The 64,174-nt window shown below is 37.1% G+C and overlaps 1 protein-coding gene across 1 annotated transcript; it reads left to right on the plus strand.

The window, feature by feature from the left end:
* The first annotated feature begins 12,188 nt into the window (after positions 1 to 12,188).
* On the plus strand, positions 12,189 to 57,760 carry LRRC72 (leucine rich repeat containing 72). Its single transcript, XM_063101056.1, has 9 exons — positions 12,189 to 12,266; positions 18,282 to 18,355; positions 22,894 to 22,963; positions 41,255 to 41,336; positions 42,485 to 42,595; positions 48,967 to 49,056; positions 50,060 to 50,212; positions 56,663 to 56,690; positions 57,595 to 57,760. The coding sequence occupies exons 1-9, from the start codon at positions 12,189 to 12,191 to the stop codon at positions 57,758 to 57,760; spliced, it is 852 nt and encodes a 283-aa protein (XP_062957126.1).
* Positions 57,761 to 64,174: the final 6,414 nt, after the last annotated feature.

Raw genomic sequence — 64,174 nt, forward strand, 5'->3', positions numbered from 1 at the left:
ATTAATTTCTTTCTTAGGTATATACCCAAAAGAATTGAAAACAGGAATTCAAACAAAGACTTGTAAACAAATGTACTTAGCAGCTCTATTCGTAATAGCCAAAAGGTGGAAACAATCCAAATGTCCATCAACTGATGAGTGAATTCACGAAATGTGGCATATCCACACAATGAAATATTCTTCAGCCATGAAAAGGAATGAAGTACTGACACATGTGACAATGTGTACAAATCTCAAAAATATTTTGTTGTGCTGGCTGGTTAGCTCAGTTGGTTAGAGTGTGGTACTGATAACACTAAGGTTCAGGGTTCAATCCCTATACCAGCCAGTCACCAAAATAATAATAATAATAATAATAATAATAATAATAATAATAATAATAATTTTGTTAAGTGAAAGAAGCTAAACATAAAAGGGCACATATTGTATAATTCCCTTTATGTAAAATGTCCAGAATCCATAGAGACAAGAAAGCAGATTAGTGGTTGCCAGGGCTGGAGTAAGGGAGGTAGATATGGAACAATGTGTGTATAAGTCTCCTTTAGGAATGATGAAAATGTTTTGAAACTAGATAGAGGTGATGATTTCACAACATCATTTAGTACTAAATGCTACTGAATTGTAAATTGGCTAGTTGCCACTGAAAGTCATTAATTTTTGATGTAAATTTCATCTTTAAAAGAAAGAAAAAATTTTTTGAAGATCCTCAGGTTACGTACTCTAAGACTCCCTCCTTTTCCTAGACAGAAAAACTTCAGGCCTTCAAAAATAATTTCAGTGCTTTTAAGGATAAATACTAGTTGATAAGCAATATTCTAATTTTTTAATATTTGATTTTCTTTATATGGGTAATTTTTAGGAAGATTGTATCTTCATTATCTCACTACAGAATATGACTTAAATACCTTGAGATTTTTTTTCTCATTCATAAAATTGGAGTATCACCAGCCTTCTTTACCTGTTATATATTCTCTCACCCTAAAAGGAATAGGTAAGTCACATAGTTACATATTTACTAAATAAGAGACTTCTAATTTCAATTCAAATAAGGCAACCAAATACCATTGGTTTCACTGAGTGATACTGAACTCACTTTTAGCGGTTCTGTGTTCCAACTCACCATGTACAACTTTTCTTTCATTTCCTTTCTCCCCACTCCCTTCCCCTACTACCTGCATCCATCTAAACTCTTGATGCCACTGAAAGAAACTTGAATCAAACTAGGAGAAGTAAAAAGGGGGATCTGAGAGAAAACTATAGGAAAAGCAGAACCTCAGGGGTGACGGGAGCCAGAATTCTAAGTCCACGTCTCCCTCTCTGTAACTACAAATTCTGCCTGTCTTTGTGCGTTGGCTTTTTACCAGATCCTTCATATGGCTGGAAACATGGCCTGGCAGCACCTAGTTTACATCCCAGTTTATTTTAATTGCCTCCTCTTCCCCCCTATTTGTGAGGTTGGCCAAACACATAACATTCAACACTGGACAGATGAGGTTGACAGCAGTTTATTAGTCACTTATAGTCACAGCCCAGGGGAGAGGACACTGCAGGCCATGCAGGACCATATAGGGGCTGTACTCTGGAACAGAGCAAGCAACCAGGGTCTATGAGAGGGAACAACCAGGGACTGTGGGAGGCAGACTCTGTAATATCAAGAGGGTAGGTGCCCCTGGTTCCTATAGTAGAATGTGATCAGATTGTTTGAATAGTTCCGCAGGCTGGCAGGGAACTGAATTTGCTATTCAGGGATAAGCAGAAACTGCATTTGGTCTGTTTGATAAGGAGCCTTGCTTGTCTTGGGGGACCTCATCTGTGGAAGCAGAATTTGAAGGGGAACTTGCAGTTTGTCCATTTGGTGCCCTCTCGGTTTCAGATGTCAAGACAACACATAATACCAATTTTAGGTCTTACAGCACACAGCTTTACCACAAGGAATGGACTGCTCCTTTTCCCTTGGTTCCAATTTTTAAAATCTAGGGAAATTATTCTGCTTAGGCTGGCTCAGATCACATGCCTACCCTTCATGTCAGGAGTGTAGAGAGTTATGATCCTCAGGCTCACTGGGTGCCTTGGGTTGAATGTCCCCCCAAAACTTAATCCCCACTGTAACTGTTGAGGTGGGAAATCCTATTATGGTAATTGAAAGGTGGGGCCTTAAAGAGGTGTTTAGATTCTAGGACCATGTCACAGTGAGTGGATTAATAATGGTGATCATAGGCATGGTTCTGAGGGCTTTAAAAGGACAGCATGTGACAAGCTCTTTCTCTCTGCTACATCATTTTCTACCATGTGAGACCCCTGCATTGATGTCAAGTTACCACCAAAGAAGACTTACCAGATGTGTTCCCTGGACTTTGGACTTCCCAGCCTCTGAAATTGTAAGCAATAAATTTTATTTTTGTACAAATTACCCCGTTCCAGGTATTTTGTTACAAGTTACAGAAATGGACTAATACACCAGGACCCACGATTGGGGATGAAGCAGTGCACCCAAAGAAGGACATTCTCCTTTCAAAAGATGAGAGTGATCAAAAGGCAACATAATTGTTAATCACAAGCTGTCCCTTCCCTTTGCTTCTCTCCTTCCTTTCCCTCTCTTCTGTTTCTCCTTCCCTCCCTCCCCTCTTCTTTCTCTCTTTCTTTCTATTCATCCTTTGTCTCCTGTCCTCTTCTCTACACTCTTCTTTTTTTCTTCTATCTCCCTCCTCCTTTTCTTCCTTTTTGGTCTATTCTGTCTCTCACTCCTTCCTTTTTCTCCTACCCGCTTTTACTAGTGGCCTGCAACAGCCCCTCATGGCAATCACCTACACAGGGGGTAGCAACTGGTGGTTCAGCTTGATTCTGCTTCTTACTGAATTATCCAGATCACTAGGTAGTGGGTAAAGAACTGGGGCAGAGCCTACATTAGCTGTTAGTCTACACTTCCCACCCAAATTCATGGAAAATTGCTAAACTTCTTGGCAACTCTCCCCTAATTGTGAAAACAGATTTTCTTTCTTTGTTATTCCACAAATAAATTCATGAAACACAAATTATTTTCTAAACTTTAGAAGCCTAGACTTAAACTTGCAACGCAAAAAGCCCTCAATGTCTTTGCACTTTCCATGAAAAAGCTTTCTTTTGAACTACTTTCCAATGTATTGCCTCAAATTAAAATGATTATTGACCTTTGCTATGTGCTTTGTGTGAAAAGGTGGTAATGAAAACAGCATTAACAAGAACCTGGAAGCAGAATAAAGGCTCCAAAGTGCACACAGTTTATGCGGTCAATAAGACAGTTTGGAATTATGTATGAAGGCAATTAAAACACTTCAGACTCTAAGCAAATAATAGCAACATTTTAAATGATCCATTTGATGTCAATCAACATCAAGCAAACCAAATACAGTTAAAATATGTTTAAGGCTGAGGGTACTCAGCCTTTTTGCTTCCTAACTCCCATTCCTTGGAGAGTGCCTTGTTCATATCCCCAAGTCCCTGGCAGAGTGTGTGGTTTATTGTAGTGACTCAGTCCATTCACTGCCTGCCTGACTGAGTGAACGAATAAACCAAAGGGTGTCAGATTATCTATAGTCATTTCCCCAGTGAGAAGAGCATTTTAGTAGCTTGATGGCCCATGTGTGGCCACACACGGTGACCCACGCTTCCTGGAGCTGGTTTGGGAGTTTCCTCCTGCCACTGTAGTATGTAGATGAGAGCAACAAAGAATCTGTCACCAAGAATCCTGAATGCCACTGCTAACAGAGATCATCTGCAAGACTCTTCCAGGCCTATAAGGAAAGTGATTTCTGGGCTGAGTCTTCTTTTTGCAATTTATCTAAAAAATGAAGAGAGTATGGAAAAGAAAACCCCAGTATCCTCAAATGCTTGAGCTAGAATCTCAGAGAAACCCACATGTTGTCAGATAACGTTGATAGATATGTCCCAACTTTGACATAGCGATTGTGTTTTACACTATCCCTTGACTTTTCGTTTTTAAAATATATAGCACATTTGAAAAACTATGGTGAGAAAATATTCATTGACCTGATAATAGTACACATTCTGGCAAAATCCATACTCAATTTAGATTAAGTCGTTTAACAAGAATCCTTTTTAAATTGTCCTCAAATTAAATTACTGTCTCTTATGGCAAAAGAGTTGAATTTATTTTTACTTTTAAACTTGCAACTGCATGTAGATATTCCAAGATTAAATCTTCTTTCTAGATTTAAATATTAATCTGGAGATTGTCAAGATGAGAAATTTTGTCAAAGTTTTGCTACATATATGTAGAGACAAGGACATGGATTCTTTTGAGAAGGACTAAATTTGGCCAAAGAAATGTCCTTTTTTGGTCTTATGTGTATTTATAATGTACATTTATATGAGGGTGCTTCAAAAAGTTTGTGGAAAAATGGAGTTCAAAGAATACAAATTTCTTCATGAATATTTCGAATACTGCTCATATATAATATACATATAATACATAATAATATACATATACACATGTATATATAGTTACATATTGTTGCATAGCAAATTACCTGAAAACTTAGTGGCTTGAAACAACAAACATTTATCATCTTCATTTCTGAGTGTCAGGAATCTGGGTGTTGCTCAGCTGGGTGGCTGTGGTCAGAGTCTCCCCCCAACGCTGTCATCAAGGCCAGGGCTGTGGTTATCTCAAGGCACCACTGAGGGGATCTGCTTCCATGCTGCCGCACATGGCTCCTGGCAGGCCTCCTTCTCTGGATATTGGTCAGAGTCATCGATACCTTGCCATGTGAGCTGCCCTATAGGTCAGCTCACAGCAAGGCAGCTGTTTTCCTCAGAATGGTCTGGAGAGCAACAGAAAGTAGGCTGAAGACAGAAACCACAGTCTTTTTGTAATCTAATTTCAGAAGTGATACCTCATCCTTCCTGTTCTATTCATTACAAGTGAGACCATAAATCCAGCCCACATGTAAGCAGAGGGGTTTACACAAAGTTGTGAAAAACAGCAGGCAGGGATCACAGGGGGCATTGTCGAGATTGCTCTGTGTGTGTGAGAACGTGTATATGTATGCACACACATACATGAATGAACACACATATAAATACACACATGCACATGCATATTTATGCGTGTGCATACATATTTAGAGAGGGAGAGTATTTATGCTTCAGTGCCTGTTGTTGAATCATATATGTGATAAGCTGCAGCATTGCTGCTGGCATTAACAAGACTTCTCTGCCAGTTTAGAATAAATTCTCTGTCAGTAATTCTCACCAAATCTAAAATGAGCAAAGTAAGGAAAGGGTTAGTAATTTCAATGACTTCATGTATTGAAATCCTATAATGGAAGTTAATTCTTATAAATTGTTTTCTTTACCCTGTGCCATCTCTAATTTCAGGCAAGGGGCCTTCTGTTCTTGGCTCTGGTCCTCCTCATGGCATCTCCACCCCCATGGGATGGTGGATGTGCCCACCTGGAATTCTTGTCTCCTCATCCTCTTACACTTTTTACCTGGGATGCTGAAATGATGGGCATGTGCTGCCCTAGAGCCAGGCAATAGGCAATAGGGATTGACAAAGTTTATATGGGGGGGGGCATTGTTCTTGAGAGAAAATGTGAAATCACACTGAAGCCAGCACAGGTTTGGAATTGAAATTTATTTTATTTGGTTAAGCTGGGGTTCTGTCTAGAGCTTCTAGATTCTCTAGATGTGATAGGAATGTTTTCGAACCTGAACCACTTCCTGTTCCCATACAGGTAGGTAGGTATCTGGGGATCGTGTGTGAATTTTGAGGCAGAAAGAGGTGTGTAAGAAAGAAGTGGAAATGCTGCTTTCCTGAGAGAGCTTAAGAAAAATTACATGCGGGCAGCGTTAATTCAGAACCCTGATGGCAAAGTGTGCCATGGGGCTGGGGATGAGAATGATGCTTCCCCCATCAGCTCAGCTCTCACCAGCACTGATAACAAGAAATGTCAAAACTTAGAACATCAGCTGATAGCATCCTGGCCATGGGCCCTGGCAATCAGCAAAGGGCACTTGGGAGATTAAGAGATAAAGTTTGAACAGCATGAAGGGCAGCAGGCATTACCCAGGAAGAGGAGGGCAAAGGCAGGCAGTTTTGCAGGATGCTGCAGAATGACTTGAGGCAACCCATTGGTGACTTCAAGAAATAACTGAGAACACCTTTATAGATGTAGTTTGTGAAGGACTTCACTTCAGTCCTTGGCATTTTATTATTATTATTATTATTATTATTATTATTATTATTATTATTATTATTATTTGAATCCTTGTTATTTCTATTTTTTAATTTTTATTGAAACATATCAACTGTACATATTTATGGGGTACAAAGTTATATCTCAATACGTGTATACATCGTGTGATGATCCATTCAGGGCAATCAGCATATTCATCCTTACAAAACCTAGTCATATCTTTGTGATGTGCACATTTGAGCTCATCTTTTCTAGTCTGGCTGATGAACAAACTATATAGTTTGAAAACATCACAAAGAATGATTGTTTTGTAATAATGAATATACTAATTATCCTGATTTGATCATCACATATTGTACATAGGTATTGATATTGAATTCAATAAATCATTGTTATAGATTCCTGAGTCCACTGTATACCAATAGGACTTGTTTTTCCGATCTGGCTGTAATTTTGTGTCTATTAACCAGCCTCTCGGCATCCGCCTTCCCACTCTCCCCTCCTGCTTCGAGTAACCATAGTTCTTCCCTCTCCATTTAACAACAAAAAACTTAGTCCTTGGCATTTGGATATTACAAGTTAAGGAATGAATATGAAAAGACAATTCACAGAAAAAAATACAAATGCCAAGTAAGTTTTTGAAAAAATGCTCAACGTCACTAAATACATATGAACTAAAACATTGAGATAAAAATGTTCTCCAATTAAACTGGTAAAGTTCAATAAGATTTATATCATCCTATAAAGAAGAGGGTACTGTCATATATGGTCCAATAATCCCATCAAAGAATTTCAGCTATTGCAAAAAAAGACATTCATTACAACATTGTTTATCATAGCAAAAAACTGGACAACTTAAATGTTCATCAATAGAGTAATGAGTAAATTACCATAAGACACAATGGAACATAATGCAACAATTCAGTTCAGCAGCTCTGTGGAAACTAACTTGAAAAGATGGAGGTTTATTAGCGGTTTCTCTTTTAAAGTGAAAGGTGAAGGCTGATGAACAAATTGTATAATTCAAAAAGGTCACAAAGAATGATTATGCTTTTTAATGATGAATATACTAATTATCTTGATTTGATCATCACACATTGTACAGGTATCAATATTCAACTCTGTACCACGCAAATAAATATGTATAATCAACCTTGTTTCAATAAAACAAATAAATAAAATTAAAATTAAAATTAAAAAATTACCTATACACACAAAAGCAAAAGTTAGCCTTCCACAGTTTTATAGATGCTGGCAGAAGATTAGATTTCTGAGTCAGAGAGAAAGGACAGTTTATTACTCACAGGAATAGCATAGCCAGAATACAAGTATTTGAACCAATTTCCCTAAGCACAATTCCCAGAGGGTGATGTGACATGGGCTAGGTGATGTGGACATATACAATGATGGGTTATGGTACAGAAGAGAAACCCTGAGCTTAGGAAACCCACATCTTTTATACTGGGCAGTAAGCCTGCCTGAACTTATCTTTATTATAAAGAAGGGAAACATTACCTTTATTACCTTGTCCAATAAAAAACAAAAACAAAATGAAATACTTGCTTCATGCTTTGAAGGTAGACACTATATCTTCTAAGGCTGTTTACTATATAAAATCCTTGAAAATATAGCCCTTAACAATATAGCCTATAGCAATCAGTGCCTTTGCCTACATGCAGTAACAGGAGAGTCTTATGGAGAACTATCCCTCAGCACTCCATTGTCATTTACATTTTGCATAAACAAAAAAAAATTGTAGATATTAATTAAAGTGGGATTTTTTTTAAGTTTCCTCTTTTTTTTTACATTCTAAGATGTTGCAGAGCAGTTAGAGGGGAGGGACAGAGGGAAAGAGGAAAGGAAATAGAGTGGGGGAAAGAGGAAGGAGGGGGGAGCGGTTGAGGCATGTGGCACCCCCCTCATTCCTGCAGGGGAGACCAGGGGGCTTCCAGCAGTGGCTTGGTTGTTGCTGGGCTGGATGCAGATGCCAGAGGGGTGTGGCTGAAGCCCTCAGCCCCCCATCTCCCCAGCTCAGAAGACCAGGGGGCTTTCAGTGGCAGCTCAGTGGTTGTTACTAGGCTGCTTGTGGGTGTCCAGGGGTGTGGCTGAAGCCTTCAGCCCCGACCTCCCTGGCTAGGAAACCTTGGGTGCATCCTGCAGCAGTTTGGTGGTTATTGCTGGGCTGGTTGCTGGTGTCAGGAGGCATGGCTCAGGGCCCTGGCCCTACTGCCTCCCTGGCTTGGGAGCCCAGGGGGTTTCTGGTCCCACTAGGCTTTATACGTGTTCTTTGGTGATGTGAGACCTTTACTGGTTAATATCAAACTTTGTCTCTGGTCTGTGGGTATTTTGGGGTTTTTTTTCAGTTCAGTGTTGGATTGTTCACTGTTTCCACCACTTAAATCCTGCACTGGAACTAATTTGTTGTCCTTTGGTTACTTCTAAAATGGGGGAACTTCCTGTGGGGACTAGCACTTGAGCCCTGTAGTTGAGCTAAATTGCTGCTTTGCTGCTGATTCCCTGGGGAAGGCTTTTTCTTGCAGCTCAGGTTTTAATGGCTGACCTTGTAGGTACTTCCAGGTCTCATGAGGTACAGTACACCTGGGTTGTGTAGAAACTCTGGTCTGGGCCTGAGTCTTTTCAGCAAACTGCACCCCCTGCAGATCTGCCTTCCCAACCAGTATCCACTAAGTGATCCCACACCAACTGGGGAGCAGATTAGCTGTCCATGCTGCACCCTAATGTTCCCCTGGTGGCCCATCTCCCCCACCGCCCACACTCCAAACACTTCCCATGGGACAGGCTGTGCACTGGTCCCTTGTGATGACTCACCAGCCTAAGTGGCTCCTTTTTCAGTTGTTGTGGTTCCTCACTCCTATGTGGGTCCACAGGAACCCTGTCAGTGGTCCTGCTGGCCTGAGAGCCACCAAAGCCCTCCTCTCCCCTGCCGCCTTCAAGCAACTTTATCCAAAGGGCACAGCTGCAGCTTTTGCCAGCTCCTGCTCTGTGCTCTTAGCAGCTCCAGCCTGGAAGCAGCCGGGGCTTGAAATGGTGGGAGCAATCCTTTCTTTCTCTTATTATTGCTTCTCCGGCTTTCATGAACTCCATAATTCTCTTTTTCTCTTCCCCTGAACTCCAGCAGCCCCAGCTTGGCTGTCATTGCTTTTTAACAGTTGTAAATTGGTTGATTTGTGGGAGAGAGTGACCCCGCAGACTGTCTATTCTGCCATCTTGACCAGAACCCCAAATCTCTTTTTGGGACGTTATTTTACCTAAACTTATAACAATCAAAGTATTGATACCCTGGCCATCAAACATCATAAAAGGATATATCTTTTTATACATATGATATAACTATATCTATTAATTGTTGATGCATTGTTCATTATATGCTCATTCTACACAGTAGAAAATTGGTGATAATAACCTTTTTATCTAATAAATATTTTTTCACTTAGAAAAATAACATCTGGACAGAACATTGAAATTATTCAAGACAAAATCAGGGAGAGAATTTTTTTAAATTATGTAGCTATAATGTTAACCATCACATGCATACTTTTTTCCTCATACATTTTTCACTGGAAAATTGTTCTCAAAAAACTACAATATGTCAACATTTCAACAAGAGGCTTTTACTCTGTAAATTATATATCCTACCTATCTAAGAGAGTGTAGTAAAACAATCAATTTTTTGAGCTAAACTTTCAACTTCTTCATTTCTCTGTTGAAGAAACTGAGGCCCAGAGACATTAAGTGACTTAAAGGTGGTCAACAGCTAGTTAATGCTAGAGCTGAGACTAAACCCCACATGCCCCAACTTGGAGCACAAGGCACTTTCTTCTCATCCAAACCCACATACATGATACGATAGAGCTTTCAAACTGGGGTATGCGTACCCCTGCAGGCAATGGCAGCATGCCAGGGAGGTAAAGCCACAGGATCAACACAGCCTGTCTTGCTTCAGTGTAAATATTACTCAGAGATTGGAGGAGAGTTAGGGGAACCAGTTTATTTTTATATTAAGACAAGATTGATTGTAAAGGAGAATGCACATTTTACACAAATTTTTTAAATTTCAGGCTGGATCCCTCAGGCTATAATACCACCCCATGGAGGTAAAAGTGCTCTCTGCTCACTCTGCTGGAGGGACTTTCTTTGTAAAAATTTTATATCACCAATGTGAGAATGTCTGGGAAGGAGCTTTTATTTAAAAGCGCCTTCATTAACCTCCCTCTTTGACATTCAAATAAATTTGCATTATTTTAGCATTCCTGATCAGTTAAATTGCAAATTTTTCTTGAATACAGAACACATTAAGACGTTATAATAAATGAGTTTCTGAGATCCTCTCCTAAGAACAGTTTTTTTTATTGTTGTTTTTTAAAATTATTCTTTTCTTTTTAATCAGCGTAAGGTGAAAAGGCTTAAAAAATAAAAAACAAAAGCTTTAAATGTAATTTTAACTGGTGAATAGTTTCCTTCTGTAAGATGCTCTCTAAAATTATTTTACATATGGTTCTAGAAATCACATTTGTATAATGTAAAAATTGAACAAGTAATATGCATTTCCATTTTTCCATGTAGCATATTCAGGAATAACACCTGAAATGCTACAACACATATTAACAGCAAAAATGGGAGACAAGAGGTCAATAAATTATTTTATATAATTTCTCAGCAAACCATTCCTCTCATCAGATTTTCATTTCTGGGATAAAAATCATTTAAACAATAATTCTCAGATGATTACTACCTCCACAATTAGAGGACTTTTACCCCCCCAACCCAGCTCCGAATACTTTTTAGAAGTACTGAAATCGTGTGTACTTGATTTTCCCACTGAGACATTTTTTAATACTCTATTCTAACACCAGCATTTTTTAAATGCAAGTAGTTTGATCCATTTGAAAAAGCTACATTTGCTTCCTAGATTTCAAGTTCAGATTTGGAGCCAAGAAACCAGTTCATTCAAATCAACCAGCATTTATCAAGTGCAGTGCATTTGGTCCTGGCAGAAGATAGAGATGTCACAGTCAGGATTCTGCCTCCAAAATTACACAGGCTAGAGGGGAACGAGACACATATAAATAAGATTGTAAAATAATCTATGCTAGAGGTTCCAATACAGTTACCCTTAATCAATTTCAAAAAAGAAATTCAGCATTGAAAGACACTGACCAAATAATGGCTCAATTTATCTATTTTCTGCCAGAGGAAGGATGTCTCAGCTACCGAACCAATAGGCACCTGTTTTTGGTCAGTAAAGCCAGCAGAGAGAGTTCCATTTTTGTGAACCTGGAACCTCTGGGAGCCTTAACACAGCACTGCCAGTCTGCCTCCCAGGTCTGGGTCTATGATGAGGTGAGGCACTGGCCTTGGTACAATATGTAAGGGTGCACAGAAACTCAGCATTCAAAATGAGTATCTGAATGCAATACGTTTTTACAAAATCAGGATGTATTCAAATAACATCCCTATTGAACAAAATGTCACAATTTTAAATATTTTTTTTTCCTTTCTCCAAAAGCTACACTGTAACACCGCACATCACTGCTTCACCTCCACCCACTACATGTGGCCAGGGGTCTCCAGACACCTCTGGTTTTCAGAGACCTCCATTTTCTGATCAGCAGATCTCAAGTCGGTGAGCTGATTGCTGGTGGCTGGCGTCGGGGCGCTCGATCGCACCCGGGTCTCTGCAGAGCTGACCACCTGTCTCCGCGCGCACCGCACGCAGCGCCCCACGCGGGGGACACACCGCTGGCTCCCAGGCGCGATGCGGTGGGCGCGGCAGGGCCCCTCGCGCAAACGTCACAGAAGTCAGGGTTTGCCTTCAAATCTACCCCGGTGTGGACTGGCGTTTAGTCGGCGGGAATGCGGTAACTGTTGGTAACAGAACAATGAGCGGCGGGCCAAGCCACGTGGACCACCTGTGCCACTGGCGGGCCAGCTGCATTTGTCATCGGTGCCGCCGGCCGCCCCCGTGTCCTGATGGCCCCCCTGCCCCGCATCTTACGAAACTCGAGCATACCAAGGGCACCCGAATCTGCCCTACAGGGAAGTCGCAGGGTAAGCGGTGCCTCCTTTCCCAGGCCACCAGCCCCTCGGCACCTGTCCCGCCCGAGGCTGCTGCCCCCGATGTGCGGGCGCCAGGGGGATGAGCGATGGCCGACCCCACCCAAACCCTCTTCTGGGCTAGCGCGCCACAACCACCTGGGTAGGGTTTGGGGGCTGCTCCTGATCCACACTGATTTATATCGATCTTTTCCCACTCAACACCTGCATGGAGGTTTAGACATTAAGAAAGAAGGTCATAAATTTTGGAGTCCTGAATCTCTCACAGAATATATATATACACACACACACACACATATATATACATATACACATATATACATATATATACACACACACATATATATATACATATACACACACACATATATATACATATACACATATATACACATATATACACACACACATATATATACATATACATACACATACACACACACACACACACACACACACACACACGATATGTTGTTCCCATAAAGTGCAAATTGACACACTGAAGAGGAAATGTTCTTTGATGAACAATATAAGCAGAATTGAGAGCAGTTAAGATAATGGCTAAAAGAATATTTGAGTGAAAAACAATCTCAGAATTGAGCTATAGGGGCTAGCAAGTTTTTCTAGAGTTCTCTGTGTCTGGGAAGGCTCGGGGCTAGTATGATTAAACAAGGCCGAGCCCTGTAATGAATTGAAAGCTCCTCACACTGAGTCCTAACTTGTGGTGTGCGGCATTGCACGTGGGTATAGGAATTTATCATCGGAGAGAGTATTTTCTTCTATAGATTTTAATACAGACTTTATTCTTCTAGGATTTAATAATCCCACGCAGTTTAAACACTTTTTCTGTGGTGTCTAGATCCTAAGGCATTGGGCAGTGAGGAAGCTGCTGCACTTCTCTGGGTGCTTGAACTGTCCACATCCCAGTTCTGTTGGGTTGTTTTTATTTTCTTGTGTTAACTGGTCAGTTTGAAATCTGGCTTTTTCCTCCTCATCAGACTACTGAAATTGCCCTCCAAATTCAATACCTTTTCTTAGTAATTTCCTCTACTACCATGCAATGCTGCAGATTTAAATTCTACTTTCTCGAAATTCTCTCTGGTTCCCACTGTCCTTTCAATTCTCCCCCAACTTCATAACCATCACTCCTCTGTCTCCTTACCCCGCTTGTTTCCCTACCCCTCTCTCTACATGTACTTACTTCACAATGATGTTGGGTCCACTCTCTCCTCTGGGTTGACTACGTGACTCACCACATCTGCGTGTTTAACCTAATGTCTCTGATGACAGCCACATTCACACTTGGAGCTTTCTGGTGAATGCTTTGACCTGTATGTTCCACCTGTACCTCGATCTCAGCTGCATCCATCTTCTCTCCCAGTCACCTTTCTCATCATCAGATCATCACATCGCCATCACCATCACCTGTGACTTCACTCACCCTTATTCTCTGCCTCCAGTGACTTGCCAGTTCCCATCAATTCTCTTTAAACAGACACCATGTCATATCTGTTCACTACTCATTCCCACTTGCCACCCCCCTGGGGCAGGCTCATTAGCTCTCACCTCGATTTCTCCAGACGTGGTTCTCTCTGCACCCCAGACCATCATACACATTGCTGCTAAACTCATCTTCCTGAAGCCTAGCTTTATCACATCTTTTCTCTAGTTCAAAAATCCTGTGACGGCTCCCTATTCCCCTAATTCCCCAGAATTAAGTCTAATTCTGAATTACTCAATAGTTAATTAAGCCTACACTTTAAGGGTACCAACAAAGCAAGGGCACCAGAAGAGGAGGAAAAATGTTTATAAAATAGCTTGATATTGGATATTGTTTAAAAGCATTGATGTATTTGTCATGGGAAAAATCAGAACTTTGTGGACTTTCTTACGTGGATTTTACCATATAGTTCATTAGTATATTTCATATGTATGTGCATATACTCATACATATGTATATATATCATATAAAATTTGGGCCGAGCCCGTGGCGCACTTGGTAGAGTGCTGCGCTGGCAGCGCGGCGACGCTCCCGCCGCGGGTTCGGATCCTATATAGGACTGACCGGTACACTCACTGGCTGAGTGCCGGTCACAAAAAAAACGACAAAAAAAAAAAAAAAAATTAAATTAAATTAATTTTAAATCGTAAATTACATAAAATATGTGATTTTAAGTTAGAGTTCTCAAGGCCTGTGTAAGTTTTATTTGGGCAATGATTAAGTGCATGCCTCCAAACTTAAATTTCAAAGTTAGCACATATAATATGACCCCAATCCATCTTTCTTTTATTTCTCACAATTGCCTTCCACCTGCCTTTCCCTGCAGCAAATGGCTGTACAGCTCCACACGCCTTACACTTTGGGGCCTATCCTGACTGTCAGTCATGCCCCAAAATCTTCTCAAACGCTTAAGCTAACAGTAATTTCTTCTTCCTCTGAATTTGCCAGAGCATGTTTCCCTTTTCCTGTAGCCCTAACATTTGCAAGCCTCTTCTACAGCATTATATGTCTCCTGCTTCTTCTGCTAAAAGGTTTGCTCACAGAGAGCACACATCTCACCCAATTCATTGCTCCATTCACGACTAGGCAAAGGCTAAAGTAGGCACAGACTAAACTAGGCCAGACTGAACTAAGCATTTGGTAGTTTATGGTTCAATACGTTGCTGAATTAATCTGTTTGGGCCTACCACTTGAAAAATGTTCATTTTAAAGAGTGCTTGTTGTATACAGCCGTTGTGGAAAATGATAGGGCGATTCCTTAAAAACTTAGATGTAGAATTATGATAAGATTCAGCAGTTCCACTTCTGGACATATACCCAAATGAAGTGAAAAGGGGGGACTCTCAAACAGATAATATTTGTACACCCATGTTCATAACAGCATTGCTCACAATAGCTGGAAGCAACCCAAGTGCCTATTGACAAAGAAAATGTGGTGATAGATACAATAGAATATTATTCAGCCTTAAAAATAAAGGAAGTTCTGACACATGCTACTACATAAATCAGTCTTGAAGACATTATGCTAAGTGAAATAAGCAAGTCGCAAAAGGACAAAATACTACAGGATTCCACTTATAGGAGGTACCTAAAGTAGTCAGACTCATAGAAACAGAAAATAAAATGATGGTTGCCACAGATTGGGGGGAAGACAAACGGGGAGTCAGTGCTGAATGGGTACAGAGTTTCGGTTGCAGAAGAAGAAAAAGTTCTGGAAATAGGTGGTGGTGACAGTTGCACAGCAATGTGAATGTTCCTCATATGAATGTTATACTTAATGCTACAGACCTGTAAACTTAACAGTGGTTAAATTCCATGGTATGTATATTTTACCACAATATGAAAAAAAAATTTTAGGGAAAAGATGCTTGTTGTGCTTCTTGAGACAAAGGGATATGCTACTAGTGAAGCTGTGTGTTGATTGGGAACTGGAACTGTTCCACCGAAATACAAAACTTCTTGGCATGTTTTTGTGTTTCTTGGCACTTTGATATTAATACTTTGTACCAGATTCATACAAAATTATTGATTGGAAGGAAGCATACCATCATAAAAACTTAATTACACTAGTGATTAACATATTATCCTGATATTTTCAATTTCTTCTTTTATCTCTTATTTTTCTAAATTTGATTTAAGTCTTTACATATTTATTCCATGGCTAAACTTTTCAAAATGTATATTACTTTCTGATTATCAAATTTATATATGCTTATTATAAAATATTCAAACATTATTAAAAAATGTATTGCCTAGAAAGTGAAAGTCCCTCATGATCTCAAGTGATGACTTTTGCCAAAAATTTAGAGTGTGCACATTTTGTATGTATATAAATGTTATATTTAACAAAAATATTGTTACACTTCCACATGTTAATACTGCCAATTACTTTTTTACTTAAAAATATATTTTAGATGTCTTTATATGTCAAGATACCCATCTGTTTTAGTTTGGGGTTCTCCAGAGAAACAGAACCAATAGGACATCTATAGATATATAAAAAGAGATTTATTATGAAGAATTGGCTCACTTGATCATGGGATCATGGTATTTGATAAGTCTCATAATCTGCTATCTGCAAGGTGGGGGCCCAGGCGAGCTGGTGATGTAGTTTAGTCCAAGCCCAAAGGCCTGAGAACCAGAAGTGCCAATGTCTGAAGGCAGGAGAAGATGGATGTCCCAGCTTCAGAACAGAGAATAAATTAATACTTCCTCTGCCTTTTTGTTCTATTTGGGCCCTCAATGGATTGAATGATGCTCACCCACATTGGTGAGGGTGATCTTCTTTACTCAATCTATCAATTTAAATGCTAATCTCTTCCAGAAACACCTTCAGAAACACACCCAGAAATAATGTTTTACCAGCTATCTGGGCATCCCCTTGCCCAGTCAAGTTGAAACATAAAATTAACCATAAGAACATCTTTCTATATTTTTAAATTATTGCACAGAATTCCATTGTGAGGCCACATCTTAATTTAACCCATATTCCAATTAATGGCAATATGGCAATATTTAACAACTACAGACAATGTATGCTGAGATGAGCAATAGTATTCCCATTTTTCTGTGTGTGTGCACCTGTGTATTTTTGAGTGCTGGATGTGGAATGGCCGGATCAAGTTAAAAGCACATTTACAATTTTAATAAGGTGGCTGCAAAATTTTAACCGGCTGGCCTTTAACAACACAAACACTTTGCAAAGTTGTGATTTACTGTACATAGTAGAGGCTGATAGTTAAGATGTTTAAGTTAAAATAACCAGATGAGAATGCCTAAGCCTGATTCTATGGCTTTTTTCAAGCCTAAGATATATCTTGTATAGCAGGGTAACAAATACACTGATGGGAATTCCTAAGCCTGAGCCTATGAATCCTCCAAGTTCCTAGATTCAGCCTTCTTAATAAGGAATCAAGGGAAGTTTGGGACTATAATTTGTAGCTGTCTCCATCACTAGGATATCTACCTGTCTTACTTCTTTAAATAATTGTTCAGCCCAGTAAATTTAACTTCTACTAAATAACAAAATCATTGTCAAAATTGTATAAATCACTTACGAAATTTTATAAACCAATTACAATTTCACTGCTCACAGCTCATAAATCCCAGTTGAAACTTGGTGATTCTTTTGACTCTGATAATTACAATATTTGTCAAAATTCCAGAATTGCAGCAATTATACTTTTCACTTTTGTTGTATCTTGTTAGCTTTACTCTTTCATGGCAAATTATAGACAGGCTTTAATTTTTCCATATCGTTTTGGGTCATGTGGCCTATAAATGTTATTTTGTAATTTAGCAAAGGACCTTCAGAAGAAAAGAAAAGCACTTAAGTAGCTGTTGCTGGGTTTTTGTTTTCAAAACAAAGCCTATAAGAATAAAAGTTGTTTTCTCTCCACCAAAAATTCCCACAATGGGAGAATGTTAACGACTCGTGAAAAATGAACATGCTGTTGCTTGCCAAGCCAGGTAAAATATATGTATTCATTTATTCAGAGAAAAATGACATTTATTCACTTATTAATTCTGAAATTTGTTGAGAATGTACTGGGTGCCAAGCATAATGCGGTAGGCATAAAACAGAATCTTCTATAATAACATACATTGTATCCTACTCCCTCCACCTCCAACCCTGATATTGAGTGTCTTCTGTAAATATGGGAAACCTATCAAATACTAATTCCTTGTGTTCAAAAAAACATTTAAGAATAATTATTTAAAGACCAAAGTGCCTTACCTCATACTTGTTTTTAGTGTATATGTACACATACACATTTTTTCTGATTAAAAATTATCATCTGTGCCCAGGATTAGGGATAATAAAATTCAACCACAAAAACGAGTAAACAACATATAATTGTAGTGTTGGAATTTATCATTTTAGAGTGGTTGCCTCCATATTCACCTATCGTTTGATCTTCTTGTAGACATTATTGTTATTGACTGCAAATGCCTCAGTATTTTTGCTCATTGGAATGTGTTTTGACAGATTAATTATATGTTATCAGGCAGTTGAAGATCAGCTAAAGATATGTGGCCACAAGAGGGATTCTGATGTCTTTGAGCTGTTCCTTTCTCAAAAGTAAGTGTACTGTACATAAAAAATGGAAGAGTATCATATTATAATATTTCATAGATTCAAATGTTCATTCAAACGTTCTTTTCCACTTCCCCCTAAAGACTGGGTAGGCAACAACATTCTAATTACTTTACCAATTGTTGGTGTACACAGTTTGTATTGGAGAGGCAAGATATTGAAATGGGTAAAAACAAAGATTACGGAGCAAGAATGAGTTTAAATCCCAGCTCTATCTCTTCCATCTTGGGCATGTCACATAACCTCTCTGTTAGGATTGTCAGACTTAGCAAATAAAAATATAGGACATCAGCTAAATCTAAATTTCAGAGAAACAATGAACACAATTTATTTAGTAAGTATGTCCCATACAGTATTTGGAACATTTGTTGTTTCTCCGAAATTCAAATGTAACTGGCTATCCTGTATATCATCTGGCAACCCCAAGTCCCTTTGTTAAATGATACCACCTTATTCAACAGGGTTGTTGTGAAGATTAAGTCTGTTAGTAAAAGTCAGAGGAATGCCTGGTACACAGTAAGCACTCGGTGAGCAATAGTATGGTTAATATTATTAATATTATGAGGAGTAATGACTTATACTCCTATATTATAACAATAACCTCTATTATGCCATAACCCCTAAACTAATTTAACTGGTATGTAGGTAAACCCCGCCTTTATATCAACAGCCGCCTTTGATTTCACTTGAATGTCTCCAAGGCGGTAGATGACAAAGTAGATTTTTCTATAGAGCATCCCAGTCCCTGAGGTAGAACTCAGGTATGAAAGGAAGAGGAAATTATGGGTAGGATTGGACTCTGACACCACAGTTTTCACTGGCCAATTAGTGACACCCAGTGCAACCACTGTTTGCATTTTAACAGCAATCACCCTATTACCACTCTTCTTTCTCCCCCTTCATGTTTTTTTAATGCCTCTGAATTCTATGTATTATTTTAAAATAGGCTTGACATATTTTAATGTAATATGTAACCTTTGGAACGCAGCTTATTTGCAAAGAAAATGCCCTACTTTATCAATGAATTTAATCACTTTGATTTCTAGCAAATTGAGGGAATCCTTTATTAATAAAAATATTTCCTTTATTATGAATAAACATTTTTATTAGTACAGAGAAACATGTTTATCTTTGTAATGGCCCAGAATCTCTTGGCATTAATGGAATAAACAGATGACCAATTTGAAATTTTAAAAATATATTTTATAGTATGGGACAAGTCTGGTAGAGAATTCTGATGCACTTAATGTCATGCTTTGAGACTTTCTATAGATCAGTTAGTTTTACGATAACAATAAATATGTCATGTAGTCAGAAGATTGCATCTTTAGGCCTTTTGTGATTTTGACAATTGCATGCTATTGATCACTAGGGTAAGAAGATAACAATAAGAATAGGTTTAAAACACTAGAAAAAAAAATAGAGATATCGATCCCCCGACAGTGGGTAATTAGTGGTGTTTTCATGTGAAGGGCCCCTTTTATATCCTAAGGAAACCAAGTCACTATTTAACCCAGCTGGTGACAAAAAATATTTCACAGTCCAGATGCCAATAGACTGGATAAACTGGGTTATTTGCCTAAATCTGTTGCCCCTGGAAAATGGAAAGTGCCTTATCTATGTTTCTCCGAGTAGTCAGGGAGAGCATACACTGTGACAAGATGGTGACATATTATTATAAGCATGAGTCATCACCACCATTTGTAGTAGAATTATTTTGCATTGTCTTCGATTAACCTCACCTTAAAATGTAACAGGCTGTTATTGTCTTAGGACAGGTTTATGTACAGAATAAACCCTTCCAACATGAAAGAGTTAAAGTATTCTTAAAAAGTGAATCACTTTATTACATTATCTAATAACTGAAAATCCAACGTTCATATTACTACTGCAAGAAAATTAATGACTAACTTCACACAAGTAATACTTTAGGTATTAATGTATTAATATAACTTTTATGGGAAATCTTCTAAGTGGGGCGTGTGATCCTCTGATGCTGCCATGTAATGATTGTTTCATTAATTACCATGGGAACAGATGAAGTTAACATACTATCATCATTGCCCAAAGCAATAAGTAAGGCACCAAGGTTGAAGTGCTCCTCCTCAGAAATAGGCTACATAAATTTCCTATTAAAAGTTGCTTTGGGGCCGACCCCGGGGCGCACTCGGGAGAGTGCCGCGCTCCCGCCACAGGTTCGGATCCTATATAGGGACGGCCAGTGCACTCACTGGCTGAGCGCGGTGCAGAAAACACCAAGCCAAGGGTTGTGATCCCCTTACCGGTCACAAAAAGACAAAAAAAAAAAAAAATGTTGCTTTGGAGGAGCCTGGGATACTCTGTTGTGCCAGGGAAGTGCTCAAAAGCAAACTGCTTAAAAAGTGTTCTGTATGGCATAATTAGAGATTTTTTTTTAAAAAAAGTGATAACAGATTAAGCAAAAACTCTAGAGAAGGTGGGGAAGAGAATGAATGAGAGTAAGAAGGGAAGGAGCAGATGTTCTTTTCAGAAGAATACCAGCTAAATATAAAGAGAATGAGAACATTAGGAAAATCATCATTTTATAATCCCGAATCTTTAGAATAAGGTAAGGATTATAGATTGAAGTTAAAGCCATTGAGTAAATAATTGTTTGGGACCAAGATGCACATGTGGTCTCAAAGTTTTGCCCCACATCTTACTTTTCAATGATAAAATTTGTACTTTTACAGGGGAGAGACCTGGCAGATACCACCTTAACCAAATGACTGAATTTAGCTTCATCAAGAGTGGGGCAAACTGACATCATTTGCCTCCTGATGCAATGCAGTAATTACTACCAATATAACTGAGAAGTGATCTTTCTTGAATTCGGTCATTAGGAAGCCATCAGAAAAATCAAGAATGTGGACATTCTATTAGACCACTATCTTAGCTTCAAAAAATCAATGTTAAGGAATAAAAAAGGAGAGTGACTAATCTAAATTTTAAAAGACTAGGGCTGGCCAGTTAACTCACTGGGTTAGAGCATGGTGCTGATAACACCAAAGTCAAGGGTTCAGATTCCCTTACCTGCCAGCTGTGCAAAAAAAAAAATATATATATATATATTTTTTTTTTATATAAAAATATATATATACACAAACACACACACACACATAAAGACTAAAGTGTTATATCAACTGAAAACACAATGCATGAATATTGATGGGATTCAGGATTTAAAAAATCAAACTATAAAGAAATGAAGGGTTAGTGGGGGAAATTTGAATATGAACAGCATATTAGATGATATTGAGTTAAATCTAATCTTCTTAGGAATTACATTGGTAATGTTCTAAGTTGGGGGATAAGCATGCTGAACTATTCAGTAGTGAGAGGCTGGCAATAATAAGCCTGCAGCTTATTTTCAAATGATTCACCAAGAAAATAATCAACCAGTAAATATATAAATTAGATAGAATGAGTATAGATGTAGTAATATATTAAAAAGTGTTCTTTGTACCATTTCTTCAACTTTTCTTCAGTTTGAAATTTTTCAATATAAAAACTTGGTGAGAAAGATTTATTTTGCTTAGAAAAGTTGTTTGCGTGCTTTAAAAATGAATGTTTTTATAAAAGTTAAGAAAATATTAGTCCTTCAGTGTCCCAAGTTTAAAAGAAAGAGGATGTTCCCATAAATGAGTTAATATATGTAATACTAATTAACATTAGTATTTTTTAAGTGCCTGGAAAAGTGTCTGGCACACAAAATGTGTCCTACAAAAGTGTGATAAATAAACAGAGACATATGTGTATACCTACTTGGGACCCACAATCTCTGCCCTCAAAATAGAAGAGATCCGAATACTCCAGGCCATGTAAGTCAAATGGCCAACTAGCCTCACCAGCTTTGCCCTTTCTGCTGACAGCTCCCTCTCCCCATCCTGCACCTGCTCCTGTGGAGTGAGTCAGCAGCAAGAGCTCTGTGGACAGCTAGAGGCCCACAGAGCTCAAGAAGTGTGGGTATTATTTTGACCCTATAACTATTAAACAATGAAGGGAGAATAAAGCACATTACTCAGTCCCTGTCTCTTGGTGTCCTGCATTTTCTACCTCTTAAGTCCAGTCTGGCCAAGATCAGAGATCGACCCTAAAGTAAGAACCTTGAAGACTATTAAAACAGCAGCCAATTGTGTTTTCCATATTTACGTCAAAGTCCACTGTCTTTTTCACTTACGTGTTTTCCTTTGCCCTCTCCCCAGTAAAATTAGTTTTTAATTGAAATCCCAATAAATTTAATTATAAAAGAGGTAAATTTCTTCAAATGTGATAAAAAATGCTCTCCTTTAAGTATTAGTTTTAGCTAGCTCACAAAATCTTAATCCAAGTGAATGAAGTTATAATGATGAAATGCCAGAAATTAGGAAATAAGTGTGCCAACAATTTGGAAAGAACAAAGAGAGAGGCCTTTCCACTTACTCCCAGGCAATACTAACTGTATGTCCAGCCTTACCCATGAGTGAATTAATTGTTGCTAATGTTCACATCTTTTTTCTTTTCAGAGAACTGACAGAAGTCATTGATCTTTCTAGGTTTAAAAAATTAAAATACTTATGGCTTCATCATAACAAGGTAGTATTATATTTTATCTTTAAATTACTAACATTAAAATACTATCTTAATTTCATGTTTTTAGTAGAGCTAATCTTTAAAAGTATTAATATTTTATACTTACAATGTAAATTTAGGTAAGAAACCTGTATATAACATATATGGTGTATATATATATATGTGACTATCTGGTATATAGCTATAACTGATAACATATGTGCATACCTGATATTCATATATATGTATATGAAGGGACTTCAAAAAGTTCATGGAAAGATTTTGATTACCCTTTGATAATTTTTTTCAATGAATTTTTTGAAGTACCCTCGTGTGTGTGTGTGTGTGTGTGTGTTGATATATATACATACATATGACATATTGAAAAAGGACAACCTGTGAGGTGCTATCAGATTGCAATTTTACTTTTGTTTTCCATGTCCTGTCAAAACTGGCAGTGGAAACTATTCCTTTCCAGTCTCCTGGAAGAAAACTTGGGCAGTCTCATGACTTTTCTCATCTTTCTTATGCATATAAAATTTTATAGTCCATTTGAATCATAATCATAGTTCCAGTTCATAAATGGGAATATGTTAGTCAACTGTTGTAGTGGATTGAATTATGCCCCCCTAAAACTCATTGCGGCTTGAATTGTCTCCCAAGTTTTATGTCTTAGAAACTTAGTCCCCACTGTGACTGTTAAGAGGGTAGGAAATCCTAGTATAGTAATAGAAAGGTGGAGCCTTGAAGAGGTGATTGGATTGTAGGACCGTGCAGTAGAGAATGGATTAAAAAGGGTGGTCAAGGGCATGGTTCTGAGGGCTTCAAAAGAAGAGGAGAGTCTCCCTGCTCTCTCTACTTCCACCATCTTTCAATGTGAGACCCCTGGGTCACTGTCGCCACCACCAGATGGACTTTGGACTTCCCAGACTCAGAAACTGTAAGCAATAAATTTCATTTTTCTTTATAAATCACCCAGTTTCAAGTATTTTGTTATAAGTTACAGGAATGGACTAATACAACTATCAATCTTCATTCACAAATGAAGACCCCCCCTCCCATCTTGTTAGGGCTCAGTGCAGATGGCTACCTGCCTTTCTTATTAACTAGCGAGATGTGGCTAGCTATTTCTCTTGCCTCTCATCTCCACCCCAGCCCTCTCCAGGTTTGGTGTGGCATCAGGTGGTGTGGAGGTAGGGGAAAGGTAAGGGAGAAATATAGTTTTTTGCTTTGTAACCCGTGGTACTAACAGACATTCAAAGTTAACTCTTCCCTTTGTGGGGTATTCAGAAGCTCCCTACTAGGCTTCTCCACCACCAGCTCCTCTTCACTGGCCACTACTGACCTCACCTCACCTTCATCCCAGTGCTACTTCAACCTGAGGGTCTCCTGGCCTTGACAAACTACCCCCTTGGGCAAAATCCTTTGTAAAGTGCCCCAGAGAAACATTCCTACAGTGGTCTCGCATCCATTTCCCAGGACTCACACACCTTTGTCCTGTAGTCAGAGGCCAAGGGGGTTGGTACCTGCCAGTTGCTACCCAAACTGATTTAACTTCCTCTGGAAGTGTCGAGCACCAGTCCACTGTGTCCCCAAATGCAGGAAACATGCCTCAGCATCACAAAATATGGTCTTTGAAGCTTCTCTTAGAGGCTAGGGTTGGGGGCAGCATCCTCCCAACCCCCTCCTTTGTAGTGGGGCCTGAGTGTGGGGCTCCAAGCTCTTTCCAAGCAACAGAGCAAGACTAAACTAAACTTCAAACCTGGACAATCATTACAGTTAGCTAGTCAGGAGGTTTTTTCCAAATTGCAAAAATTTGGCTTTCCAACAGCTTGTATTATGTTCATTATACTTTTATAACCCAGTCTTAGCATTTTGAATTTAGACTTTGAAACACCACCTGAATTAAAAAAAAATAATTTGAGTTTTCAGCAGTAGTCTGTCTGCCTGTCAAACAGTAATCCAGATTCACAGCACTGAATCTTTAAACAGCCACGTCTATGAAAATATTTCAATATTTTATCACATTTTTGGTCTTTTATTTAACTAACTTAGTGGAAAATAAAAAATGAAAGTGCTTCTACTATTAACTATAAGCGTAAGTCTCATAAGCTTGCAATCATTTCTAGGAGAACAAACACAAATACCTTCAAGGCCCAGGCAGCGAACAGCTGAAATGGAAAATGCACGCACCACTCAAGGGCATGCAAGTTCAGAACTCCTTTAAACACTCTGCCAAAAATTACACTGGGTCACAGTGTGTGACCTCTGATTAGAAAAAGATGGAAACCATCAGGCATGGCAAAAGTGACTAATCTTTGTTTTTAGTGTGTACTCCTTGTGGTGTTTAGTGGTGTTCAGCTTTGAAGGAAAGCACATGTACAAATGTTTGCAGTATGTCTAAAGGGGGAGTTATATTAGAGATTTTGTAATAGTTTGCTCCTTTCTGGGAGTGGTCTGACCTCCAACTGCTCATCGAATTACCACATAATTAACTTGCAAATGCATTATGCATATAGGAAGGGATTGCATGCACCAGCAACTATTTTGCTTTCTTTTGTTTTTGAAGGGGATGCAGCAGGGAAGGAATGCAACAAAAGGCTAAATTATTTTCTTGTGCTTGGTTATTTATTCACAACAAACTAACTGTATTTTTTCCCAAAGCGCCATCACTTTCTCTGTTCTTAAAGAAACAGACTTGTATAATTCATATAACACTAAAAGGATATCCTACCTGAAACAGGTTTTAGGCGGTTGTGGGATAAATGAAGAGCTTATGTGTTTGCTTATTGTTTGGTAATTGGGTGCTAAGTTGCTTGAGTACTCATACTCCATCAAAAATTAAATTCTTATTCAGATCCCAAACTCTAATGGGCATATTAGTACCATCACAGTACTTCATCAAAGTTCATATGTAAAATGTCGGTTATGAGTTTTCTTTAAAATCTAGATTTTACACTAGATTACACTAGGTTGACCACTACCAAGATACTATGCCAACTGTAGACATGGTATGGAGAATTGTGGTGACAACCATTAATATTGATATATGAATACAAATATTTAGAATTGTAACATTTTGTTAAAAATGATCTGAATTCATGATCAGCATTGTTCTTACATTACTGAATATCTTAAACCACTCTCTATTTAGGAAAAAAGAAGACACAACCAGTAAAATAAAGTGAATACATCTTTTTTATTTATTCACCTTTTCAATTCATAATATTTATCGAGGTCTGTGAGGATATTGTTGGTTGTCCACTCAATTGGATGTCCATTCTCTCCTTTTTCCTGTCCAATAGAATCCAGGTTTGGGTTTTGGGACATATTCCTCCTCCATTCTACTCTGGTAGGTAGCCCCATTCTATCCTGGGAGTGGGTCCTGAACTCTCTAAGCCAATCAGGATAATCCCACCCTCCTGGTGAGTGGCTAATTAATGAATGGGCATATAACCCAAGTGTAATAGAAACATAAGGGCACATCTTTTGGGAGGCTTCTGGGAGGGGTTTCCTAATTCCTAAAAGAAAGCAGTAGAAGAGAGGCCTTGTGTTCCCTCTGGATGTTTTCTTGCCTGGATGTGAAGCTGGGTACCATTCTACCAACTTGATGAATCCAACATTTAGAAAAAGGCAGGGAATCATGCAGACACCAAGACTGAGGCTCTCACAACTTCTGGACTTCTTGATGTGTGAGAAAATAGATGTTCTTGTACTTTATGTGCCTGAGATGGGCTTAAAAGTTACTTGGAGCTAAAGCATCCTATTGTGTACTTGTAGTTTGGTGAGTTTGGAGCCTAGCATGCTAGAAGGGTGCATACTTCTCTAATCATAATCTAGTGGATGAAAAAACTTGAGCTTCTGGTCTGAATTGAACTAGATGATGAAATAGGCACAAGTTTGTTTCTAAGGACCTCCAATGTTCCAACTTTCCTAGGTTTGCTCTGGGAACTCTGGTTCCTTCATTATGTTTGCTGAGGGCTGGTTTCCTCTTCCCATTGCATAGATATTCGTTAATGTTGTATCTCCTCTTTTTTGAGATATCATGTTTTCCTAATGTCCCCTGATGTAATTTGTACAAGGCAGTTGCTCTTAGGTCTAAAGACTCTTTCCTTGTCTCATCCTCTAGCAAGTCTGACTGACTGAATTTCAGGTTCATAAATTTATCCTTTCCAAGCTTTCATGAGAAGTTGGGTTGAGCTCAGATAAGTGACCCAAGTGATTTGCATTTTATACTACAATTTAGTATAACATGTATATATGATCTCCTTCTGTCTGGGCTATTATTTCAAAAATTTTCTCTTACAAATGTCCAATAATGAACTCTACATGCAAAATATTGGTGCCACGATGTTAGTATACTTCTATTTCTGGAAGTACAGCAGTACTTTGGTATATTTCATGTCATTTCAGATTAGGTTAAGCATTTGATGAAGAACCTGTATAATGCCTCACCAAGCAACTATCCAAAATGGAATCTGGAATTTTGTTGTGCAGCAAAAACCAAAGAGTTAAGAAATTTTACAAATTCAGTTTAAATAAAAGAACGTCTTCTGGCAAAGCCATTGCTTATAAACATCATCACCTAAAGAATAATTGAAATATTTATAACATTGCCCATACTACCTTACTAGAGAATGATCAGATTACAGTAAGATTGTTTTAAGAAAGATCCTAGACTCATTCTTCTATGTCATTAAGATATGTTATTGTTTCCTATTTCCTGGACATACAGCACATATTGAGAACTTGGTAAATAGCACAAAGTTATGTATTTCAGGAAGGAATACTAATGTAAAAAATTAGCAAATCACAGTTTGAAATTGAAATAATCATTATTAATGCACTGTTACACATATTTCATAAAATATTATTTGAATGGCAGTACTTTAGGGTAGCTTTACAATATGCTTTATATTATGGAATTTTTGCTGGCCTCTTCAATCAGATTTATTTGTATATTAAGTTTGGTTATATGTATTTTTTATTCATTTAAACATACCATACCTTGTTCCAAAAAATTCCTTAGAGCTGCACAAACCTCACTGTAGAGTGTACGAGCTACTAAAGAACAAAACAAACTAGCATGCATTCCATATAATTTAGGCTCTTATTTGTTTCTGTTACCTCAGGGCAACATTAATTACATCCTTCATGTCAATTTTGTTGAAAGAATTCTATTTTGACAAATATTTAAAATCTTCACAGAAAAGTAAATTAACATAAATAATCTAAGGCTGTGAAATTTGTGGATATGTACAATATATACCTAGTTATGATTTGAAATGATTTAACCAAGAAATATAACCTATTTTTGGAAAAAACATATACAAAAATTTCAGTAACTTGAAAATGAGATGGGAAAAAATGACTATATAAGTCTGTTTATATTAGTTAAAAAGAGTTATTTATGAATATTGGTAAAGTACAGAGTTTTTTAAAAGTACTGTACATATTTTAAACCAAGATAGAAGTGAACACATTGTTTTAATTTATTAGAAACATGATAAAAATGAAATGAACTTAGGAATTCTGAAAGTATCAGGGGTCTTCAAAAGTTCATGGAAGGTTCATGTTATCTTTTTTTTTTCTGACCAGTAAGGAGATCGCAACCCTCGGCACGGTGTTGTCCCCACCACGCTAAGCCAGTGAGCGCACCGGCCATCCCTATATAGGATCGGACCCCGCGGCCTTGACGCTACCAGCGCTGCACTCTACCGAGTGAGCCACGGGGCCAGCCCAGGTTCATGTTATCTTTAATTTCATTTTTCCATCATCTTCTTGAAGTACCCACATACATTGACATTTTTCTTTTTTTTCATATGTAATTCAGTGTATATTATTAAAATTCTCCCCAACTAATACAGTTCTATGTAAACTTAGGAAATATTGCAATTTCAATACTCAAACTTACAATAATATACCCTTTTAATTAACAGATAATTATAGGGTTTTTAAGAATTTCACCATCTTGTTTAACCATTGTTTTATGGGTCTTTACCCCTAGGGTTTTTCAACTTTGGGGCTACTTCTTGGTGGGGGGCTGTCCTGTGCATTTTAGGTCTCTGCCCATTAGATTCCTCCCTGAGTGGCAACCAAAAATATTTCCAGACATTGCCAAATGCCTCCTGGGGGGAAGGGAGTAAAATTTCCCCAACCTCTGCTCCCCACTGAGATTCTCTGAATACAGCAGACAGAGTAATCTGTGGAAATCTAAGTGAAAACCTGTCATTAATCTGCTCAAAACTTCCAATGGTTCCCGGTTTTTACAGTAACCCACAAGTTGGGCTCCTGGTTTTCTCTCTGACCTCTTTACCTACTATCTCTCCCTGGTTCATTCTGATCCAGCCACACCAAGTTCCATGCTGTCTCCAGACCTATGTACTGGCTTGTCCTCGAGTGCTGCTCTTACAGATATCCCAGTGGTCTGTTTCCTCCCACTCATTAAGAATTTGAGACTTCCAGTCAAGAAGGTAGAATAGAAGGTCCCCAGTGTCACTCTCTCCCACAAATCAAACAATTTACAACTTTAAAAAAGGAACAACAGCCAAGCTGGGGCCTCTAGAGCTCAGGGGAAGAGAAGAAAAGGAGGGAGAAGCCACAATGAGAGAAAGAAAGAACCCTCTGACCATTTTCGAGCCCCGGCTCCTTCCAGGCTGGAGCTGCTGAGCGCATGGAGCAGGAGCTGGCAAAAGCCACAGCTGTGCCTTTTGTATGAAGTTGCTTGGAGGTGGCAGGGGAGAATAGGGCCATGGTGGCCCCCAGGCCAGCAAGACCACTAATAGGGTTCCCGTGGACACACATAGGAGTGAGGAGTCAGAACAGCTGAAAAAAAGGAGCCACTCAGAGGCCAGTGAGTCATCGCAAGGGACTGGCGCATGGCCTGTCCCGTGGGAAGTGTTTGGAGCACAGATGGTGGGGAAGACAGGCCCACTGGGAGGAAACTGGGACAGAGCAAGTACAGCTGCCCTGCACCCCAACCAGTGAAGGACCACCCAGAGGGGAAAGGTCAGGAATATAGATTTGCATGGGGTGCAGTTTGATGAAAAGACTCAGGCCCAGACCAGAGTTTCTATACAACCCAGGTGCACTGGATCTCAAGGGTCAGAAGTACCTATAAAGTCAACTATTAAAACCTGAGCTACACAAAAAGCTTTCCCAGGGAATCAGCAGCAAAGCAGCAGTTTAGTTCAACCACAGAGCTCAAGTACTGGTCCTCACAGGAAGTTCCCCCATGTTAGAAGTAAGCAAAGGACAACAAATTAGTTCTAGCACAGAGTTTAAATGGTGGGAACAGAAAATAATCCAACACAGAAATGAAAAAAAAAAAAACCAAGTACCTGCAACCAGAGACAAAGTTTCATATTAACTAGCAAAGGGCTCATTTCACCAAAGAACACCAATAATACCTAGAAGGACTTGAAGTCCCCAGGGCTACCAAGCCAGAAATGGGAGAGGGCCAGGGGCCTAAACAATGCCCCCCGACACCTGCAACCAATCCCGAGGGTTGGGGTTGAGGGCTTTGGCCACGCCCCCTGACACCTGCAGCCAGCCCAGCGATGACCACCAAGCCACCACAGGAAGTGCCCTGGGCTCTCCCAAGCTGGGACAGTGGGGGACCTTAGGCCTTGGTCACGCTCTCCCGACATGTGCAACCAGTCCAGCATCAATCACAAGCCGTAGTAAGAAGGGCCCCAGGTTCCCTAGCTGGGATGGTGGGGGGCAAGGGCTTTTGCCACACCCCCTGACATCTGCACCCAGCCTGCCAATGACCAAGCCACTGCTGCATGCCCCCCGGTTTCCCCTGTTGGAACGAGGGGGGTGCCACAGGCCTCAATCCCACCCCTCCTCCTTCCTCCTTCCATCCCATTTCCTTCCCTTTTCCCCTCTCCTTCTTCCTCCCAACTGCTCTGCAACAACATCTTAGAATGTAAAAAATAACATTAATAAAATTACATTTTCTTCAAAAAAAAAGAATTTGTTCAAATATTACCTACTCTATGAGACCTATCCTATCCAACCTCACTAAAATGTAATCCTACCTCCTTCTGGCACTCCCAATCTCCAGGATTATTTTTTCCCATAGAATTTATCGAATTATATCATAATATATAATTTACTTATATTATTGTTTATTTAATCTTTCCCTGCTATAATAAAGGTGGAGATTTTTGAGTGTTTTTTTTCACTGCCATACCCCCAGGACTTAGCATAGTGTCTGGCACATAGTAGCTGCTAAAAAAATGTTTGTTAAATGAAAGAATAAGTGAATAAAAACCCTAATATTGTCTCATAAATACAATCTTTCTATTTTGTCAGTGAATCGCAAATAGCATGTTATTGATCATAAACTATAAATTTGAGGAAGGTAAGTTGATAATATTTTGCATAGTATTTTACTTTTTGGTTAATTAGAAAATGTTAGTTTCTGTTTTTTGACATCATAGCTAGGAACTTTTCTTTGCATGAGTACTAGTTAAGGAAACAGAAGTTTACTTGGCAGAAGCATGCTTTGTCTGATGCAAGCAGAAAAATAATTTATTGAAAAGATATCTCATAGATATTATGGAACTTAAGAATCAAGTTCATAAAAATCTCAGGATCAAAGGAATCTGTGGTCAAAACCATGTCATGGAACTAGTTGTAGTTCACAGCACTGTTAACCTACCAATCAACAATAGAAGCCCCAGCTTGCACTGTTGGTGTCACCAACACCAGCCACTGGGCACACCCACTGTCACCACTGCCACCATTTCCACTGCTATGGAAAAACCAATATTGTCACCTCCATCTCTGCCACAACCAGAATTGTCTCCACTGTCTCCATGTCTTCGCATTACTAGTTCTTGATTCAAAATTCAAAGGGGATTCATCAAATTGGCTTAGGCTAGGTCATGTCCATGCTTTACCTGCCAGAAGTCTGGGAAAGCAAATATCTTGTCTAATGAGGGGTAGGTTCTAATTCCCAGCAAGACTCATTAGGTGGAAAATTCCTTGAATTGTGGGGAGGAGGTTTAGATGCTGGGTAGCCAAAACATTATTAAGATGCTGGGTGTCTCCCATATCTTATTAGATAATGTTTAGAAAGATAAAAATCAAAGGAATAGCACCAATGTCTGCATTAGTGATTCCTATTAGAGTACCTGGAACAGAGTAGTTATTTAGCGAATGGATGTTGAACTGAGAGACTTCAGTGTAACTATGGTTCTGTCACTAACCAGCTGATAATATGTAGTAAATCACATAATCTCTCTAGATCTATGTTTTCTCTTATTTAATTTGGGGAATTTATTCTTCATGACTACTTCAAGGGGTTGTCATGAAAAAGAAATAAGATGGCATATATGAAGTACTAATCAAAGGAACTTGCACACGGTAGTCACAGAATGAATATTAAGACCCTACCTCCCCATTCTTTTTTTTAAAAAATTGTTTTGTTTTTAACAGAGCTACATATGCATATAATGATAGTTTAAAGAATTAGCTAGTTCAACAAGTTAGCAAAAGTTCCACACACCTTTCCCAAGTTTCAACAACTTTCAATTATTTTATGTGATCTTTTGTTACTTATCAGCATTTTTCTAAATCACTTGGAGGTGTTGCTACTACTTCCTGAATTTTCTCTTTTAGATAATAGCTATGGGGTTCCCACTGAGGAAGATGAGGATTTAGTTCTTTCTCTTGTCCTCACTTCTTCCACACACATGCAACATTCCATCCCCCATTCTCCTGATGTGGTTGTATTGTAACTTTGGTTAAATCAATATTCACCGATTGCATTGTTATGACAAAGTATGCCCTTCAGAACTAAGCCATGTATTAAACTCTATTTTTATTTTATTGTACTTCCTCCAATTCCCTGGAATTTATATTTGTTTGTTTGTTTTTTGTTTGTTTTTTGTTGTGAGCTGAATTGTATCTCCTGCAAATTCATATGTTGAGGCCCTAATTCCAAGTAACTCAGAATGTAACTGCATTTGGGGATCGGGCATTTAAAGAGGTAATTAGTCTAAAATGGGTCATTAGGGTGAGCCTTAATCCAATATGAGTAGGTCTTTATAAGAAAGGAGATTAGGATACAGAGAAGGAGACACCAGATGTGCACATACAAACAGAAGGTCGTGCGAAGGCGCAGAAAGAAGACGGCCATCTACAAGCCAAGGAGAGAGCCTCAGAAGGAAACCACCCCTGCTAACACTTTGATCTTAGAATTCCAGCCTCCAGAACTGCAAGGAAATATATTTCTGCTGTTTACGCAACCCAGCCTGTTTATTATAGCAGCCCTAGCAAATACACTTTTTATCTGCTATTAACACTTATTCAACCCAAACTCTTTGCCAGTTGACCAAACCTATTCAATGCATTTCATTCTTTTCATTTTCGTGAAGATGTCTGCCAGCCCTTCCTACTTGCTTCAGTCTGGCCTGCTTGCCCTGTGCGCCTGTGCACAGCTTTGTCACCCTTCACCACCACTCTGGGGATTCCCTTTGCCTCGCTCATGTTTCTTGTACTGCATGTCTTTTTTCTGGAGTACATTTTTCAGTGGCTTCCTGAGAAAGGGTTGCAGGTAGTAAGTTTTGTAAGATGGCAAAGGCCTGAAATTGTGTTTTTCCAATTCTCAAATTTGGACCGATATTTTGGCTTGTTTGGCTGGTAGAAGTCTGGGTTGGAGATAAGGCCTCTCTCAACTGTCTTCCATTTCAGGGTAGCTGTTGAGAAGTATAAAGTCTTTCTGGAACTTCTACAATGTAAATGTTGAACTACTGAACAGGTACTTTAATTTTCTCATATTTTCTCTTGTTTCTTATTTTTTATTCTTTTTGTCATTTTGCTCTCCTTTCTGGGAAATTTCCTCAACTTTCTCTTTCAATCTTCCTATTATATTTTTAATGTATTCTATCATGTTTTTAACTTCCAAGGGCTCTTTTTTTCCTGTGTTTATTTTTATATTATCTTTATATGTAATATAGTAAAATTATATATTTGTATAATATTTTATGCTAAAATATATTTATATTTTGTATTATCTTTATATATGTTATATATTATTATATTAAAGAATATATTTTAACAGTTTTATTGAGGCATAATTGATATACAAACACTGCACTTATTTAAGGTATACAACTTGATGAGTTTGGACATATGCATTACCCATGAAACCATCACCACAATCAAGGTAATAAAACATATTCATCACTCCAAGAGTTTCCTAGTGTCCCTTTGTGTTGTTTCTTTATTTTTGTCATAAGAATGCTTAATATGAGATCTACCCTCTTTATGAATTTTTGGTGCACAATACCATATTGTTAATAACCATAGGCACTGTGTTGTACAGCAGATCCCTAGAACGTATTGATCTTGCATAACTGAGACTTTATAGCCATTGAGCAATAACTCCTCATTTCCACCTCAGTCCAGCCCCTGGAAACCACTATTTTACTCTCTGCTTCTCTGGGTTTCATTATTTTAGATACTTCATAAGTAGAATCATGCAGTGTTTGTTGTTTTGTGACTGACTTATTTCACTTAGCATAGTATCCTCCAGGTTCAGCCAAGTCGTCACAGCTGTAGGATTTTTTCCTCTTTAAGGCTGAATAATATTCCATTTTATATAAATATCAGATTTTCTTTATCCATTCATCTATTTGTGGATATTTGGATTGATTCCATGCCTCAGCTATTGTGACTGATGCTCTAATAAACTTGGGAGTGCAGGTATTTCTTTGAGGTCCCAATTTCAATTATTTTGGACATATACCCAGAAGTGAGATTGCTATATCATATAGTAGTTCTATTTTTAATTATATAAAGAACTTCCACACTGTCTTCCGTAGTAACTACACCATTTTACATTACTACAGGGTGCAAGGGTTCAAATTTCTGCACATCATCGCCAACTCTTATCTTTTGTTTTTTGATAATAGCCATCCCAACAGCTGTGAGGTAATTAAAAAGTATATTTTATATCATCTTTTCCTTGTTTCAAGGATAAAATATCCTCTCTAATCTCTCCAAGTATAATAATAATAGTGGTGTTGTTGCTGCTGATGTTTACATAATATTTATTTTCTCTAAGTTAATCTTATTTCCATTTATTTCGTTTGATCCCTATTTTTCATGTCAGAATTTTGCCTCAAATGTCCTTGGCTAAGTGGTTGTATTTAAGATAAAAGTCTAAAATGTTGATTGGAAGTACTGAGCATGTGTGATTGGGGCTTGTCAACTGTGGGCTCACTGTAGGGCTCCTCTTTGCAGTATAGACCCTCTACTGCCAACTCTGCCTAGTGTCTAACAGTCCAGGAACTCTGTATTTTATTCTATCTAGGGAATAAACCTCTTGTTTTTTTGATGTGGTAGGAGAGACTCAGTTGCATAGCAGTAGATGGGGTACATTTTTTAGAAATAGAATTGCCTCTTAAACAGATTTCAGTAATGATTATTTAATCCCGCTCCTTTTACTTTTCCTTCCAGCTATTGAGTTGTTTTAGAACATTATGGTATACATCAGGTTGTTTTCTGGTATAGGATTTGACTTTTTATTTCTGTTAATTCTATTACCACGTGATCATATACTTTCCAGATTCCAAAATTATATTTCTGTTGTTTCATTTCCTGTTCTTTTAAAAATAATTCTTTTGCTGTCATGTTAGCTGAATTTTTGGATAAAACAAAATTATATGTGTGCGTACATCTTTAACCAGAAGTCATTTTTTCTCAACTATATAATCTCATGTGCAATTTTGAAGTTCCCTTCCAAGTCTAAAGTTTTGTGTTCTTTTTTTACAAAAACACAAACTTTTTTACAACATTTTTTATATTGAAGACACTATTTGGGTTTCATGAATATAGTCCCCAAACCTAATTTTACAAGCTGATATCTTAGAGAGTTGTTATAGAAGGACATTCAGAAGTTTTCTCAAACTCTGCCTTTCGCAGCAACATGGAGGAACTTGGAGATTAATATAAGTGAAATAAGCCAGGCACAGAAAGAGACATACCACATGTCCTCACTCATAAGTGGGAACTAATAAATAAATAAATAGATAAGAAAGAAAGAAAGATACAAAATTCACGATAATAAATTGAACTTTCAACAGGAGAGAGCAGAACTGTGGTTACTTGAAGTGGGAAAGGGGGAGGGAGAGGAGTTAATGAGAAATTGGTTAAGTGTCACAAAGAATGATTACGTTTTGTAATGATGATACTTATAAATATACATTTTGTAATGATGAATATAATTATCCTGACTTGATCATCACATACGGTAGACAAGTATTGATTCAACTATGTACCCCACAAATATGTATAATTAAACTTTTTATTAATTATTTTAAAATTATTTTTAATTAATAAAACTTTTTATTAATTTTTTTTAAAAAGTTTTCTCAGATTATACATATCTATTCATACTGACCTGAAAGTCTATAATTAGAGGGTCATTGATCATAATACTCTAATTTAAAAGAAATATATCTGAGATGGCTAATATGTTAACCCTTATGAACAATGTGATTGTTTACCTTAGAACATGCAGAAATGGGACTCTAGAGCATGTTGAGAGGGGGCAAAATGGGAAGGAGAAAGGAATAATGGGATGGTCAGGGTTAAGAGGGTGCCAAGAGGAAAAAAAAAATGCTGAAAGGAAGGTTGAAGAAGCCAAGAGTAAGTTCACTTACTTCTGCATGAGATTGCTTATTAGCACCAGTGTTGGACAGTTCTTCAGTTTGGATTGATTGGTAACCAGATGTGTCTATCTAGGTTCTGCTGGAAGGTCTCATAAAAAGCATAAGAACACTTCCTACAGGGTGGGGAAAAAATAGGACAGCGCCTGGGACCTAAAGCTAGCCTTAGGTAGGGCAACCAGGTCAGAGCAACTGTTGAGAGGAACCCAGTTAACTTGAGAGGTCATGATTAAATCAGGTGGATAGAGCAAATTCAGGCCAGTGGCTCAAGCTGAGTCTGGAAATGAACTGAGCTGGACAGCTCAGCTTCCTGCCCTGGATGTTAGTAAAGTGTAGTGGTTTTTCAGCAGAGACTCTGGAGCTTGGATCAAACCCCAGTTCTACCATATCCTAGTTGTATAACCTTAGGTAAGTTATTTAACTGCTCTGTGCCTCAGTTTCATTGTTTTAAGATAAAATAATAGTATTCCTACATCATGATTTTATAGTAGTAAGTTGATTTTTATATATAAGGCAACATATATATTTACTTGGCATGTAAATTCTGTTTATTATGATTTAGACATTGCCTCATCCATTTTGTGCTGCTGTAACAGAATACCACATACTGAGTAATTTATAAACAACAGAAATCTATTCCTTACGATTCTGGAGGCTGGGAAGTCCAAGATCAAAGGGCCGGCAACTTGTCAGGGCCTTGTTGCTATATCATCGCATGGCATAAGGCAGAAGAAGGAGACAGTGAGAGAACAGAGAGAGAGGCAAAAGGAGATCAAACTCATCTCTTTATAAAGAATCCACTCCTATGATAACAGCATTACTCCATTTATAAGAGCAGAGCCCACGTGACCCAATCACCTCTTAAAAATCTCACCTCTTATTACCGTGACAATGACAAATGAATTTCAACATAATTTTCAGAGGGGAAATTCAAACCATAGCATAAGTGTTCCGAGATTTTTTTTTTTTTCCTTTGGTGGCTGGCAGGTATGGGAAGAGATTATTATATTTCTCTTCTTTCTATTTCCAATTCAGGTTAAATATTTTTAGACCCATTTTAGACATGTTTTGGGGTATTGCCAAAATATTAGAAAATAATTTATGGAATATTTTCCATCACTCAATCTAATATACTGATTTATTTCAAAATAGTTTCAAGTTACTGATTTCTGGATGGTTTATATAGATGTTCCTCAAATTAAAGAGCCAAATTATGGTGTAATATATATTAATTTTTGGTTTGGGAGTCAGACAAACTTGGGTTTGAAATCTCACTTTGCTACTTATGATCTCTGGACCTTGAGAAAGTTGTTCAACTTCTCTGAGCCTCAGTTTCCTCTTTGGTAAACTGGGGATAAAATAAATAGCATGGGGCTTTTGTAATGATCATATTAGATAACATTTATGAAAGCACCTAGCTTAATGCCCAGCTCACAATGAGCACATACAACTATTTTTTCTTCTCTCAACCCTAAATCATCATTTCTCAACTGGGAGCAACTTTGCCCCATAGGGGGCAAATGGCAATGTCTAGGGACATTTTTGATTGTCACAACTGGGGTGTGTGTGCTACTGACATCTAGTGGATCGAAGCCAGGGATGCTGCTAAACATACTACAATGCCCAGGGCAGCCTCCACCCCAAGAACCCCAACGAAGAATTATCTGGTCCAATATGTTGATAGTAGTAGAAGTTGTAAAGCCCTGCTCTGAAAGAATGCCTCCTTAATGTTAAATTCCTGGTGGTGTACATTTTTCCCTACAAGTACCTCAGTGATTACCTGTAAGTGCTTTACATTAAATGTAAGAGCTCCCAGCCCTATAAAATTAAAATAATGGTTAAGTAATAAATAATCATTCGTTGAGCACTTGTTATGTGCCAAGCCTCAAGCTAAGATATACATATAATTTGTGAAATGTCACATTAAATATAAATCCTACAATCTTGAGAATCAATAGTATAGATTTTTCTAACTGGATAATTATAGTAACATTTCACTTTAATAATGGCTTGAGTATCAGCATGTCTTCTAATTCCTGTTCTTGACTTTAATAACGTGCTGTATTGCGATGTCTATTAAGTCCTGTGAATTCTGCCTTGGAACTGTCTCTCAATTCCCTTCTACTTCTTTCTTCTCCCACCACCATTATTCTACTTTGGGCCACCATATTTTCTTCTGAATTAGGGTAACACCCTCCTATTCATCTCCTGCTGTTATACTTACTATCCCCTCTAAACTGTGTTCTACCCTGCCATTTTATTTCTAAAATCAAATTGAACAATAACACTCCTCCACACAAATCTTTTACTAGCTCCCCAAGGTGCTCATAACTGGCTTGATGTCTTTCCACCCTACCTCCCCTCACCCCCTCACCTCAACAAACAGTACAAACCTCAAATCCCAATAATCATGGTCCAGGATGTTAATGCTCTTGGGAAACTATGATCCTACAATCAAGGTGAAACTGTTGAGCTTACTAGTATTCTTCTTGTGTTACTGAGTAATGCCACAGAAATTAAAGCCTCAACTAATTAGTCATGTTCTGTTTACGTGTGGCTGGGCAAGTAACTGGGAAAGGAAAGAAGAAAAAGTCATGCTTTCCACCGGTGTTCTTTTCCTATGCTGATGTCAAGTGTGGCTATTATTAGAGCTGGGAGCGGTGAGAGGAAGAGCAGAAGCAGTGAATTGCTGCCAGGAGGCCAGTAGGAAAAGGAGAAAGGGATAGGAAGCCAATGAGGACCTTTATCTTCCTGCTTGGAATGGTTTTCCCACCTGGGGGCAGCATGGCTTCTCTCATGACTTAACAGACGCTGCATGAGAGTGTTTGATATGGTTCTCCTCCTGCAGGAGTGTTGACAGGTGGATAAATGAGGAGGTGAACAGCACAGATGCCTTATATAGCTTCAAAATTGGTAAATGTTGTTAATAGAAGAAGAAATTAAAGAAAATGTATCAGAGAAACCAGTTTTCAAACTAGATACAAATCTAAAATGGCTTTTCTGAGATAAGAGAGGGGCATGAGTAAAATTTCCAATAAATCCTCACTGTCAGATAGACTGGCATCTATTTATCTGAATGTATTCGTCAAAGGACCCAACAGCTCTATTTAACTAATAATGATAATAGTTCCTATGATAAGTTTTAGAAAACACACGCAAAAAAGAATTTATAATCATGAGCATATATTTCTGTATATACAAAGCACTAAATAGATCAATAACTATTTCATGAGAATCTTCTTCCTCCTAGATCCTATATTAAATAGTAAAGATACCATTCTTATATTTAATTTACCTGCTGCTCTTAGAACATACCAGCCCTTCCTTCATGGTTCTACCGTGTCTCATCCTCACAATTTAAACCAATCTATTATAATGTTTTGAGGTTATAGAGTCAACATTTTTTTAAAAAATGGGGTTCTCCTTGCCAAGTAACAGAAAGATTTCTGACATACAGTTAACATTGAATATAGTACTTGACGGTCCATTTGAGGAATTTTCAAGAGAGTACTTTTGACTATTTCTTATTCATGCACACTGAATTTTGAATCTAATCTTGAAAGTAAGATGCAACTTCACCATGTTGTTAGGAGAGAGTGCAGAAGTGGAAGTGACAAGGTACTGGAGAAATATTGTTCTTTTCCTTAAGGAAGACACAAAATTCTAGTGATCAAGTGGTTAATTGTACAAGTCAAACTAAGTGTTGAAGTAGTCAAGAAAATGGAGGTTCATGAGAACAGTTGTCAGGAAAGGCCTCCTTAAAACCAATGAACTTGTTGTTCTGTGTCTTGTCCTTTAGTTGGGGATGGGGCCAGTTAAGCTGTTAGCTCTGGGCCTGACCTGGCCAAGGAACCTCCTGTGTCCATTCAGGTTATAGAGTCCTGGGCTAACCTGAGGAGAGCTGTCTTCCAGGACAACGAGCAGAGAAGAGGAGATGGTTTATAGACTGGGGCGTAAAGAGAGTTCAGAATTAGACCTTCATTTGGGAGACATGACTGGAAGTGCTGGAGCAGGTGGAAGTTTAGAGAAACAAAAATTGGGACAAAACAGGAAGAAGCCAGTAGTGAGGAGATCCAACCATGGTGTCAACAAATCTCCAGAAGTGTGACAACGTCCACGCGTGCGCAGTTTGGTATGCCTTGCCGGCCTTGGGCTGATCCTTAAGAATAATCAGAAATGCACCAGGAAGAAAAGACAGGCAACAGGAGATCATGACTCTGCATACACAAATGCGGACACGACCTTGGCTTTATCTGAGGAGAGAGCCCTTGGCACAGCGTAGGCTCTTAATATTTGATGGAGAATTAATGGATATGTAGAGCCAGATCCAATGAGACTGTATGGTGCAGAACTGGGAAAAATACTGTTACACGGTGTAAAAGCAAAAGGGCAGGGCCACATTACAGAGGCTTTGAAACCATGAGAAAGTGTGGCCGAGATGTGATAAGAAAGGTTTAAATTACCTAAAAACATCTTTTTCATCCCCTTGTCCTCAAAGACAATCCAGATGTAACTTATAGCTCATACCAAAAGGTCACAAATAATAATAGCCACATAGTTTGAACTTCTAAGGTCTTATACATATATAATCATTGTAGAAGATTTATTGTTTTCTAATTCTTATTTTCAGCTCCAAGGGATAACATTTCTAACTAGAAACTATTGTCTGACAGAACTATATCTAAACAACAATGAAATATTTGAGATAGTAGGTATGTCACATTTTCTCTGTCGATTGAGTAGATTTTCCTTTAAATAATAACTTTCAACTATGGTATTTGCTATTGACGTATATAAATCTGTTTTAACATTTCTGTTGAAAATACGTGATGGAACCTATTTTTAAAATATTCTTATATACATTTCATTTTAAGAAATGTGCTGTTAGATGACTTCTAATTCAATATTCTCATGTGTCTTATCTAAACCATAAAAGAATCTTCTTTTTTTAAAAATAGAAATTTTGTCATTCTACTGCACAGTTGGATACAAACTAGATATTATGGAAGCAAATTTTAACAGCATTTGGGAACATCAATCAATATAACAACTTTATGAATAGTGTTATAATTTTTACTAACCAAATTCTTATTTCCACTCTGAGTTAATTTTATATGTACAACAATCTCTAAGCTGACAATTTCAAGCCACATGTAAAAGTATGTGATGTACCATGATTATGAAATATGAAAAGGTACAGTACAAAAAAGTTTTCTTTAATATCATATATTATAGACGCAAATGTCAGAAATATTAAAAGCATGATTTATGTCTTTAATACCATGATTTATATACCACTAAGAAAGAAAAATTTTCCAATTAAAGTACGATGTGACTATAGCACAGATACATTTCACTTTCACGTATGTTAAAAATGTGGAAAAATGTGCAATTTAGAATCAACAAAAATGAAATGAATATTTGGCTTCCTATTGTGTAAAAATACTTAGCTGAGCAATTCGGAGGAAGACACTGAAATGGATGAATAATTATTCCTTTGATTGACATTACAAATTTAAGCAATACTGGCACAAAAACCCCCAAAAGGAATAAAGAAAATAGCCCCTCCAAAAGCAAGAAAAAAAAGTGAAACTATAACAATGAAAAACAATATGACTTTATATTCCCACACTGCAATCCATTATTTGAATTCTTTGTTGTATTCATAATAATTTACAATATTATAATGGTCATTCTTCCTTTCGCCAGCTATAATATTTTCTTTTATTTAGTTAGCATATTTGATTAGCTTTAAAAATGTTTCTTTTTATTTGTCAATTAAAAAAATAATAATAAATTGAAAAAAGTGTTTAACATCTTATAAAAATGTTTTTTGGGTTTTTTTTTTTTTTTTTTTTAGGCCTGCACTATTTGCCTTCATTGCATATACTTCAGCTACACCACAATGAATTAAGAAACATCGATGCAACAGTGAAGGAATTAAAGGGAATGCTAAATCTGAAGACCCTAAGTATCCATTTGCACTTTTATATGGCCATATATTATAATAGTAATAACACAGGACATTTTTCCATTTTTGAAGTGTAAAATTAGAAGAACAATGTTTATAACTAAAATATTTAGATATTCCTGTAAACAAGACTAGATCTTGTTCATTTTTTAAGACATGCTTTTGAAAGAACAGATAGAAAAAAATTTGTGTAAACTAATATGGCATGTCAAATGAAAATGATGAAAGTAACAAAAGAGGACTTACATGTTTAAATCTGTATTTTCGGTTTTCTCTCAAAAGTAAGTTTTAACACACATTGTATGATTTCATTTATATACAAGAAATGTCCCAAATAGGCACATCTATAGAGACAGCAACACTGAGAGGTAACTGTTTTTAAGTAGATGAGTGTTTGCCTAGGGATGGGGGGAAATGAGGGGGGGGGGGTGATAGCTAAATAGTAAGGGGTTAGAGGTTTGGGGGGGTGCTAAAGTGTTCTAAAATTGACTATGATGACAAGTTGCACGACTCTGTAAATATACTAAAAACACAGGAATTGTATACTTAAAATAGGAGAATCGTGTGGTATGTGAAATGTATTAATAAAGTTGATACCCCCCCACACCCAAAAAAAGAGTACATTTTTAAGCTTTCACTTGAGTGAGCAGCAAACTTTATTCATACATACTCAGTCATACCCAGCAAGCAACTGGCCTCTGTACTGGAAAGAAGTGTGAGAGGGGTTAGAAAAATAACGAATGCACAGTTACTACTCTCAATAAGCTAATGATCATGAAGGGTAAATAAATGTGTACACAAGCACACTACGAAACAGAGGATACTAGGTGTACCAAGGTAAAAGGGCTCCAGATCAATGAACAGGTTTTCCAACTTCAGAATTTGAAGACCTCTTTATGTAATGTCATGAAATATTCTTTTTTATTCATTTTCCATTCACTTCTTAGAATTGCCTGATAGTATTTTGAACAGAAAAAAATTTGGAACATTAAGAAAATTCTGTAAAACACTTTTTAAGAAAGCATTTCTCATCATTAATGTTATTTTGAAGCAGCAACAAAAATAAAAATCGTTTTATTGTGGATTATGTAAATCAGACAATGAATTAAGTGGCATACAATCTGGAAATTCTGCTAAGTACTAAATATACTCAAGAAATATAACTGAAATTTTAAATAATAATCCTAATAGAAACATGTTTGAATGTCTTTCCTGTTGAGAATCTCTTTCTTATCATATTCTCATTTAAATCTTCACAGTAATCCTATGAATGACATAATTAGAATTATTCCCTCTTCAATGGTGGAAACCCAAGGCAGAGATTTAACCAAACTTCTAAGGAATGTAGAAACTTAAGCTCATGCCTTGTTTCATCTATTTATCATTTATTTATTGATTCATTCAATAAATATTCATTCATTCATTCATTCAATAAATATTTATCATTCATTCATTCATTCATTCAAACATGTTTATCACACATTTACTACATGACACTCTACTAGATAACAGGATAAAAGCTGAACATGAAAGACCCAGTCTGGACCTTTATGGGGCTTATTATAGTTTTATAACTTTTCACCTAAATATGTCTTAGAGAGTTGAAGGGGCTCCATGCAAAAACTATGTGGACAATTTGCTAAATGTAAAAAATCATTTAAGCAAACTTATAAAATAACATTTGTAGAGTAGTAAGTGAGGTTGCCCCAATATAGTGGTAAACAGAGTTATGCCTTGAACAAAGGTGCCTGGCCCAAGACTGAGTGAATCCTGAAATCCAGTCCATTCCCTATTTGTCAAGGGTGTACATGAGCACAGAATTGTGTCCTGTCTGAGCAGGGGTGGGGGAGTGCCCTTTATAGTTCTTTGAAGGTCAGCCTGGTAGCATAATGTTCACATTATCTGTCATGACAGTTTCAATGACCTTTGTTTAAAATCACGGTGACAGAATTCAAATAATATAACTATAACTGTTATATAACTTTTGAGAATTAATTATACTAATTTTCAATTAACAATTGAGAATCTCATCGTACGGTCATTTTTTTGAAATGGAGAAAATGCTGTGTTCAATTACAAGAAAAAAATTTTCTGAAAATTCTTGGTAGCAAATATTCACATTTTGAATCCATGCTCCATTTTGGTTAAAGAAAGTATATGGAAAAAAATGTTTTCATTGACTAGACTACTTGTTATTTGTACAATAATGTTCTCGGATTAAGTTTCTGTGAGCCTCACTTGCAATCACAGATTAGATTCAGCTCATCAACTAAAATGAGAAATCCATGTATTTTCAGATGTAATTTTTGTCTTTTCAAGTTGTAAAACCATATAAAACTTTAAAGCATTATTATTCCACTTCAATTGCAAGTTCTTCAGAGGGTGAGAAAATAGCCTGCAGGGTAAACTCTAATCCATTTCAGCATTGCACCCTCCACTGGCATTTATGAGGAGAAGTGCCAAGGATGGCCCAGGAGACACATGGCTGCAGAGCTTCAGGGAGGCCTAAAACCAGCTGCAGAGTGTGAGGTCCCGGGTAATTGGAATTCCTGTTTTCCAGGCGGAGTCCAGGACCCCACCTTTTCTCTCCAGGCAGTCTGGCTTTCCACACCTTCCCTTTCCAGCTCCATTTTCCTCTTCTCTTCCTTCCTCCAAACTCTTTCTAATCAGCATCCACATGTGCCAAAGACCTGCTTCATGGCTGATGGCTTTCACTAAGGGGAAAAAAAATCTACCACCACCACCACCAGCACCAAAATACTTATTCCATTCTCCTGTTCCTAAACCTTCAGTCTCCTCAAACATTTCTCTCACACATTCTCTATGTTTCATTCAGCTCTACTGACTATACTGAGATGACTAGACCACATTCCATAATTGTCAAGACCTGCTTCCTAGTGAAGCTTCCAGGAATCACCATTGGAAACAAGGTGTTCCCCCTTTCAAACGAGGGTCTCCACGTTTCCACAGGTACTGCTCTTAAACATTTCCTACCTTTTCCATCAGCAGTGGCCCTAACCCACCGCTGATGGCAAAAAGCCAGAGGTGAAGAGGGACGTTGGCAGATAGGGTGGGACTAGGATCTCAAGAGTCTCTTCATTTGAGCCTCTTTAATGGTAATGCCCTCCAAGGGGGGACCACCTCTATCAAACAACAAAGCAATCCACCAAATAAAAAAAACAACTGGGTCTTTCATTGCTGTTGTCCTGAAGAAGAGAATGTTCTGATTCCTCCACTTTCTCCATCCCTACTTTGCTTTTTAAAATCAGGAGTGATTTTCAGCTTGTGGTGTGGGAGGTCCATGGATTTTAGTTAAGATAAGAAGGTGATATAAATGGTGATGCTGACCTTACTAAGTAACCTTGACCCAGAACCTCAAAATCTAGGTGTCTGATTACTAACAGCTGAACTTCCTTCCACAGGCTTTTCTGCACAGGCTTTTAACTTTTTCATACCATTGTCCCTATCTGTTAAAATGGGTATGTTGGTCCCTTATTAATTACATTAACTTTCTTCAGAGATGGACTTTAAAGCAGTTGAGTTCATTTACACGATGATTTTTAATTCTGCTTTAAAAGTTTTAAAAAATGAACTGGAGCCACCTATTTAGATGACTCTATTTTTCTCCCCCCTCTTCTGTTTCAATAATAAGTAGCTTCTCTCATGTGACTCATGAAACTCAAGCTTATATAATAAGGTAGTAGAGACATTTTGATATATCATTGTGTAAATGTAAATTGCTTAGACTCAGAATCCCAAATTAAGATAAGCAAGACAGTGCTGGCGCCAGTGAGGTGTACTCTATAAGTAGCCTAGAGGGAAGGTGGATTAAATAGTATTAACCTATTGAAAGTGAAAGTGTAAGCAATTTCTCTTCATAGTTTCCAAAGGAATGTGCTCATACATCATAGAAGGCTTTCAGAACATTCAGACACAGGAAACCAATTTTCTATCTCAGAAATTTAATTTATGGTAATTTTGGTCTCATCAGTCCAAAACTCATAAATCCAAAATGTTAAGTGTTTAATTGTATAGAAAGACAATAAAAAGAGAGAGTTGAAAATAAGATTGCTTCCTTCTAAATAATTTAAGAGTTAGGAAAAAGTGAAGACTAATAAAGATGAAATGCCTTTCAAATTATTTAATTCAATTTTTTAAAAGTTAATTTAAGAAGAGGCTGGACTAACAGCTCAGTATTCTGATTTGCAGTCATTCAGATTTTGCTTTAGGACAAGATGAATGGTCAACCAGAACCTTGTTTGTAAGTAATGCAATGTAACAGGAGTAAATCCAAGTTTGGTGTTTTGGTTAGCTGAAGCCACAGTTTTAAAATTTACATTAAAAAGTTAGTTAACTAAGGATTAAGAGCAAAAGGCAAGAAAAGAAATGAAATAGTAATGTTCTTAGAGGGCAAAGAGAATAAGGGTACACCAAGAGAAAAAGTCACTGAAAGATGATGGTACTTTTTCCATTAACATCCTATGAAAAGGCAGACTCTACCTCCAGCTACAATGTGTTACAGGGTTGTGAGGCATCACATGTGATTCTCCAATAGAGTAACCACAAAGCAGACTTCTGCACTAAAGCATTTGTGACTTTTTCTTCCTCCTAAATTCTCATTAAAAACAATTGTGTTTGGCTTTTAAATCCTTCAAGAATGTCTTTTCTTTGCTGTCTCTGGCTCAAACTACAGTGCATGATCCCTATGGATCTTTTTAAATCTGTCCTGATTACTAGTTTAATAGACATCTGTTCTATTCCCTATCCTGTAGTTATAATTATTTGTTACCACTTTAAATTCCTTTTAAGAATAAAATGCAAACCATTTTTTGTCACTTAGGAAATCTTGAAAAATGTCCATTTTATTATTCCTCTCATTTCCTCCAATACATACATAATTTCTTTCTTTTAAATTTCTTTGTTGCTCCTGGCTCTGAATATTCTTTTAGGCCTTTCCTCAGTCTTATAACTTTTGTTTATTATGCACCAGGTGTCCTCCATTGCCTGCTTTATGTCCCTCAAAGTTCATGTTTTCCACAGGGAATAGCTATATATAACTATTTTATTAGGCAGAAAAATTTGTCTTTATACAACAAATATCAGGATGTTTTATGACCTACAGAGAAAACATCCAGATGATTGACTTTTTCAGATTTTATCTAAATAGTCTGTTGTCTTTTAAGAATGTCCTCCCATTTTCTTTATGTTGCAAAATGTTCTTTATAAATATTAATAAGTTTTTTTTCCTGGGATTCTAATGCTTAATATTTCCATCCCTTTATCAAACCTATTTGTAGTTTATGAATAGTCTCCAACAGTACATTTAAATTTAACGTGTACGTTACATGAGCCTCATTTTGCTGAGTGAAGTAGTTCTGCAGTAGCTGCAGCTCTTTCTGCTACTGCCATCTAGTGGTTCTCCTCACTATATTATATTTTCCAGAAATATTTTCTAGAAATTACATGTAGGCAGAATCCAAACACCTAAAGATGCCCTACTGAAAATCATAAAAGTTTTATTTCACATTGTATTGAAATAATCCTGTTTATTATTATCTAGGATGAATAGGGAAAATACCTTTTCCTTGAAAATAAAACCCTTACAACTTATAGTTGAAACATTTTTTAAAAGTACCTACATGCTGATTCCTAAGGGATGTGACACTGGAAATGCCAGGAGATTTTCTGCTTCCAAATGTCTCCCTCCTCCAGGAACCGTATTAGAGAGTAGGGTTTATTATAAATTCTGGCTTCTGCCCACCAGGATCTCAGAGCCACATGTGTCTAGCCAGAGGTAGGCAAGACACAAGACCCACATCTGCTCAGCTCTCTTCCTGCTGAGATCTGAAGCTGCTACTGGCATTTACATATTCTGAACTAGGCCCAGTGTTGTGAAGTAGAAGAAGAAAATTCTGTTAGAACAGTGTACTGCATCTCCACCCATCTCCATGCAGGAACGCTTGTGACCTTTCAGACTGGAAGAAGGGTACCAAGTGATACTTTGATTAAAAGGAGCCTCAAGAGTCCCATAGAGCTGATATCTAGTTCTTTCCCCACTAATTCACTTATGGGCAGGTTAAAATTTTCCTCACTGTGGCAGATTTGGGTCAACAATACATCCCCAGCACCCAGCACAATTGCTGATACTAAGCCCTTGGTAAATATTTGTTGAATGAATGAATTTAACAGATAGGAAAACTAAGTGCTGCTCTGAATAAGTAAGGGTTTAATGAGACCATTGGCTTGATAGGAAGCAGAGCTTTATACGTCCTTACATTTTATATAAATCCTGCAATTTCTCATGTTTTACCAAGTGATAGATAAAACTAATTTTGAAATCCAACATTTTATTTTGGATTCTTCCTTTGCAGGTCTATACCAAAACCCCTTGTGTCAATATAACCTGTACCGTTTATATACAATCTACCACCTTCCAGGAGTGGAGCTGCTTGACCGAAAACGTAGGAACACCTCTTTCTTGCAGAGAGATATTTGAGAAACAGTCCTATAGCTTGGTGGTTTAAAAGCAAAGAGTGCCTTTAAAAATTTGTCCTTGTGAAAGAATACTTTTGAATAATTGTCTTTGTAGAAAAAAGTTTTCTTATTATTTATTTTTGCAAATTTTGCTGTCTAAAATTTGCCCTGGTTTAGGAATTCCCATTTCTTTGCTAATTTATAGGAAAGGCCATCTAATCAAGTGTGAGGAGAACTCTCATTCTTGTCTTAGTTTTGACATTGACATGTTGGGTGCCAAGTCACCCCCTGGCATCTTAGTTTCTTATCTCAAAAATGGGGGAACTGGACTAAATCTCTTAAGGCTTATTTAAGTTCTAAAAGTCATATTCTTTGAAATTCTGTAAATATATGATAACTTTTTTATGAATACATCTTCAGGCATTGTAGATAAACTAGCGTGTCTGACTTACACACACACACACACACACACACACACACACACACACACACACACACACACACACTCAACCTCAGAACACTACATTTTACATTTTTGAGACCCATTTTACCCCCAAGTGCTATATTATCTATCTCTGTACTTACCTTTCTGTCTCTACAGGTTTGAACGCTTTTAATAATTTATTACTGAGTAAATTCTTTCTATGATATACCACAACTTCACAGTTCTACCTCTTCTTTCCGATATCCTTGAGGAAATGAAAGGTGCATCATGCTGCAATTTCAACCATGCCTGGGGATGTGTTAGACAGTGTCTGGGATGCATTAGACTGCAGGATTGTGCTCTGTCTTGTGACAAGAGGGGAGAACACCGAGCACATACGAGTATGGAAAGAACTGCAATAGCCCTTTACAGTTTAATTTTGACAGGATGTTCACATATAACATAGTACAGATAAATAAAATTTGAAAATGCTCAGTTCTATTTTAAATCACTCTGCATATCAATTTATAATACTATGCAATAACTTTACTTTTTGCATTTATCAGAAGTTACAGAAAAAGAAAGGAGATCAATGATTACCATTTTTAACCACAAAAAGGCTCATATCATTCAATCCATAGCATTCAGAGGAAAAGCAGACACCTCATGGAATCCTAAATCACCATTTAAGCAAAAATCATCTCAGAGATTACCTTCAGGTATTTTGAAAAATAAGATAAAACTAAAACTCCTCAAACTTTTGGGTAATTTGATGATAACTGCAATTTATAATCAACTATATAGTGAAACAATTTCTAATTATTTTCTAATAGTTTATTTTCTGATTTTATAATTTTGTTGGTCTAGTTAAAGTGAATATACAATTTTCATCTTCATTCGTATGTATTAAATCAAATGAGATAATGTGATAATAATTAAATAATACATTGAAGTCCCAACCCCAGTATCCAGCACAGTATGAATGGCTCAGTAAATAATCTATAGTTATTATTATTACCAGTAACACAGGACAATTTTACTAATAAAGGCTATAGGTTTTTGATAATATAGAAAAACATTATGAAGAAATAAAGATCATCTGCAATTCGGTCACCCAGAAATAAGCACTGTTAATATATTGATTAGGGCTAGCCAGTTAGCTCAATTGGTTACAGCATGGTATTGATAACAAGGTCCAGGAGGGTTCGATCCCTGTACAAGCCAGCTACCAAAAAACAAAACAAAACAAATACAATATTTTGATTATACTCATATACATAGTCATTATATGCAACTATAACTTGAATATTTTCAGTGATGTTTCATTCGTTGAAATTTAATTTCTTATATGTGCCAGAAATCCAAACAAATAGGGGGTTTATTTTCTTCACACAGCATAGAGTACAAAGATAGGGTATCTAGGGTTAGTGTAAAGTTCCATGGTATCATCAGCATTTAAGAATACATCTGTCTTTCGTTCTGCTGTTCTTAAAGTGAGCCTCGTGGTTACAAGACGGCTGCTGTGCCATCAGGCATTACATCTCCACTCTGGGATGGAATAAAGGGGTGGGGATGAAAGCAGGTGCAAAGACAAAATTCTTTCCTCCAGATACTTTGCCGAAGGGACAACATACATTTTAAAAGAACCAAATGGACTTTTTAGAAACGAAGGAAAAAACATTAAATTGGAAAATAATTTTGAAGAAATTGTCCAGGATGTAACATAGAAAAGAGATGGAAGATATTAATTAGACATTGAGACAAAGAGACATTAGAAAGAGAAGATCCAATATAAGTTTAGTAATAATTCCTGAAGGGAAAAATTATAGAGAGAAATTGAGATGAAGGTAATGTTCAAAGTGATAATGTCTGGGAATTTTCCAAAATTTATAAATGGTATAAATCTTCAGATTTGCCAGACAAAATGAATCTAAAATGTAAAAGAAACACAATCAAAAACCAAAAACAGAAACAACAACAAAAAAACTCCACACCAAAGGCAAAACTATCCTAAAGCAGTCATACAGAAAATGCAGATTACCTACAAAAGTGTAATATTTACATTCACAACACACTCCCCAACTGCAATTATGGAAGTTAGAAGACAGTGTTCTAATGCTTTTAAAATGTTGAGGGAAAGTAATGGCCAACCAAAAATTCTATAACCAATGAAATAATTATTCAAGAATGAGCAGAGGCAGAGTGTAGGAGAAAAAAAAAAAAAAAAAGAAAAAAGAATGATGGCAAAATGACTTTTACCTCAACTTTTTGTTGTGAAAATTTTTTAACAGAAAAAATTAAAAGAACGTTAAACACCCTCATACACCCATATATATTCAACAATTATTAATATTCTGCCATATTGACCAGCCTATGTATATAAGGCCTTGGCTCTTGATCAGGAAGGACAGGACTCCTCAGAAGCGGCTAGTTACACTTCATTGCTCATCCCCAACCACAATGTAAACTGGAAAACGTCGATAAATTGGTGAACCATTTTAAACATTTCAGTAGCAGACATCAGTGCACTTCAGCCCTAAATAATTTAGCCAGCAAGTTTAAAAATAAGGATATTCACCTGTATAACCACAATGTCACTATCACACCTAATAAAAATAACTGATTTATTTACATCACTTAATGCATAATCCATGTTTACATGTCTGTAGGACGTGCTGTGGGTGCAGAAGTATAGTGTGGACCAGAGGCTCTGAGAATGTAGTCCCCAAGACAGCAGCAGCAGCATCATCACTTAGGAACTTGTTACAGATGCAAATTCTTGCCCAAAACCAGGTTGATTAAATTAGAAACTCAAGGGTGGGACCCAGGAAGCTGTGTTTTAATAAGGCTTTCAGGCAATTCTGACACTCAAGGTAGAGAAAACCTGTGTAGAGTTAAGTACAAGCTTCGGGGCATGTTCCCCTGGATTTGAACACCAGCACTGCTAATAATTAGAAGTTTTAGTTTGGATATTAATTTGCTTTAGCTTTCTGATTTTTAAACAGGATCAAAATCTTCCTTTGACTGTTGTGAAATATTGTATGTAAAACATTGACGTACTTGATCTGACATATACCAAGCATATAATAAGTTAAACTATTTGCTTAGTCAGCCACTTCTGGTTTTCTTCTATTTCATGTGAGAGTTGATGGCCCAAAGTTAATGTTATCGCATTAGTGGGAGTAAGCCATACTGTGGTAGAAAAGGAATCTCTGGATAGAAAACCTCCCCTCTTAAAAAGAGCTAATGCACACAACTAATATTAACTAATAGCTAATATTAACTAACAGCTCATGCAAGCTATGCAGGGCTGTCCCGCAGTCTGTTTTCAGTGCGGTAATTGTTGTAGGTGTGAGGGGAGAGCTGCTCACCACATTTAGTGCTTCACATTTCTTTTATTTAATCAGATTGCTGAAATAACTATCATACTTTTTATTCCATTTACTGCTTTTCATATCAAACCTCCAAAAACAAAATCAAAGATGAAAGGGTAGCGAGAGTATTTTACTGCATTTAACATTTTTTCTACTAAACTTATATTCTTAATTCTTAAATATGTGGACCATAGCCCTCTAAAAATTGGCAGCATGACTCTTACCAACCTATTCATTTTTCATAAAATGCCATTATATCAAAGCAACTGAAAAGTATTTTTATTCTATAGCATGGCTTATATTAGCTTACCTTAATTAGCCAAACGTTTGTAATGAAACTAACAAAACCCACTAGGTAAGTTTTTGAAAACTTACACCTTATAGTTTTGTAGCTTTTATATTTGTTTTGATATAAATCTGACATGCACATTTAGGACTCTGAATTCTTTTATTGGAAAGAAACCACACTTGAAAATGTCAGTGAGGCAATCTAGCACCACATTTTGATTTTATTATCTTTAATCTTAAATTGAGAAAGAAGCCTATTATATTTCAAATAGCTTGAGAAGCAAGGTCAATTTTATGCTTCCTCCAAATCCCAGTTATCAATCCTTATCAAATAGGTGTGGTTAAAATCAGACCCAAAACACTCTGGGCTTTTACATGGCTTTAAGGAAACTGAGACATTGGGATATTTCCCACCAACTACCTAAATATAGAAAGACTTTAGGGGTATTTAAAATAAAGTATCAAGCTTTTAAAATGTCTACTAGTGAATCTAAAGTGAAACTACAGGATTTCCTTTGTATTTGCTCTTCTATCCCAAACAAGACAGAGGTCCAGGTGCTGGGTCCAGGTTGGGGTGTAGTATCACAGAGCCTGGGCCTGGCAGCCAAGAGTTCTCTCCTCCCAAACTAGTCAGGAAGAGACAAGGGTAAAACCAAAAAGGAACAACAGGCAAACTATTCAACAAATGGCAATACACCACAGAGTGGGTGAGTTCGGACACAAGGCAAGACAGAATCCTGAGAGAACACATGATTAAAAGTTATGGGCTCGGGGAGCAAAGGCTCAGGAAGTTGAATGTTGAAGAAATTTCTGTCTCTGGGTAGCTATGACACCAGGCACACCCGAAAAGTGAATGCCAACTGCTGCTTATGCGTGAAAGCTCAGATAAGTACCAGAAGTCAATGTGGGGTCTGGAGATTGGTTGGCATAGGGATGAGCAATTGAGGGAGTTGTGAGAGTCAAAAGAACAGGTGAAGGCAAATATCAGCAGTCAACAGAGCTACCATGTTGCACAACTTCAGTGGGTACCATTTACAGAGAAAACAATGATTGGGCCCCAAACTTGTGACATACAGCAACCCTAGGCCAAAGAGATAGGCTAGGACTACTTTCTAAGGGAGACACCATATACAAAAATAGATTCCAGAGATATTAAATATCTAAATGGAAATAAAACTGCAAAGTGCCTGAAAAATACTTTCATAATCCCAAAGTGAAGAAGGCCAATCAAAGCCTCCCACAAAACTCCAAAGCCAAAAAGAGAAATGTTGACAGATTTAACAACATAAAAACAGAAACCATTCTATGGTATAGAAACAAAATTAACATACAAGATTTTAATTTAAAACAAGTATTTGCAACACATGTACAAACAGAAGTTAATAGCCATAATTTGTAAAGGACTCCTACAAGTCAATTTTGAAAAATTTCAATAGAAAAAGTGACAAAAGACATGGACAAGACATTTATAGAGAGAAATGTAAATAATGATCAGCCTCACTAATAACCAAATTAACGCAACTCAAAACATGAGATACCATTCTCATTCAACAGGTAGGCAAAAGTTATAAAAGGTTGTTAAAGATAAGGGGAGAAAGAGAACAATTCATGTTATTGATGGGAATGGAAACTGGTTCAACTTTCTTGAAAGACCATACAGCAACATCTGTCAACATATAAAATGCACAAACCACTTGACACAGCAGTTCAATTTGAAGTTTCCCTCCAACAGAAGTGCTTGCACACATGGCCAAAGAAAAAACATATATATGTATATAAGGCTGCTCATTGCCACATTTTTTATAATAGCAATAGTGGAAACATTCTGATGGTCTTTCACAGGGGAATGTTAAATAAATCATGGCACATTCAGATAATACAAACTATTGCATTATAGAATTATTCCATGATATATCTGGGATATTAAAAAACACATTGCAGAATAATATTATGCAGAGTAATAACAAAATTAGAATTTTGTCAACAAATCTCTATGTATATGTATGTGTGTGAGTACACATGTGTATTGTGTAGGCTGGACGCATGTACACAAGACTCTTACTAGTGATACCACTGATAAAAGGAATTGAACAGGTAAAAGAGTTACCACTTTTCATTCATTTTTTCATTATTGTTTATATTCATTATAAATGGAATGTATGCTTTTTGTAATTAAAAATGCAGAAGAAAAACATAGGAAAATTTTGCCATTTGCCACAATACAAATGAACCTGGAGGACATTATGCTGGGTGAAATAAGCGAGACACAGAAGGACAAATACTGCATCATCTCACTTAAATATAAAATCTAATATAGTCAAACTCGTAGAAGCAGAGAGTAGAATGGTGGTCGCCAGGGGCTGGGAGGAGGGGGAAACGGGGAGATGCTGATCAAAGGATATGAAGTTTCAGTTATGCAGGATGGATAAATTCTGGAGATCTAATGTAATGTGATTATAGTTAACAATATTGTATACTTGAAATCTGCTAAGAAGGTAGATCTTAAGTGTTCTCACCACATACACGCACACACGCACACACACACACACACACACACATGAAAAGAAAAATGGTAACTATGTGAGGGATGAATATATTAATTAGCTTGATCGTGGTGATTATTTCACAATGTGTACATGTATCAAAACATCAAATTATTCACTTTAAATATATACAATTTTTATTTGTCAATTATACCCCAATACGGCTGGAAAAAATGTAGAAAAAGAAAGATCCTAGGGAGATTAGAAAGGCATGGGAGACTTGCATCAGCCTCTTGTGAAAGAAACAAGACCACACATTTTCCTAAGGCAGAGGCCCTGTGTTCTCTGCTGCTTGTGGATTGGCAAGAGCTCATATTTTGGGTTTTTGTGGCCCAACAGGTGCTGGTAAATTCCATTTCTAGCCTGGCACTAGGCCTTCTGGAGAGGAATAAACAGAGCAATGACAATCTCTGGAAGATACCATAAGAAATTCAAGCTTTGAGGACTAGTCTTTGAGCTCTAAAGCTAGGGAAGATATAGACTCTTGTGATCTAGGATTTGTTTATTCTGTTTCTTTGAAGTTAATGCCAAGAATCCAATGGTTGAAAATGGCCCTAAATATTTCTCCTCATTTGGACTATTCATCCATTAATAATGCATGTGCCTATTAGAGGAAAAAGGATCATTATCTGCATATGAGCTTCAATATCTTAATTATAAAAATTCCCACTTGGATTCCATTGATAACTAAATTGATTAAGTATTCTGATCTCAGGTTTTTAGATATGTACTGCATTAAAGAATTTGCCCCCAAACCCAAGGCAGAACCACCATATCTCTACAAGAAAATTTCAGTTTTTGTTTATGTAACAAGACATTTTTGGTAGATAGAGATATATATGCAAACAATGGCTTGAAAAAACCAACCTGTGCTCTAGACCTTTCCTTTATAGCATCGTTCTGTTGTTTTAGATGCTGGATAAACATTTGAAAATTACTAATTTTAAAATGTATTTTTTTTTAGATTTTGCATTTGCGAATAATGTGGACAAGTAAGTGAATTTTAAATCTTTACGTTTATTATCAGATTATTTAATAATTGTGTTGTCCCCCTAAATTATCCTCACTTTCTAAAATAGATTTTAATGAACCAAAAAATTACCAGCTCTTTAAATGCATGGGAAAAATTACATCTTTCTGTGATAAGTCAGTTCAGGGTATGCATTTATATTTGGCATATTTAGGTTTTTAGTAATACTATTATTATAACCTAAAATAAATTAAAAGGTCATTTTATGCATAAAGAAATAAAACTTAAGAATTATTAGCTATTCCTAATGAGGAATTTTACCTTCTTTGTTTACTTTTCCTCTAAATATGTTCAGTGAAAGCAATTATGTAGATTAACATTTTATATTTGCTGGAATTTACATTTTGAAAGGCAAATACTTCATTAATACTATGAAAGACATTTCAAATTCATGAACATTGATGAATTTCAAATCATCATTCTTTTTATTTTTGCACTTAAGAATTTTTCTTTCAATTCAATGTTGAAAAATATTATCCCCAAACACATTTGTAAAATATAGCATAATGTAGAGAAATAACTTTGTAATAAAATATACTTGAGATAATAACATGAAAATACCTTTAAATATTTTAATAATCTCTTTAACATGGTTTTAAAACATGATTGCATGAGTATGAGACCTAAACTATAATAGACAACCCCCAAATATATTCAGATACTGTATTTAAAAAATAAACAATAAAATACAATAAAAATAGTATCACTTAGCTGAAAGTCATTTGTTGGTAGAGACCACAAATTATTTGTTAGTGTTACTATATTACAAATAACACAGAAAAATATGGCATTTATTCATTTAAATAAAGAATTCATTTTGGTCTAATTGGCTTTTTTTTTTTTTTACTTAATTGCTATTTTTGCAGAACAGTGTTTGATGACCCAGAAGATGCTGTTTTTGTAAGATCCATGAAGAGATCAGTGATGGCTATTACTTCTATGAACTGGGACACAGTTCCAACACGAGATGAAAAATACCTTGAAGAGAAAGGCACAGAGCCTGCTCAAATGCTCACAGTCACACTGAGATAACCGCTGGTCTTTCCAGAAATCTTAGTGGTTTTCAGTTATATATTAAACTTCCCTATGACTTGACATATTATGAATTTATTATGATATTATTTGAAACATTCAAATGGAAATGGAAATATTAATAATGAAAAACAATTGCTACATTTTTGGTTTTCTTAATGCAAAGTTTTTGTTGAAGTAAATCACGTACACGGAAATGTACACCAATCATGAGTGTTCAGCACAACAAATTTTAAAAAAATGAATGTGTTCATGTAACTGGCATCTTAGATGAGGAAATAGATCATTATCAAGCATTCTAAATGTCCCCTTATTCCTGTTACCAGTCACTGTCCACCCTTTCAAAGTAATTACTGTCTTGATTTAAATCTCAATAATAAATTGTGTCTGATATTGAAAGGCATATAAATGGAATCATAGAAGATGAATATTTTTTGTCTGGCTTCTTTCACTCGACATTGTTAAGAGTCATCCATGCTGTTACTAGTAGCAATAGTTCCATCGTTTTCACTGACGTATAATATTCATTGCATGACTATACCACAATTTGCTTATCCATCGTACTGTTTTTTATTCTCATCTCTGGAGACATTTGCTAGTTCTGGGTACGGGCTAATGATCTGGGCTTGGCTAGCCAGAAGCCTGCTGCTAGAGAATAGAAAAGCTTTTAGCAGTTGCCTGGCGCTGAGTGAGAAAATTGGACATTTAAGGTAATTCAAACTCATTATTGGTTTCTCTCCACTAGATAAAAAAGCTTATATGAGGCAGAGTGACATTTCCCCCTATCTGATTGTGCTTGGGGAATATAGACACTTTGTAGAAGTGGGACTGGAATCAAAACAGGTAAGAGATGAAAGCCTAGAAGAAGTAGTGAATTGACACTGAGAATCTACAACCTCTTTTTACCTGTGGGCACTTATGATTCTGGGCACAGTCTCTTAAGGTATGGTCCTTCACAGAAGATTTCAACCAGGGTAAAGAAAAAGCAAAGATTTGGGCACTCATGGGGGTGAGTGGCTAATATAAAGACAAAAGTGACTGTGGCTTCTAAGATTAGGTGATAGAAGGAATTGAGACATTCTCTTACTCTCTGTACTGGATCACTTATTTTGAGGGACTCCAGCTGCCACAACATAAAGACACTCAGGTGGTTATCTGGAGAGGTCCATATTCTGAGTTACTCAGGCCTCCTTCCAAAAGCCAGTGAGGAACAAAGCTATCTGCCAACAGCCATGCAAGCAGATCCTTTCTGGCTGAAATCTTCACTGGACCCTCAAGCCAGAGAAACCTCAAACCAGAACCAGCGAGTTAAGCTGCTTCTGGAATTCTGGCCTGCAGAAACTGTATGACACAATGCTTATTGATATTTCAAGCTGATAAGTTTGGGGGTAATTTGTTACACAGCAGTAGATAACTAATAAGATAACTGAACGTAATCCACAGTGCTTTGTGGAGTCTCTGGCAAGTTCTGAGAGTAGAGTCACAGTGCAGCTTCCAAGAGTTTTTGAGCAAGGCCATACCACCTGTAGCAGAGAACCAGTCACTGTTCAAACAGCAGTTCTAGGCATGCTACAGCATACATCCTTGTACTAACTGAGCCTGACCATTGATCAAGTAACTGTTTGGCTAAAGCTGCTCATCTTGAGTTGAGTCCTGTCAAATCCACCAAGCAATAACATCAGGTGGCAACAAGTCATTTTATGATGGAAACAGCATATTTGGATCAGGTTTAAGGTAGCCCATAAGTCACATAAGCAATTTTAATTTTCAATTAGATTGTATTAAGTTAAGAATACAATATTATAATCTGTAGGTTAACCATTAAGAGTAAAAGAATATGTAGTCTTTGATATTATTTTTAATCCCACAATCACTGAAAAAAATGAAAAATTTGCTCCAATTAAAAAATGTCTAACAAATTTGACTTAATCTTTAGTTTTAGAGAACTAACAAAAATATGTTTAATCTGCATGAAGAAAAAGGTTTGCTTTAACATGCATTCCTCAATACTGGATATTTTTAATTCAATAAAAAAGGGCTAATAAGTGGCTGTGATTGGAAAACATTGTATGAAATATCATTTCAGGAGAAACACAAGATAGAAGACATGATCTTTAAGTTACCTAAAACTCTCCCAAAATGGAACACAACCTTATTGAGAGGGTGTTTTTAATTAAGTAATATGCTTTAAACAACAGAGACCCATTCAAGTTGGCACAAGTGAAAGCATATTTATTTTAGGATTCATTAGGAGGTCTCATGACTTGGTAACAGAAAATACTGATATATAGATCTAGAGAGGGTTGTGGCTAAACAGTGGGGCCCTAGAATCAGATCTTGCTTGGCTCTTCAACTTACTAGTTATGTTACTTGGAAAAGTTAGTTAACCTCTCTAGGGTAAAATTTCCTCTTATTTAAAACAATAATAGTAGTTACCTCATAGAGTCTCAAGGATTAAGTTAGATAATGTATGCAAAGTGCAATGTTGTATTAGTCTGTTTCTGTTGGCTCACAACAAAAACACCTGCAACTAGGTGATTTATAAAGAAAAACAAAATTTATTGCTTACAGTTTTGGAGGCTAAGAAATCCAAAGTCCAGGGAACATACCTGGTGAGGGTCTTGGTGGTGGCAAAAGTGACCCAGAGGTCTCACATTGTAAGATCGTGGAAGTAGAGAGAGCAGAGAGACTCTCTCTCCTTTAAAAGCCCTTAGAACCACTCCCATGACCACCATTTTTAATCCATTCACTACGACATGGTCCTACAATCCAATCATCTCTTCTAGGCCCCACCTTTCAATTGCCATAATAGGATTTCTCACCTTCAACAGTTACAGTAGGGACCAAGTTTCTAAGACATAAAACTTGTGGGACACAATTCAAGATTCATTGAGTTTTGGGGGGACATAATTCAGTCCACTATATAGGTGGAATGGCTTTCTTAAAGTCAGTACTCAATATATGTTACTGTTACTGTTATTCTTATCCCAAGAGCAGTTGTGCCCATTATAGACTATACTTGGTGTTAGAGAGTGAAAGTTTGTGTCCCCCAGAAATTAATATGTTGAAATATAATCCCCAATGTATTTGGATGTGGGGCCTTTGAGAGGTCATAATGTCATGAGGGTAAAGACCTTATGAATGAGATTAGTCCCTTCATAAGAAGAGGCCCTAGAGCTAGCTCATCCTTTCTTCCACATGAGGACACAGCAAGACAGCCCCCAAAACCAGGAAGATGGCCCTCACCAAGAACCCAATCCTACTGACACCCTGATTTTGGACTTCCAACCTCCAGAATGGCGTGAAATAGATACTTGTTAAAGCCACCCTGTCTATGGTAATTTGTTATAGCTACCTGTATTAGTCTGTTTTTGTGTTGCTTATAACAGAACACCTGAGACTGGGTAATTTATAGAGACAAGAAGTTTCTTTGGCTTAGGATTCTGGGACAACTGCATCTGGTGCTGGCCTCAGGATGCATCTACTCATGGTGGAAAGTGGCAGCCGCTGGGGAGTATAAGCAGATCACATGGGAGAGGCAGCAAGACAGAGAGAGGGGAGGTGCCAGGGACGTTTTAAACAACCAGCTCTAGTGGGAAATAATAGAGTGAGAACTCACTCACTACCTCCACCCCCCAGGGAGAGCACTAATCCATTCATGAGGGATGTGCCCCTGTGACTCAATCAGCTTCCAGCACTGCCACATTGGGGATCAGATTTCCACATGAGTTATGAGATCCAAACTCTATAACAGCACAAACTGATTAAGACACCTGAAGTATTAGTCAGGGTTCTCTAGAGAAACAGAACCAATAGGATATATACATATATAGAGAGAAAGAGATTTATTTTAAGGAATTGGATCATGCCATGGAGAGGGGGTTGGCAAGGTCCAAGTTTGTAGGGCAGGCTGGCAGGTTGCAAGTTCAGGTACGAGTTGATGTTGCAATCTTGAGTTCAAAATCCACAGGGCTGGCTAGCAGACTTGCAGGCTTTTGTTGGGACTTTCTTTTGTCTGACATTTTTTTTTCAGCTGTTCGTGTTTCCATGTTGCTGGCTTCTTCAGCTCCAATTCTGGGACATACAAGGAAAAAAGAAAACCCAAAGAACTCCCACGTGTCTTTACTTGGATCCTGGGGTTCCCGGCCAGTATGCCTTCGCTCCATCCCTGTTATCTTATGTTTGTTTTATATATAATGTCCAGGGATTTTTTTTTTAGCATTTCTTAGTGGGAGAAATAGGGAAAAGTATATCTGCTAGATCTTCTCAGAAGCATTCAAATTTTGGTCTTCTAGAGGCTGGCCCTTGATCTTCGAGTTGTAACACTGAGCTCTAACCAACTGAGCTAACAGGCCAGCCCTTACTTTTTAAATGCAGTTCAAGTTGTTTCTTTTTGTGGCTTCCAGATTTAGTATATTTAGGAAGACCTCCTTCATGCTGAAGTCAAAGAATTCTCTCATGTTTCCTTCTGGGATTGATCATATATATATTATATATATATTTTTTCACATTTCAATCTTATTCATTTGGAATCATGAGATAAAGTGGTTTTGTATTAATACATGAATTAGCTAGCTACATTGCCCTGAATTGGTCAATTATGTAGCTACCTGATTTATTCTACACAAATTATGATCATCATTTAAAAAGGTGCCTTCACTTATTTATAAAACAAAGACTTTATGTCCTTAAAGGATACATAAAACTAGCTCTATGAAGTAGGCTACAGTTACCTTTTGGGGAAAAAAAATATGCTCATCTACTAAAGTAATTATGAGAAGGAAGAAATTTTCCTTCTACTAAATTAAGATATTGTGTTATGCAATTTCAAGTAAGTATGAGTTTTTCCAAAATAAACATCAGTAAAGAGGTGCAAAAACACCTTATATTGGTTTTTCTTTCCAACAAAAATACCAAATCTAATTCAAAACATAAACTGCTATTTTACTTTTTTTCTAAGAGCTTATAAATCTAAAATATTCAAATTATATGCTCTTATTTTTCTTAGCTATATTACTATGTACTTAATTTTTAACTTAATTTTTGAAATTTGCTTCCTTTTATTTTTTTCTAGTTGTTCTAAGTTTCAGAAATCCAAATAGGAGATTTATTTGCTCATGTAACCAGACAGCATAAACCCCAGTGCAGACTCTGTCAGAGACCTGGATTCAACAACTCCGTGTTCCCCCTACTCTGTCCCCTTCTTGCCTGTGTCCGTTCAATGACTGCATTCTCTCAGGTGCCTCCACATGTCAGGGGATGTGGCCTCAGACAACAGAGCCTTGTAATGTTTAATTTATAATCTAAAGCCAGACCCTTGTAATTTACAATTGCCCCAAGGGAGAAACAAACAACAAAATAAATAAATAAAAGCCACTCCTTTTCAATTTGAGGATTGAAAAGTCTCTGGGAAGAGCTCCAATTGGCTTAATTATGGCCAAGGAGGCTGATCACTCCTGACAACAACCATAAAATCACCTAAATTGGAAGAGCTGCAGTTCTCATTCAAGAAGAGCACTGATTTGCTTCTGAAGAAAGGGAACAGGATCCTGAGAAGCCAAAATCACTGCAAGAATAGCCACTGAGAATTTCTACAAAATTTAAAACCCAATAATATTAAAATTCAAGTAACTCATATATATGAAAGGATGACTAGAAACAGTAATCTTATTAAGGGGCTAGGGAATATCCACTACATCCTGTAAAATAATAGCTTATCTTTAGCACTCTGTGATCTTATGTCTGCGGAGATACTACCGTGAAGTTAACATAGTAAGAGTGTACAACATAGCAGTTAAAAATGCAGACCTCACTGAGTCCCAGCTCTACACTTTTGGATAAGTTAGGCAACCTCTTTAGACTTCAACTTCCCCATCTGTGCTATGGGATAAAAATAAAATCTGACTCATAGGGTCATTGTGAACATTAACAAGATACCTTCAGGAATAGAGTAACATTCCATGTTAGCTATTATTACCTATTGAATAAAAAAGCAGAATCCAATTTCTTTTTTTTTTTTTTTTTGGCTGGCTGGTATGAGGATATGAATCCTTGACCATGGTGTTACAAGGTTGTTCTCTAACCAACTGAGCTAACTGGCCAGCCCCAGAATCTGATTTCTTAATAAACCTACTGAGCAATTTAATATTGTTTCACACCAGCTCTAAGTATAAAAAGAATTGGAATAGTAGAATTATTCTAATCCTTTAGGTACTATTTTTGTTTGAGAAAACTTTTTTGACAGCATATTGCAAATAATTCAACATGGAGAAAAAAGAATAACCAGGATGACCAACTGTTTTGATGGTATTATAATAGAAAAGTTTATGTTAATGTGTGACAAAGGAAGAGATTATAATCAGAATCAACCCCATTTTCTGACCATTCGTTCCCTGACATACATCTAAAGAAAAT

The sequence above is a fragment of the Cynocephalus volans genome, chromosome 6 (genome assembly GCF_027409185.1).
Source record: "Cynocephalus volans isolate mCynVol1 chromosome 6, mCynVol1.pri, whole genome shotgun sequence".
NCBI classification, from domain to species: Eukaryota; Metazoa; Chordata; class Mammalia; order Dermoptera; family Cynocephalidae; genus Cynocephalus; species Cynocephalus volans.

Excerpts from the sequence above, each read along its gene's own strand:
- LRRC72 (XM_063101056.1), top strand. The coding sequence starts at position 12,189 with ATGGCCCCCCTGCCCCGCATCTTACGAAACTCGAGCATACCAAGGGCA. Across the intron at positions 22,964-41,254 it reads TATGGCTTCATCATAACAAG|CTCCAAGGGATAACATTTCT; the intron begins GTAGTATTATAT and ends TCTTATTTTCAG. Across the intron at positions 49,057-50,059 it reads GGAGCTGCTTGACCGAAAAC|AAGTTACAGAAAAAGAAAGG; the intron begins GTAGGAACACCT and ends TGCATTTATCAG.